Source organism: Jaculus jaculus, chromosome 14 (assembly GCF_020740685.1).
Source record: "Jaculus jaculus isolate mJacJac1 chromosome 14, mJacJac1.mat.Y.cur, whole genome shotgun sequence".
In the NCBI taxonomy this organism is placed as follows: Eukaryota; Metazoa; Chordata; class Mammalia; order Rodentia; family Dipodidae; genus Jaculus; species Jaculus jaculus.
In genome coordinates, this window is record NC_059115.1 from 3,861,727 (window position 1) to 3,913,933 (window position 52,207).

At 51.1% G+C, this 52,207-nt stretch overlaps 2 protein-coding genes across 3 annotated transcripts in view; both read left to right on the forward strand.

The window, feature by feature from the left end:
• Cblc (Cbl proto-oncogene C) overlaps nucleotides 1-2,803 on the forward strand; it is a 19,587-nt gene extending 16,784 nt beyond the window's left edge. The window contains exons 10-12 of one of the 2 annotated variants that reach the window (XM_045134274.1): nucleotides 1,071-1,186; nucleotides 1,299-1,373; nucleotides 2,407-2,481. In XM_045134274.1, coding sequence (XP_044990209.1) covers nucleotides 1,071-1,186; nucleotides 1,299-1,308 — 126 coding nt within the window. In that variant the 3' untranslated portion in view covers nucleotides 1,309-1,373; nucleotides 2,407-2,481. Of the gene's footprint in view, nucleotides 1-1,070; nucleotides 1,187-1,298; nucleotides 1,374-2,406 lie in introns of both variants that reach the window. The other variant, XM_045134273.1, reaches the window with a different exon arrangement.
• Nucleotides 2,804-17,045: 14,242 nt separating this feature from the next.
• Bcam (basal cell adhesion molecule (Lutheran blood group)) lies at nucleotides 17,046-39,454 on the forward strand. The gene is made up of 15 exons (XM_045134441.1): nucleotides 17,046-17,153; nucleotides 20,054-20,175; nucleotides 23,661-23,889; nucleotides 23,974-24,044; nucleotides 25,290-25,386; nucleotides 25,496-25,678; nucleotides 26,458-26,594; nucleotides 27,863-28,019; nucleotides 33,946-34,064; nucleotides 34,159-34,300; nucleotides 36,268-36,404; nucleotides 36,615-36,759; nucleotides 36,853-36,997; nucleotides 38,851-38,968; nucleotides 39,061-39,454. The coding sequence occupies exons 1-15, from the start codon at nucleotides 17,090-17,092 to the stop codon at nucleotides 39,064-39,066; spliced, it is 1,872 nt and encodes a 623-aa protein (XP_044990376.1). The 5' UTR covers nucleotides 17,046-17,089; the 3' UTR covers nucleotides 39,067-39,454.
• Nucleotides 39,455-52,207: the final 12,753 nt, after the last annotated feature.

Here is a 52,207-nt window from a genome sequence, read left to right on the forward strand (position 1 = left end):
CTCTGTTTCCTGAGTGCTGGGACTAAAGGCGTGTGCCACCACGTCTGGTCTTATTTTTTTTAATTAAAAAAAAAAATTCTTTTTTGAGATGCTTGGGATTAAACCCAGAGACTTGCACATGCTAGGGAAGTGCTCTTAACACTGAGTCAGGCCCCCAGTCTTTTTTTTTTTTTTTTGTGGGTGGGGAGCGGTTCTTGGTAGGGTCTCATTCTAGTGAAGGCTGACCAGAAATTCACTATTGTAGTCTCAGACTGGCCTCGAGCTAAAAAAAAAAAAAATCCTCCTGCCTCTGCCTCCTGAGTGCTGAGATTAAAGGCGTGCACCAACTCACCTGGCTGCCACTCTCTTTCTTTTTCTAGGCATCCCTATTCACCCCGTCATTTGGAAGGACCCAGAATATCCAAGCTATCACTTCTTGGCCTTTTTTGCTAAGACCTCGTGCAGGATATCTATGCCTCCCAGAGTGCTGGGATTAAAGGCATGCGCCACCACAGCCAGATTCATTTCTTTTCTTTTCATTTTTATTGACAACTTCCATGATTGTAAACAATATCCCGTGGTAATGCCCTCCCTCCCCCCACTTTCCCCTTTGAAATTCCATTCTCCATCATATCCCCTCCCCTTCTCAATCAGTCTCTCTTTGATTTTGATGTCATGATCTTTTCCTTCTATTATGATGGTCTTGTGTAGGTAGTGTCAGGCACTGTGAGGTCATGGATATCCAGGCCATTTTGTGTCTGGGGGGGGGGGCGCATGTTGTAAGGAGTCCTACCCTTCTTTTGGCTCTTACATTCTTTCCTCCACCTCTTCCACAATAGACCCTGAGCCTTGGAGGGTGTGATAGAGATATTGCAGTGTTGAGCACTCCTCTGTCACTTCTTCTCAGCACCATGATGCCTTCTGAGTCATCCAAAGGTCACTGCCATCTGAAAAGATAGGGTTCTCTACCAAAAGTGAGAGTAGCATTAATATATGGGTATGAACATTACGAGAAGTGCTCACTGGGCAGTTTGGTGAGCATAGGATATACAGACAGCAGCATCCTCACTTCTTCATCTCTTCACTTGTAGAAACCACTGGCCCTGCCCAGACTCCGGGCCCCCCTTCCTTTGCCAAAAATGAGAACTGTGGCCTTATTCCCATGGGACGTCCCCTCCAGCCCCCAGAGCAGGGATGGAGCCACAGGGTAAGTGGAGAGGCTCTTCAGGGTAGTGGGGGGGTCCCAGGAAAAAGCAGGGATGGGGGAGAGGGGCCAAGGAGAATGACTAAATCCCAAGCAGCCCCCTGCTGTGTTTCAGGGGCTCCTGAGGGTAAATGTGTCCTTCCTGCTTTCTCAGTGAAGGCTCCAATCATGCCCCAGACCTGGAGGCCAGGTGAGGCCAACTTCCTTCCCATGGGATTGACTTAGACGTGACATAATCTAACAGACCTTCCTACCAGGCATGCAAGACCCTGTTTAAAAAAAAGAAAAAGGAAAAGAAAGAGGGCTGGAGGGATGGCTTTGCGGTTAAGGTGTTTGCCAGCAAAGCCAAAGGACCCTGGTTCGATTCCCCAGGACTCACGTTAGCCGATGCGCAAGGGGATGCACACGTCTGGAGTTCGTTTACAGTGGCTGGAGGCCCAAGCGTGCCCATTTTCTCTCTCTCTCCCTCTTTCTCTGTCAAATAAATAAAAATAAAATATTTTTTTTAAAAAAGAAAGAAAAAGTAAAGTGTCAGGGGATTGGCTGAGGGGCTACATAGTAAATTCAAGACCACCCTAAGACTACAAAGTGAATTCCAGGTCAGCCTGAGCTAGAGTGAGACCCTACCTTGAAAAAAATAAAAAGAAAACGATGGAAAAATTATTTCTGGAACTGCATAAACCAAGCATGGTGGGGAGAAACAGAAGTTCAAGGCCATCCTTAGCCACATATCTAGTTCAAGGCCAACCTGGGCTATATGAGATCATGTCTCAAAAATAGCTGGGTGTGGTGGCACACGCCATTGAGCCCAGCACTTGGGAGGCAGAGGTATGAGGATTGCCGTGAGTTTGAGGCCACTACGTAGTGAAGTCCAGGTCAGCCTGGGCTAGAGTAAGACCCAATCCCCCCACCCCAAAAAAGGAAAAAAATCCAAAACTAAGCAGGCATGGTGGCACATGCTTTTAATCCCTGCACTCAGGAGGCAGAGTTAGGAGGACGCCAGTGGTTAAGGCATTTGCCTGTGAAGCCAAAGACCCAGGTTCGATTCACCAGGACCCACGTAAGCCAGATACACAAGGTGGCCCATGTGTCTGGAGTTCATTTGCAGTGGCTAGAGGCCCTGGCATGCCCATTCTCTCTCTCTCCCTGTGTCTCAAATAAAGATAAAATGAAATAAATTTTTAAAATCCAAAACGGTAACACCCCTGTCTTCTGTACCATAGGGCATCGGGACCTGATACAGAAGGGAGCCTGGGGTGTGGATTGGATTGTGAAGCAGAAATAAAAGAAGCCTGGTATATCCTTGTCCTGTCCTCCAGTGTGTAAAAGAAGATGCCACCAGGGGGCAGGTCGGCCCTGGGGAATGGTGGTCCTCAGGCCTAAGGCACCTTCCCCCATTACCTCTGGACCCTGGACCTCCACCCCCACAGTCAGATTTTCCCACCAAGTGGGGCCCCAGCCTTGTCCATTACTCATAGGAGTCCTGCACCCCATAATCTCAGTCAGGCACCCACTCCCACCCCCCATCCTGCAAACACATCCCTGGCCCAAAGTCGCCACCATTGAGTTCCTCTCCGTTGAAGGACTCAGATCGCCCAGACCTGCTGTGTAGACCAGGCTGGCTTTGAGCTTGCATCAGTCCGTCTGCCTCTGTCCCCTGAGTGCTGGGATTACAGATGTGGGCCACCACCCCTTGGCTCACTTACTTTTCTTCACTTCCATAATCGCTGGATGAAATCAAACAGAAAGACTCCCTCCTTGTCACTAAACCTGGAAGGGCCACTTCAGGTTAAACTGGCCCAGGGCTAAGCCCATGCCTGGTGCCCGTATTTTCTGCCTTTGCCCCTCTCCTCTCCACACTTGTCCCCTGTGCTCATGACCCAGTACAGGAGACAGACTGGCGATGGTCTAGTGTAGCCACCAGGGGATGGGAAGGGGCCTAAAGGGGCTGCAAGATCCCAGAGGGTGGCACCTAACCAAACATGGGCAACCAGGGAGAGCTTCCAGGAAGACGGGACATCTGAGCTGAGGTTGCAAGATGCCCCCCCCCAACATCCATCGGAAGGGCACCCCAAAAGCTCAAGTCACAGATTTAGTTCCGGGCAACAAAAGCCGCCCCTGGAACAGCAGTGGAGTTGATTGCGAGGATTTGGGGTCAGTCACAGAACGCCAGGAGTGGCTTGGAAGGCTGGGATTGGAAAAGCCAGCAAGTGTGGCTGCTGGCCAGCCAAGGTCACCAACCACAGTCACATCAAAGAACTGGTCTGGTGAGGACACACGGCTGGGCGGCCCTGGTGATCCACTACCCCCTGAAGTCACTTCACTGTCTTATCCGATGGCCCTGAAGCAGGTGTGGTTGGGGTTACTCTCCTCTTGAGTGTTTGCGCATCAGTCCCCTCCGGAGCCTGAAATGACATCACCATGGTGTCAGCTCCTGTAAGTGCTGTGGGGCCAGGGCTGGAGGACAGGGCCTCATGTGAGTGGTTCTAGCAATGGGGGGGAGGGTAGCTACCAGAAGATGTAAGCGAGATTTCTCTGCAGCGGGGGTCTGGCTGCGAGGTGGAGCACTTCTCCTGCAGGTGTGAGGCAGCACTGGGTTCCATCAATAGTACTGCCAAAAAAAAAAAAAAAAAAAAAAAAGGCTGGAGGGAATGGCTTAGCAGTTAAGGCGCTTGCCTGCAAAGGACCTCGGTTCAATTCCCCAGGACCCATGTAGGCCAGATGCACAAGGTGGCACATGCGTCTGGAGTTCCTTTGCAGTGGCTGGAGCTCTCCCTGGTGTGTCCATTCTCTCTCTCTCCTCTCTCTCTTCCTCTGCTTCATTCTCTCAAATATAATTTCCCACACTCAGAAGGCAGAGACAGATGGGAAGATGATGAGTTCAGAGCCAGCCATGGCCTAGACAGGCTCTGACTTGAAAATAGAATCAAATTTGCCAGGCGTGGTGGCGCATGCCCTTAATCCCAGCACTCAGGAGGCAGAGGTAGGAGGATCACCCTGAGTTCAAGGCAGTAGGGTCAGCAGTTCAAGGCCAAGGACAGCCTCAGCCACACAGGGAGTTTCAGGACAGTCTGTGCTATATGAGACAGTCTCAAAAGAAGAAAAAAAAAAAGTAACAAAACCAAGAAGAATCTGCCAATCTCATGCACCTAACAGTGATTCGCTTATTCCAGTAAACCTGACACAGGCTGTGTGGTCTTCTCTCCAGGGTTGACATGGGCTGGCAGGGCATCTACAGTGAGACACAGAACAAAGCAACTCAGCAGATGGGACAGAGACACCCCCACATTTCTTTTACTTTCTTTTCATGCAGTGCAAGGGAAGGAATGTAGGGTTCTAGGCTTGTTAGGCAAGCATACCACTGAGCCACGCCCCCAGCCCCTCACTGTGGATCTAGACAAGTGCTCTACCTCTGAGCCACGCCCCCCAGCCCCTCACTGTGGATCTAGACAAGTGTTCTACCTCTGAGCCACGCCCCCAGCCCCTCACTGTGGACTCTAGACAAGTGCTCTACCTGAGCCACACCCCAGCCCCTCACTGTGGACTCTAGACAAGTGCTCTACCTCTGAGCCACGCCCCCAGCCCCTCACTGTGGATCTAGACAAGTGCTCTACCTCTGAGCCACGCCCCCAGCCCCTCACTGTGGATCTAGACAAGTGTTCTACCTCTGAGCCACGCCCCCAGCCCCTCACTGTGGACTCTAGACAAGTGCTCTACCTCTGAGCCACGGCCCCAGCCCCTCACTGTGGATCTAGACAAGTGCTCTACCTCTGAGCCACGCCCCCAGCCCCTCACTGTGGACTCTAGATAAGTGCTCTACCTCTGAGCCACGCCCCCAGCCCCTCACTGTGGATCTAGACAAGTGCTCTACCTCTGAGCCACGCCCCCAGCCCCTCACTGTGGATCTAGACAAGTGCTCTACCTCTGAGCCACGCCCCCAGCCCCTCACTGTGGATCTAGACAAGTGCTCTACCTCTGAGCCACGCCCCCAGCCCCTCACTGTGGATCTAGACAAGTGCTCTACCTCTGAGCCACGCCCCCAGCCCCTCACTGTGGACTCTAGACAAGTGCTCTACCTCTGAGCCAAGTCCCCAGCCCCTCACTGTGGATCTAGACAAGTGCTCTACCTCTGAGCCACGCCCCCAGCCCCTCACTGTGGACTCTAGACAAGTGCTCTACCTCTGAGCCACGCCCCCAGCCCCCCACTGTGGACTCTAGATAAGTGCTCTACCTCTGAACCATGGCCATTGACAGCCACTGTTTTTTCCCTCACAGTTTAAACATAGCTGTATTTATTGTAAAGAGGAAGACATAAATTGGTAATAGATTTGCTAACCTTTTTTCTTCTTTTTTAAATTTTTTATTTATTTATTTTTTCAAGGTAGGGTCTCCCTGTAGTCCAGGCTGACCTGGAATTCACTATGTACTCTCAGACTGGCCTCGAACTCACAGACAGCCACTTTTTTTTAAATTTATTTTTTATTTACTGAATAGGGAGAGAGAAAGAGACAGATAGAGCGAATAGGCACACCTGGGCCTCCTGCTGCTGCAAACAAATTCCAGACACATGTGCCACCATATGCATCAGGGTTATGTGGTTACTGGGGAAGCAAATCTGTGCCCTTAGGAGGCAAATGCCTTAACCATTACACCATCTGCCCAGCATTTATTTATTTAGGTTTTTTGAGGTAGGGTCTCGCTCTAGCCCAGGCTGACCTGGAATTCACTATGTAGTCTCAGGGTGGCCTCCCATCTCTGCATCTGGAGTTTTGGGATAAAAGGTGTGTGCTATCACGCCCAGGGGACGGCCACTTTTTCGTGGCCAGAACACCAAGCACCGATTGTCAATTGTCTGGTGGAATGAGCGTCCGTTGCAGCCGGTTTTGGAACGCGGGCTCTGCCCAGCTGCCGTGGCTGGAAAAGCGGCCAAGTCGGGTGTCTTCTGCCGACTCCACTCCTAATTCAAGTCTGGCACAGTTTGCTGTGTTTAGATCACTTTGGCTCCACAAAGGCAGGAAAGCAAACATCTGTTCTTGTCAGTTTCCATAGGGGACAACAGGGTTTCAAAGAGTGGAATTGCTGTCCATGCGGGAGTGGGCGCAGATGTGAGGTAAATGACGCCTCAAGCAAGCGCTGCCGTCTACTGCTTTGAACACTTCACAGCAATGGGGCCTTAGGGTGTTCTGGTTTTTTGGTTTTTTTTTTTTCCACAAGGTAGGGTCTAACTCTAGCCTAACTTGACCTGGAATTCAATATGTAGTCTCAGGGTGGCCTGGAATTCATGGTGATCCTCCTACCTCTGCTTCCTGAGTGCTGGAATTGCTGGAATTAAAGGCATGCACCCCCATGCCCAGCTCTGGTTTTGTTTGTTTGTTTGTTTGTTTGTTTGTTTGATAGAGAAAGAGGAAGGGAGGAATAGAGAATGGGCACACCAGGGCCTCCAGCCACTGCAAACGAACTCTAGATGCATGCACCACCTTGTGCATCTGGCTTATGAGTCCTGGGGAATCAAACCTGGGTCCTTTGGCTTTGCAGGCAAATGACTTAACTTCTAAGCCATCCCTCCAGCCCCACTTCTTTTCTTTTTTAAAAAAAAATATTTTGTTTTTATTTATTTATTTGACAAAGAAAGAGGGAGGGAGGAAGGGAAGGAGAGAGAGACAGAGAGAATGGGCATGCCAGGGCTTCCAGCCACTGCAAATGAGCTTCAGATGCGTGTGCCCCCTTGTGCATCTGGCTAATGTGGATCCTGGGGAATCAAACCTGGGTCCTTTGGCTTTGCAGGCAAATGCCATAACCCCTACGCCATCCCTCCAGCCCTTTTGTCGTTTTTTTTTTTAATTTTTTATTTATTTATTTGAGAGCGACAGACACAGAGAGAAAGACAGATAGAGGGAGAGAGAGAGAATGGGCGCGCCAGGGCTTCCAGCCTCTGCAAATGAACTCCAGACGCGTGCGCCCCCTTGTGCATCTGGCTAACGTGGGACCTGGGGAACCGAGCCTCGAACCGGGGTCCTTAGGCTTCACAGGCAAGCGCTTAACCGCTAAGCCATCTCTCCAGCCCTAGTTTTAGTTTTTAAATTAAAAAATTTTTTTGAATGTATATATTTGTAATATATTTAATTTATTTGAGAGAAAGAGGCAGAGGGAGAGAGAATGAGTGCACCAGGAACTCCACCCACTGCAAACAAACTCCAGATGCATGTGCCAACATGTTCAGCTGGCTTAAGTGGGTACTGGGGAATTGAACCTGGGTTGCTAGGCTTTACATAAGGAGTCTGAGGATAGCCTGCGTTACATGAGACCGTATCTCCAAAATAACTCTATGACTGGAGAGATGGCTCAGTGGTGGAAGGTGCTTGCTTGCAAAACCTAATGGCCAGGGTCTGATTCTCCAGTACCCATATAAAGCCAGATGCACAAAGTAGCACATGCACCTGGAATTCATTTGCAGTAGCTAAAGACCCATTCCCTCCCCTCCTCCCTCCCTCCCTCTCTCTCTCTCTCTCTCTCTCAATAAACAAATAAATATTTTTAAATAAAGATAAATACATCAATAAATAAAAACTTCAGGGCTGGAGAGATGGCTTAGAGGTTAAAGGCACATGCCTGCAAAGCCTATAGGCCCAGGTTCAATTCTCCAGGTCCCATGTAAGCCAGATGCACATGGTGACACATGCATCTGGAGTTCATTTGTGGTGGCTAGAAGCCCTGGCATGCCCAGTCTCACTCTCTGCCTCCCTCTCTCTCTTCTCTGTCTCAAATAAATAAATAAAAGAAATCTTTTTTAAAAATGAAAAAGACAGTTATTTAAAAAAAAACAAGGGCTGGAGAGATTGCTTAGCAGTTAAGTGCTTGCCTGTGAAGCCTAAGGACCCAGGTTCAAGGCTCGATTCTCCAGGACCCACGTTAGCCAGATGCACAAGGGGGCGCACATGCGTCTGGAGTTCGTTTGCAGTGGCTGGAGGCCCTGGCGCTCCCATTCTCTCTCTCTCTATCTCTATCTCTCTGCCTCTCTCTCTCTTTCTGTCGCTCTCAAATAAATAAATAAAAGTAAAAAATATATAAAAAACAAATGTCAGTCTAGCCAGACATGATGGCATAAGCTCCAGAGTCAAAAGTAGGAGGATGGCTATGAGTTCAAGGCCAGCCTGAGTCTACATAGTGAATTCCAGGTCAACCTGGGCTAGAGTGAGACCCTACCTCGGAAAAAAAAAAAAAAAAAAACAATCAAACAAAACACTCCAGTCTCTCCAAATATATAGTTGCATGGGTGTAATGATTCCTGCTTGTAACCCCAGCCCTCAGGTGACTGATATAAATAATAAACTAGGGGCTGGAGAGATTGCATAGTGGTTAAGCACTTGCCTGTGAAGCCTAAGGATCCCGGTTTGAGGCTTGGTTCCCCAGGTCCCACGTTAGCCAGATGCACAAGGGGGCACACGCGTCTGGAGTTCGTTTGCAGAGGCTGGAAGCCCTGGTGCGCCCATTCTCTCTCTCTCCCTCTACCTGTCTTTCTCTCTGTGTCTGTCGCTCTCAAATAAATAAATAAATAAATAAAAATTAAAAAATAATAATAAACTAGGCTGGGTATTGTGATGCACACCTTTGATCCCAGCACTCGGGAGGCAGAGGTAAGAGGATCACCATGAGTTTGAGGCCAGCCTAAGACTGGAGTGGATCCAGGTCAGCCTGGGCTAGAGTGAGACCCTACCTAGAAAAGCCAAAATAATAATAATAATAATAATAATAATAATAATAATGAGGAGGAGGAGGAGGGGCAGGAGGAAAGGGAGGAGGGGGAGGCAGAGAAGGAGAAGGGCACAGGACAGTGATGTATAGTCAGGTGTCCCGCATGCAATGTTTTGGGCAACAGTAAGACCCCTATGGGCTGGAAAGATGGCTTAGCGGTTAAGGCGCTAGTCTGTGAAGCTCAAGGACCCAAGTTCAACTCCCTAGGATCCGTGTAAGGTAGCTGCACACAGGGGCTCATGGATACGGAGTTCATTTACAGTGGCTGGAGTCCCTGGAACACCTGTTTTCTCTGTGTGTCTTCTGCCTCTCTCTCTCTCTCTCTCTCTCTCTCTCTCTCTCTCAAATAAATAAATAATTTTTGGGTGGGTGGTTCGAGGTAGGGTTTCACTCTGCCCCAGGCTGACCTGGAATTAGTCTTAGGGTGGCCTCGAACTCATGGCGATCCTTCTACCTCCGTCTCCTGAGTGCTGGGATTAAAGGCCCGCGTCACCACACCCGGCCCGGCTATATATATTTTTAATAAGATTCTGTGTGTCCCATATAACTGTGTGGCTGTATAGTGACATCCTCACCGTTATGGCCTAGGTAGTTCTCTGACGACCACACGTGTGAGGCAGACAGTCTCATGTAGCTCAGGCTAGCCTCCCAGCGACAAAACTGCCCGACAAGGCCCTTGTCAGAACAGACCCCCACCCGGCTCTGCTAAGGGACACAGGAGACAAGAAGTGTGGGACTGGAATTGGGTACACAAACATTTCCTCGTCCCGTGCCAAGCACTGTTCTAGGCGCCCAGCCCTCTGGCGAGAACCAGGGACAGTCCGTGTTCCCTTAGAGCCTACGGCAAACAATAGAAAGTAAACGTTATTGACTTGACAGTGATAAAAGCTATAGAGGGGAAAATGGAGCAGCTATTTGAGCCGGGAATGGTCAAAGAGAGGTCTCTAATGGGGTTGTGTTGGAGGAAAGATTAGAAGTGAGAGGTAGTTAGAAGGGGGGAAAACAATGTCCCAGGGCAGGGAACAGCAAGTACAAAGGTCCTGGGGCTGGAGTGCGTGGGACTGATGTGCTGGAGGAATACTGCCCACATGGGAGAGTGGATGGGGCCAGGGGGGGGAAAAAAGAAAAGAAATAAACAACAAAAAAAACACAGACCTAGGACCTTTGGAAACCACAGAAAGAACTTTAGTTTTCTCCCTAAGTGATGATGGAGATGTGGGAGGATTCTGAACAGAGCGGTGTGGCTGGCCTTGGCTGACTCACATTTTAACGGGCTCCCTCGGGCTGCTACGTGTCACTCAATTGCAGGGGACGAAGGTAGGTGATGTTTTGATACCTGTTTCTACAAGTCTGCGCCTTATGATTCACCACTTCTCCTCCTCCTCCTTCTTTTACAAATTCTACTACAATATATATATGCATATAGATATATATTCACCAATCTACTATTTTTATTTATTTATTTATTTGACCGAGAATAGGGAAAGAAAGAGAGAATGGGGTGCCAGGGCCTCCAGCCACTGCAAACGAACTCCAGACGCGTGCGCCCCCTTGTGCATCTGGCTTAGGTGGGTCCTGGGGAATCGAACCTGGTCCTTTGGCTTCCCAGTCAAATGCCTTAACCACTAAGCCATCCCTCCAGCCCATGATTCCCTTCTTCTGTACACGTTCCACGGAGACCTCCTCCCCAGCCAGCACCATGCCCCCTCAGTTCTCAAAGGTGGACAGGGGCCCGGGCCAGGGTTGAGTTCAAATGGGCACGTGCACAAGCTAGGCACAGAGGGCAGGAAGTAGGTGACCACGGTCCCAATGGGTGAGACTGTCCCAAGGAGCATGGATTTGTCATTGGATCAGAGGGCTATGCAGAGTGTGTATTTTGTCCTCTGAAAGCCACTCGGGTGTTTTCCTATTATTATTTAAAATTATAATTTAAGGGCTGGAGAGATGGCTTAGCGGTTAAGCGCTTGCCTGTGAAGCCTAAGGACCCCGGTTCGAGGCTCGGTTCCCCAGGTCCCACGTTAGCCAGATGCACAAGGGGGGCGCACGCGTCTGGAGTTCGTTTGCAGAGGCTGGAAGCCCTGGCACGCCCATTCTCTCTCTCTCCCTCTATCTGTCTTTCTCTCTGTGTCTGTCGCTCTCAAATAAATAAATTAATTAATTAAAAAAAATTATAATTTAAGGAGAGACTTAAGGAGAGAGAGAGAGATTGGGCACTCCAGGGCCTCCTGATACTGTAAACAAACTTCAGACCTATGTGCCACTTTGTGCATTTGGCTTTACGTGGGTACTGGGGAATTGAACCCAGGCCATCAGGTTTTGCAAACAAGTGCCTTTAGCCTCTGAGCCATGTCTCCAGCATTATTATTATTATTATTTTATTTTCGTTTTTCGAGGTAGGTTCTCACTCTAGCCCAGGCTGACCTGGAACTCACTCTGTAGTCTCAGGGTGGTCTAGAACTCATGGCAATCCTCCTACCTCTACCTCCCAAGTGCTGAGATTAAAGGCATGTGCCACCAAGCCCAGACTTTACTTTTTTTTTTTTTTTTTTTAGAGGTAGGGTCTCGCTCTAGCCCAGGCTGACCTGGAATTCACTATGTAGTCTCAGGCTTGCTTCGAACTCACTGTGATCTTCCTACCTCTGCCTCCCAAGTGTTGGGATTAAATTAAAGGTGTGCACCACCATGCCCAGCTACTATTTTATTTATGTGTGTGTGTAGGTTCATATGCCAAAGTCAGGGCATATCTTGGAGGCATCTGTCTGCATGCCACCTTCTTTAAGACAAAGTCTCTGGCCACTGCAAAACTTACTTCCCGACACCTGCTCTGGATTTTCTTGGCTATGAATCCCATTGTCATAGATGCGTCAGGATCATAGATGCATGAGCCACTTTACATCTAGCTTTCTAAGGGTGATGGGGACTTGAACCTGGGCTGTGAGGCTTCGCACATAAGTGCCTTTAACTGCTGAGCCATCTCTCAAGCCTTTCTTTTCCTCTTTCTTTTTTTTTTTTTTTGTTTTGTTTTGTTTTCCAAGGTAGAGTCCCACTCTAGCCCAGGCTGACCTGGAATTCACTATGTAGTCTCACAGTGGCCTCGGACTCACAGCGATCCTCCTACCTCTGCCTCATGAGTGCTGGGTTTAAAGGCTAAAGGCAAAAGGCATGTACCACCACACCCAAGTCTTTATTTTTTCTTTTGAGAGATAGCTTCATGTAGCCCAGGCTGGCCTTGAACTTGGTATGTAAGCTGAAGGTGATCTTGAACTTCTGATCCTCCTCATGCCTTCTCCCAAGTGCTGGGATTATACCAGGTTTATGTGGTGCTGGGGATCAAATCCAGTTTCCTGCATGCTAGGCAAGTGTTCTGCCTGAGTTACGTCCCCAGCCTTGTGTCTGTTTCCTTGGGGTAAGGTGTCATGTAGTTCAGTCTGGCCTTGATCTCTATATACCTAAGGTTGGCCTTGAACTCCTGTCCCTCCCACCATCACGGCTCATGTTCTGGGATTATAAGCACAAGGCTAGCTCTGGGTGGAGTTTTTAAAAAATATTATATCGGGGAGAGGGCAGAGATGGCTTAGCAGTTAAGGTGCTTGCCTGCAAAGCCAGAGGATCCCAGTTCAACTCTCCAAGACCCACATAAGCCAGATGCACAAGAGGGTGCATGCATCTGGAGGCCCTGGCATGTTTTCAGTCCCTCTCTCTCTCTCTCTCTTTCTCTCTGCTTCTTTCTCCCTCTTAAATAAATAAATAAAAATATACCTGGGCATAGTGGCGCACACCTTTAATCCCAGCATTTGGGAGGCAGAGGTAGGAGGATCGCCGTGAGTTCGAGGTCAGCCTGAGACTACAGAGTGAATTCCAGGTCAGCCTGAGCTAGAGTGAGACCCTACCTCAAAAAAAACAAAAACAATACTATATATATATATTTTTTTTTTTCTTTTTTTAATATTGTATTCGGGGGCTGGAGAGGTGGCTTAGAGGTTACGGCGCTTGCCTGTGAATCCTAAGGACCCAGGTCTGGTCCTCCAGATCCCACATGAGCTAGATGAATAAGGTGATGCCAGTGTGCAAGGCCCAACATACGCACAAGGTGGCACCCACATCTGGAGTTCGATTGCAGTGGCTGGTGGTCCTGGCATGCCGATTTCCTCTCCCTCTCTCTCTCTCATTAAAGCAAAAAAAAAAAAAAAACCTGGGGGCTGGAGAAACAGCTTAGCCGTTAAGGCACTTGCCCGCAAAGTGTAAGGACACAGGTTCTATTCCCCAGTATTCATGTAAGCCAGATGCACATGCATCTGGAGTTTCTTTGCAGTGGCTAGAGGTCCTGGTGCACCCATTCTCTCTCTGTCTCTCAAATAAATAAAAATAAAATATTAAAAAAATATATATTGTATTTGGGGCTGCAGAGATGGCTTAGCAGTTAAGGCGCTTGCCTTCAGAGCCAACGGACCTCAGTTTGATTCCCCAGGACCCACATAAGCCAGAAGCACAAGGTGGATCATTCATATTCATCTGGAGTTCCTTTGCAGTGGCTGGAAGCCCTGGCACATCCATTCTCTCCCTCTCTCAAATAAATAAATAAAAATAAAATGTTTAAAATTATACATATATATATATATGTATGTATACATATGTGTGTGTGTGTGTGTGTGTGTGTGTGTGTGTGTGTGTGTATATATACGTAGCATTTGGTATTTGGCCTGGTGTGGTAGTGCACACTCTTAATCCCAACACTCAGGAGGCAAACAGGTAGGAAGATCACTGTGTTTGAGGCCACCCTGGAATTACAGACAGAGTTCCAGGCCAGCCTGGGCTACAATGAGACTACCTCAAATGAAATAAAATATTGTATTTATTTATTTGTGTGTGAGAGAAAGAGGGAGAGGGAGAGACGGAGAAAGAGAGAGAGAGTGAGAAGGGAGAGAGAAGGTTGTGGCCATGCCAGAGCCTCTTGCCGCTGCAAACAAATTCCAGATGTATACCATGGGTACTAGGGAATCAAATATAGGTGGGCAGGCTTTGCAGGCAAGCACCTTTAACCACTGAGTCATCTCCCCAGCCTCTGAATAGAATTGTTTTTTTTTTTTTTTTTTTCCTCCAGGTAGGGTCTCAAACTAGCCCAGGCTGATGTGGAACTCACTCTGTAGTTCCAGGCTGGTCTCAAAATCACAGTGATCCTTCTACCCTGGCCTCCCAAGTGCTGGGTGGAATTTTCACATGAGCCTGTGAGCTTTTGATTTTGCACCTTTCATGAACACCAGCTATGGATCTGGACTAGGTAAGAGACAGCCTGATTACTACAGGGCATTGTAGTAAGATGGAGGGGACAGATGCATCCTCGAGTGTACACTTTTGAGGTATGGGACCCAGGGAGTTTGGGGGGGAATCTATGAGCATATGGGGGACTTGGAGGGTTTTCTGGAGGAGGGTACAAACCAGCTCATATTCAAAGGTCATCTTTCCCAGATTAAGAATTGGATGATCTTGGCCTAGAGAGATGGCTTAGCGGTTAAGCGCTTGCCTGTAAAGCCTAAGGACCCCGGTTTGAAGCTCAATTCCCACGTTAGCCAGATGCACAAGGAGGCACACGCATCTGGAGTTCGTCTGCAGTGGCTAAGCAGTCCTGGCGCGTCCACTCTCCTCTCTCTGCCTCTTTCTCTCTCTGTCTGTCACTCTAAAATAAATAAATAAAAATAAACAACAAAAATTTAAAAAAAAGAATTCGATGATCTGGGGCTGGAGGGGTGGCTTAGCGGTTAAGGTGCTTGCCTGCAAAGCCAAAGGACCCAGGTTCGATTCCCCAGGATCCATGTAAGCCAGATGCACAAGGGGGCGCATGCGTCTAGAATTCATTTACAATAGCTGGAGGCCCTGGCACTCCCATTCTCTCTCGCCCTACTTCTCTATTATAAATTATAAAATAATTAAAAAAAAAAAAAAGGCTGGGGCGTTTGGCTCACACCTTTAATCCCAGCACTCAGGAGGCAGAGGTAGGAGGATTGCAGTGAGTTCAATATCTGAGAATGCATAGTGAGTTCCAGGTCAGCCTGGGCTAGAGTGAAACTCTACTTCAAAAAACCAAAAAAATAAAAATAAAAATAAAAAATTCAATGATCCGGCTGATAAGTAAATCACCTCTATCTTTGGGTTTGATGGCTAAGGCCTTAGCTGTAGTGGGGGGTGGCCCTGGAGACTGGAGAAGCTACTCAGCATGACCAGTGAGTGCCCCCCCCCAACACTCCCACTTCCTGACCAGCATGGAAGGGTGACTTTTTCCCCTCCCCCTAGCCGGCACTCTGGAGTTTGTTCCACTCCCGACCTGGCTAGTGAGGAGCCTTAAGCAGTGTGACCAGTGACCCTTTAGCTTGACCTGCGACTCTCCCTTCCGACCAGGGACCCAGACTCCTCCTCCCTCACCCCCCACCCTCTCCCCACACCTGCCCCCACCAGCCTAGGGTTCTCCCTTCCCCCCAAGGTGGAGAGGGAAGGTCAGGGAGAGGAGGAAGAAAAGGGGGGTTACATTCCTTGGATTCCCTAGATGGGGGAAAGCTAGGGAGCCCGTGGAGAGTAGGGATCGAGGGAGGGGCACTGCATCCCCACCCCATCTTCTCCGAGGTCTAAGAGGAGCTGGGAGTTGAGAAACCGTTGAGCAGACAGAGCTGGTGCATTCCAGGTCACTGGGTCCTTCCAAGGCAGGACATATCCCAGTGAGCTGGCCACTACGGGAGGGCACCTCTGAGTGAAGCCAGACACTCGGGACACCTGTGACACTGAGAGGCGGCCGCTGGTTGTACAAAATAATAATAATAATAATAATAATTAAAAATCCACAGCTGAGGGCTGGAGAGATGAGTTAGTGGCTAAGGCATTTGCCTACAAAGCCTAAGGATCCAGGTTGGATTCTCCAGGTCCCACATAAGCCAAATGCACAAGGTGGCACATGCCTCTGGAGTTCTTTTTTATTATTATTATTATTATTATTATTAACAACTTTCATGATTATAAAAAATGTCCCATGGATATTTTTTATAATCATGGAAAATGCTAATAAAAATTAAAAAAAAATACAAAAAAAAATCCCATGGTAATACTCTCCATCTCTCCACTTTCTCCTTTGAATCGCCATTCTCCATCATATCCCCTCCCCCTCTCAATCAGTCTTTTATTTTGATGTCATGATCTTTTCCTCCTTTTATGATGGTCTTGTGTAGGTAGTGTCAGGCACTGTGAGGTCATGGATATCCAACATCTGGAGTTCTTCTGCAGTGACTAGAAGCCCGGGCGTGCCCATTCTCTCTCTCTCTCTGAAATAATAAAAATAAATATTAGAAGCCGGGCATGGTGGCCCACGCCTTTAATCCCAGCAGAGGTGGGAGGATCACCGTGAGTTCGATGCTACCCTGAGACAGAGTGAATTCCAGCTCAGCAGGGCGAAACCCTACCACGAAACACCAAAAACAAACCCAACAACAAAAATCCACTGGCTGGGAGGAGGAGGAGGGCGTGGTGGCTCAGGCGTGTAGTCCCAACTCTCAAGATGCTGAGGCAGGAGGATGACCACGAGTTCCAGGCCCGACTACAGCTACAGTCTCGGACAAAACAAAACAACTCCAGGCTGTATCCCCGGGTACGGGATGTATGTGAGCGCAGGTGGAAGTGGGGTGGACATGCCACTTTGGGAAGGAGTCTCCAAGCCTCCCCCACCCCGCCCGCCCAGGTGAGTGGGAAGGAAAGGGAATAAAGTGACCCCCCCCCTTCCCGCGTGTCCCAGTTCAGAGCACTGGTTAAACTGGTTGATCAGGTCCCCCCCCCCACCTCCTGCCCCGTCCACCCTTATCCCGGGTGCCGGTCAGCGTGGCCGAGGGGGACAGCCTTGGGGCGGGCGCGGTGGCTGGATGGAGCCCCGCGTGTGCGCGCGCGCGCGCGGCGGTGGGAGGTCCGCTCGGGGCAGCGGGAGGTCCTGGCCGTGCGCCCAGGCTTGGGGTGCTGGTGATGGTGATCGGGGGGGGGGGGAGAACGGGCCGGAGGAGGAGGAGGAGGAGGGGGGACGGGGCGTGGCCTGGGGGCGTGGCCTCCGCGGCCAGCCGCCGCCGCAGCCGCAGCCCGGAGCCTCGCCCGGGCTCAGTGTCCGTCCGCTGCCGCTGCCCCGGGAACATGGAGCCGCCGGACGCGCGCGCTCGGCTGCTGTGGCTCGCGCTCCTGCTGGCGGGGCACCCAGGTAGGGCTGGCGGAGTGCGGGGGGGGGTGAACCGAGCCGAGATCGGGGTGTTGCTGGTGGTGGTGGCATGGGGGGGGCACACCCCCTCTCCCACTTAGGAAGGCCAGGAGGAACAGGTTTACTTTACATCCTTAAAACAAAAAAAAAAGCTGGGTACCTCGGGGAGGAGGGACGGGGAGGCACTGCGATGGACTCAGCGCTTGGGGGTGACCACAGCGCAGGGGGATGTGGGGGGGGCAGATAACGGGAGCCAGCAGCCCCTTCTCCGGAATCACTCAGAACCGCCCCTTCCCACACCCTCAATCCCAGGAGCACTGCGACATCCCCCCCCCTCCAATTCGGGGCTCTGTGACTCCTGGTCCCCCCCCCAGACCCTAGAATCCAGGTTCCCTCAGTAGCTGGAATGGCTTGTGTCACGACCCCCAGGGCCAAAAACCCCTAGCGCTGTCCGTTAGATTGTTCTCAAGTTTTGAGGGTTCTCAAAGAAACCTGGGGAGCCTTTAATCCCTGCTCTCGGGAGGCAGAGGTAGGAGGATCGCTGTGAGTTCGAGGCCACCCTGAGACTCCATAGTGAATTCCAGGTCAGCCTGGGCCAGAGTGAGACCCTACCTCGAAAGGGGGGGGGGGAGAAGAATCCTGGGGCGGGGGGTAACCCCGAAACTAAAACAGCTTTTCTTAACAATCTGAGTTTCCCCAGCCTGAATTCAGAGCGTGGAGTCTCTGAAGGACCCACCTCCTCCCTGGGAAAGAGCACGGGGGGGGGTGGGTACCAACCCTGGCGAGGGCCAGTGGAACACAGTGTTTCCTAGTGACAGGGCCCCTCTTCCTGAGGCCCCAGATAAACCCACACACCTGCGTGGAAGAGGGCCCGAGACAAGAGGGACCTGGACAGACGACATCTGTCTGCTGGAGCTCAGACCCGCTCTGGGCACCAGCTTAGTGCCACACCAGCTCCCCTGGGGCAGGCTGGGGCCAGAGGTGGGTGCCTGAGAACCCGGGCCCATGGCGTAAGCAGGATAAAATCAGTGGGTCCCCAGGGGTAGGCCTGAGCCAGGCTGGGCGGGAAAGGGAGGTTTGCAGAAATGAGAATGAAATGATGCCAAGTGCCAAGATACCCGCCCAGAGGGTAAAAACGGAGGGCGGGGGGGGGGAGGTGTTGGTTTTCTAGCAAGAAGAACTATGCCATCTGCTGGGACTGTGATGGGATCGGGAACCTTCCACTCTCCCATGGTCACCCAGACTGCCATTCCTCAGAGCCCCCTGGGGACCCAGGAACCCAGCCCTTTCTCTCAGTACCCAACATACCAGCCTCGCCCCTATCCTGTATCCAGGTGACTCACAGTACCCTCACTGCCATAGTAGTAAAAAGTAAAGGAGTCGGGGGGGGGGGCGACAGGGGGGCGGGCAGGGGGCTCTGGCGCCAAGCCGGGCAGGTCTCAGCCAGCTTGGCCCTCCCACATTCCTGAAACCTGCCCAGCCCTGTCCCCCTTCACCACGCCCACACAACCCATCCTGCTCCTGGCCCAGCAGCGGGCCCACACCCCAGCCCCCCACGCAAGCTCAAGGAGATACGCTCCAGGAGCGCAGAAACTGAAGGGAAACAGACAGGGAAAAGACAGTGAGACTCTCAGAGAGAAGACTGGGGTGGTCAGAGATGGAAAGAGAACCGTTCTACATCCCCACCCCTCAACCCAGGTCTGGCTGTGCCCTCGAGGGGCAGGTGGAGGTGGAAAGGCCGGCGCAGGTGGTGTGTAACCCCGGAGCACGCAGTCCTTAGAGCAGCCGCGGGCTCAGAAATGCCAAAGAGGAAGAAAGGAGCCATGTCTGTGTTGGGGAGGCCTTAGCTTGGACTCCTAGGTCTGAGTGAAGTAGAACTGGGGTCTGGACCTCCAGTTCTTGGGCAGGAGGAGGACCTAGTCTGGACCCCTGTGTCTGAGGGAGGAGAGCTGGCTTCTGGAAACCCAGGTTTGAGGGAGGAAGCCAGGAACAGGGGACATTATTTATTTATTTATTTCTAATTAATTCATTAATTTACTTTATCTGAGAGAGAGGGAGAAGCAGACAGAGAGAGAGATAGAATGGGTGCGGCGCGCCAGGGCCTTTGGCCACTGCAAATGAACTCCAGATGCTTGTGCTACCTTGTGCGTCTGGCTTATGTGAGTACTGGGGAATCAAACCTGGGTCCTTTGACTTTGCAGGCAGGCCCTTTGCGGGCCCTCTTCCACGCAGGTGTGTGGGTTTATCTGGGGCCTCAGGAAGAGGGGCCCTGTCACTAGGAAACACTGTGTTCCACTGGCCCTCGCCAGGGTTGGTACCCCCCCCCCCCGTGCTCTTTCCCAGGGAGGAGGTGGGTCCTTCAGAGACTCCACGCTCTGAATTCAGGCTGGGGAAACTCAGATTGTTAAGAAAAGCTGTTTTAGTTTCGGGGTTACCCCCCGCCCCAGGATTCTTCTCCCCCCCTTTCGAGGTTAAGCTAAGCCATCTCTCCATCCCTATTTATTTATTTATTTATTTATTGGCAAGGTTAGAGCGAGGGAGAGAGGGAAAGAACAAGAGACGCACCGGAACTAACTCCTGATGCATCCACCATTTTATGCGTCTAGCGTTATTATTATTATTATTTTATTTTTTGGCTTTCAGAGGTAGGGTCTCACTCTAGTCCAGGCTGACCAGGAATTCACTATGTAGTCTCAGGGTGGCCTCAGACTCTCAGCAATCCTCCCACTTCTGCCTCCCCAAGTGCTGGGATTAAAAGCATGCGCCACCATGCCCGGCTGCATCTAGCATTATTTACACGGGTACTGGGGAATCGAACCCAGCGCGTCATGCTTTGCAAGCAAGCCCTTTAAAACCCTGAGCCATCTCTTCAGCCCTGGAAACAGTTACACTACTGTCCTCAGGTGCCCAGGCTGAGGTACGCGTTTCGGTGCCCCCGCTGGTGGAAGTGATGCGAGGAGAGCTGATCACCTTGGACTGCTCCCCTCTGGAGACACCTGAGCACTTTCTGCTGGAGTGGTTCCTTGTGAGTGTTTGGTGAGGGGGGGGCCTGCAGATGATGTAGGAAGGAGGGGGGTGCCAGGCTTGTGTGTGGGGGGGGGGGGTGAGGGCATTATCAATGCTCACATTGATCTGCTGAGAGCCCAGAAGGACCCTAAGAGATTCATCCACAAGCTGCACATCTATTTTGTTTCCTTTTTTTTTAAGATTTTACTTTTACTTATGAGCGAGAGTGAGAGAGAGAGAATGGCCATGCCAGGGTCGCTAGCTACTGCAGACGAACTCCAGATGCATGTGCCACCATGTGCAATCTGGCTTACGTGGGACCTGGAGAATCAAACCTGTGTCCTTAGGCTTCACAGACATGCACCTAAACCGCTAAGCCATCTCTCCAGCCTTGCACTGCTGTTTGACAGGTGGGAAAACTGAGGCCCAACCAGGGTGACAGGATTCTCCCAGGTCCCAGGCGTCTAAGCAAGGCACAGTGTAGTGGGAAGATAATGACTCTTCCTGCCTATTCAGAATAGGACACGAGCCAGGTGTGGTGGCGCACACCTTTAATCCCAGCACTTGGGAGGCAGAGGTAGGAGGATCACCATGAGTTCAAGGCCACCCTGAGATTCCATAGTGAATTCCAAGTCAGCCTGGGCTGCAGCGAGACCCTACCTTGAAAATAAAGCAAAACAAAATAGAATATAACACTGGCCTTAGGGAGAAACACCTAAAGCAAGAAACAAGACAGAGAGACCTGGAGGAAAGATGGAACATAGAGGACTGGGAGGGACGGGGTGGAGACAAAAGGATGAGAGAGAAGGTGGTTCAGCCTGCAGTTCCAGGTGAGCAAGCCGCTGGGGCAGGAGGACCAAAAGTTAAAGGCCAGGGGTCTGGGAAGGTGGCTCAGAGGTTAAAGTCGTTTGCCATTGGGTTGAAGGCCAACCCGGGGCTACAAGAGTGAGGTCCAGGTCAGGCTAAGCTAAACTGAGACTCTACCTTGAAAGAAAGAAAAAAGAAAAGAAAAGAAAAGAAAAGAAAAGAAAAGTCGTGCTGGAGAGATGGCTTAGCGGTTAAGGCGCTTGCCTGCAAAACCAGAGGACCCAGGTTCGATTCCCCAGGACCCATGTCAGCCAGATGCACAATGGGGCACATGCATCTAGAGTTTGTTCGCAATGGCTGGAGACCCTGTTGCGCCCATTCTCTCCCTCCCTCTCTCTCTCTCTCTCTCTCTTTCTCTGACAAATAAATAAAAATAAAATATATTTCTAAAAAGTCAGCCTTGCCTATATAGAGAAAACTTGCCTCAAAATTTTAAAATTTACGTACATTTTTAAAAAATACTATCGTATGAGCATCTATAATCACCCTGTCTGAGATAAGATGGGAGGCAAAGAAAGGAGAGTCCCCCCAAAGCTAGCCTGGCTCCAACAAGACATCCTGTGATAGGGTCCAATGCTGGCTCAGGCTGACCTGGAAGTCACTCTCGTCAGAGCTTGGCTCGAACTCACAGTGGTTCTCCTACCTCTGCTTTCCCAGTGCTTGAATTAAAGATGTACACCATCATCCCCGGCATCCTAAAACTTTTATTAGTTTTGTTTTTGGGTTTTTGTTATCTGAGGTAGGGTCTCACTGTAGCTCAGGATGACGTGGAATTCACTATGCAGTCTCAGGGTGGCCTCAAACTCAAGGTGATCCTCCTACCTCTGCCTTCCGAGTGCTAGGATGAAAGGCGTGCGCCACCATGCCTGGCAAATTTTATTAATTAATTTGTTTGCACCTGTATGGGTGGGAGAAGTGGAGCCTCTTGGCTTTGCAAATATCAGACGCTGTTGCCAGTTTTTTTGTGTCTAGTTTATATGGGTGGAAGGGGAATTGAACCCTGGGCTGGCAGGCTTTGCAAGAAAGTGCCATGGACCACAGATCCATTGTCTCAGCCCACAAAGATTTTTCAAAATAAAATAAAATTGAAAAAGATCTGGGGATGTAGCTCTATAGCACAGCACTTGTCTAGAGTCCACAGTGAGGGGCTGGGGGCGTGGCTCAGAGGTAGAGCACTTGTCTAGATCCACAGTGAGGGGCTGGGGCGTGGCTCAGAGGTAGAGCACTTGTCTAGATCCACAGTGAGGGGCTGGGGGCGTGGCTCAGAGGTAGAGCACTTGTCTAGAATCCACAGTGAGGGGCTGGGGGCGTGGCTCAGAGGTAGAGCACTTGTCTAGAGTCCACAGTGAGGGGCTGGGGGTGTGGCTCAGAGGTAGAGCACTTGTCTAGAGTCCACAGTGAGGGGCTGGGGGCGTGGCTCAGAGGTAGAGCACTTGTCTAGATCCACAGTGAGGGTCTGGGGGCGTGGCTCAGAGGTAGAGCACTTGTCTAGATCCACAGTGAGGGGCTGGGGGCGTGGCTCAGAGGTAGAGCACTTGTCTAGAACCCACAGTGAGGGGCTGGGGGCGTGGCTCAGAGGTAGAGCACTTGTCTAGATCCACAGTGAGGGGCTGGGGGCGTGGCTCAGAGGTAGAGCACTTGTCTAGAGTCCACAGTGAGGGGCTGGGGGCGTGGCTCAGAGGTAGAGCACTTGTCTAGATCCACAGTGAGGGGCTGGGGGCGTGGCTCAGAGGTAGAGCACTTGTCTAGAGTCCACAGTGAGGGGCTGGGGGCGTGGCTCAGAGGTAGAGCACTTGTCTAGGATCCACAGTGAGGGGCTGGGGGCGTGGCTCAGAGGTAGAGCACTTGTCTAGAATCCACAGTGAGGGGCTGGGGGCGTGGCTCAGAGGTAGAGCACTTGTCTAGATCCACAGTGAGGGGCTGGGGGCGTGGCTCAGAGGTAGAGCACTTGTCTAGAGTCCACAGTGAGGGGCTGGGGGCGTGGCTCAGAGGTAGAGCACTTGTCTAGATCCACAGTGAGGGGCTGGGGGCGTGGATCAGCAGTACTGAGCTTGTCTAGCATGTGAGAGGTCCTCAGTTCAATCACTAGTAGTTAAGAAAAGGAAGAGAACTGTGAGTGATGGCTCATGCCTTTAATCCCCGCACTTAGGAGGCAGGGGTAGAAGGATCACCATGAATTCAAGGCCACCCTGATACTACAGTATGGATTCCAGGTCAGCCTGCGCTAGAATGAGACCCTACCTCAAAAAAAAAAAAAAAAAAAAGTAAGAAAAGGATGAAAATGGTCTGCAGAAATAGAGATAGCCCAGCCAGCGGTTAAGGCACTTACCTGCAAAACCTAAATCAGAATTTGATTCCCTAGCATTCTTGTAAAGCCAGATGCTCAAAGTGGTGCATTCATCTGAAGTTTATTTTCAGTGGCCAGAGGCCTTGGTACACCCATTCTCTCTCTCTATCTCTTTCTCTCTAAAATACATAATAAAATATTTTTTAATGAAAGGAAGAGGGTGAGGGAGGAAAAGAGGGAGAGAAAGAGACAAAGAGAGAGGAAGGAGGGAAGGACCAAGCTGTGGAAGGACAGAGTTGGTAAGTAAGGTGGGCATCCCAATCTAAAATTGCCCCCTTCACCCGGCACAGATTGATGCCTCTGGGAAACGTCACCTCTTGGCCTCGGCGGAGAAGCAGGGCTCAGAGCTCCAGAGCACCGTGCATGACCCTCGGGGCCGCAGACCCCCGTACAAGCTGGACTCCCATGGCCGCCTGGGGCTACCCGATGCCCAGGTGGGCGATGCCCGGGACTATGTGTGTGTGGTGAAAGCCGGGGCAGCAGGCACCTCGGAAGCCACAGCACGGGTCCACGTGTTCGGTGAGTGTCCGTAGGCACCCTCAAGAGGAGCCAGGCAGTGAGGGCACCTGAGGAGGGGCTTCTGACATAAACATCTCCCCACAGCAAAACCAGAACCCACCGAAGTGACTCCCAACAAAGGAACGCTGTCTGTGATGGAAGAATCCCCCCAGGAGGTACTTGGGGGTCACCTGACGTTATGAGGGCTAGGTTAGAGGGGCACAAGGCCATGTCTCTTTTCTTGTCTGGTTTGGTTTTTGTTTTTATTACTTTTTCTGGGGGGGAGGTGTTGATTTATTTATTAACTGTTTAACATGTTAAGATTATTTATTTATTTATTTATTTATTTATATGCAATCAGATAGAGGAGAGAGAGGATGTTGGGGGACCCGTTGCCACTGCAAATGAACTCCAGATGCATGCGCCACCTTGTCCCAGGATGACCATGAAGTCATGGTGATCCTGCTGCCCCTGCCTCCCCAGTGCTGGGATTAAAGGCATGAGTCAGTAGGATCACCATGAGTTCGAGGCCACCCTGAGACTACATAGTGAATTCTAGGTCAGCCTGAGCTAGAGTGAAACCCTACCTCAAAAGAAAATTTTTTTTTTAATTTAGTACTAACACATGATGTATTCATACAAAATATGTTGTTAGTAATAATAATAATATTAAAATATTTTTTTATTTATTTATTTGAGAAAAAAGAGAGAGAGAATGGTACACAGGGCCTCTAGACACTGCAAATGAACCCCAGACACATGTACCACCTTGTGCATCTGGCTTATGTAAGTAATGGGGAATCGAACCTGAGTCCTTTGGCTTTGCAGGCAAGCACCTTAACTGATGACTCATCTCTCCAGCCCGCCTTCAAGTTTATTTTAAATTAAATTTTTTTTGAGGTAGTGTCTTTTGGTCTAGCCCACACTGACCTGGAAACTCATTCCTCACTCTGTAGTCTCAGTGTAAGGAGTGCTGAGATTAAAGGCATGGGCAGTCGTGCCCAGTTTGTTTTATTTTCTTTCTCTTTCCTTTTTTTTCTTTTTTTTTTTTTTTGAGGGAGGGTCTCACTCTAGCCCTGGCTGACCTGGAATTCACTATGTAATCTCAGGGTGGCCTCGAACTCACGGTGATCCACCTATCTCTTCCTCCCGAGTGCTGGGATGAAAGGAGTGCGCCACCATGCCCACGCCCAGCCAGTTTAGCCTTTTGAAGGCTGGCGTCACAGGTGTGTGCCCCCACACGTGGCTCTGGGCTTCTTAATGTGGGCAGTGAGGGCCAGGAGCTATTTATTGCCTTCTGCTCTTGGGGACAGTGAGTCCAGAGTCCTGTGTCTGAAGGGCATAAACTGGGGATTTGAGGAGCAGCGGACTTCAAAGTCCTGGCACCACCCCCAGAGCTGCATGCCCCTTGTCTGCCCCAGATTGCCACCTGCAGCAGCCGCAATGGGAACCCAGTCCCTCAGATCACATGGTATCGGAACGGGCAGCGTCTGGAGGTTCCCACGGAGATGAACCCAGGTGGGTGATGAGCAGTCCAGCGGCTGGGGCACCGGATGATGGCCAAAGTGCGTTGTGCGTTGTGTGTGTGGGGGGGTAGCTGACCGCCTCCTGCCCACTTCTCTCACAGATGGCTACATGACCAGCCGCACCGTCCGGGAGGCCTCAGGCCTCCATTCGCTCACCAGCACCCTCTACCTGCGGCTCCACAAGGCCGATCGGGAGGCGACCTATCACTGTGCGGCTCACTACAGCCAGCCCTCGGGCCAGCACGGGCGCCTGGACAGCCCTGCCTTCCACCTCACCCTGCACTGTGAGTCCGTGGGAAGCCTGATCTCAGATCCCATCTCACTGAGGCCCAATGCCCCAAGTGGACCTGAGGCCTCGCCCTGTCCTCTACCTCCTGGTAAAATTGGGCTGGGGTTGACTACTGACATCTGGCCCCTGACCTCAAATGGCTGCCCAAGCCACAAAACTGACTGTGACACACTACCAGCTTACCTCTGCCATTGAATTGGGTCCCCATATGACATCCAGTCCCAAACCTCACACTGACCTTGGTGTGCGTGCACACTTAGCATTAAGTGCGGGCCTGCCAGGTGTGACGGCACACGCCCCCGTCATCCCAGGACTCAAGAGGCAGAGGTAGGAAGTTCAGATGTTCAAGACTAGGCTGGACTAGAGAGTGAGAGAGCCAATTTCAAAAACAAAGGAGCTGGCGTGTTGGCTTCCTCCTTTAATCCCAGCACTAAGTAGGCAGAAGTAGGAAGATGGCTAGGAGTTCAAGGTCACCCTGAGACTACGTAAATTCCAGGTCAGCCTGGGGGGAAGCTGGGTGTGGTGGTGCACGCCATTAATCGCAGCACTCGGGAGGCAGAGGTAGGAGGATCGCCATGAGTTCGAGGCCACCCTGAGACTACATAGTGAGTTTCAGGTCAGCCTGGACCAGAGTGAGACCCTACCTTAGGGGAAAAAAAAAGTCTTCTAAGATTTCATATATCATAGCCACCCCCTTTGATGTAGCACTGACATCTCACCCGTAACCCACCATCCTGAAGCCGTGACTTGATCTCTTTTCCTGCCTTCCCATAGATCCCACGGAGCACGTGCAGTTTTGGGTGGGCAGCCCTTCCACCACAGAGGGCTGGGTGCGTGAAGGTGATGCTGTCCAGCTGCTCTGCCGGGGTGACGGGAGCCCCAGCCCAGAGTACACATTCTTTCGCCTCCAGGTGACCCATCCTTCCGATTCCTGCAGAGTCCACCGAGCCCCTGACCACTAGTCATACTAACCTGTTTGCGGTGGTGCTGGTGATGGAACCCAGGGCTTGGGTGGGTTGCTTGCTAGGCAAGTGCTCTACCTCTGAGCCACGCCCCCAGCCCCTTATTGTGGATCCTAGACAAGTGCTCTACCTCTGAGCCACGCCCCCAGCCCCTCACTGTGGATCCTAGACAAGTGCTCTACCTCTGAGCCATGCCCCCAGCCCCTCACTGTGGATCTAGACAAGTGCTCTACCCCTGAGCCACGCCCCCAGCCCCTCACTGTGGATCTAGACAAGTGCTCTACCTCTGAGCCACGCCCCCAGCCCCTCACTGTGGATCTAGACAAGTGCTCTACCTCTGAGCCACGCCCCCAGCCCCTCACTGTGGATCTAGACAAGTGCTCTACCTCTGACCCAGACCCCAGCCCCTCACTGTGGATCTAGACAAGTGCTCTACCTCTGAGCCACGCCCCAGCCCCTCACTGTGGACTCTAGACAAGTGCTCTACCTCTGAGCCACGCCCCCAGCCCCTCACTGTGGATCTAGACAAGTGCTCTACCTCTGAGCCACGCCCCCAGCCCCTCACTGTGGACTCTAGACAAGTGCTCTACCTCTGAGCCACGCCCCCAGCCCCTCACTGTGGACTCTAGACAAGTGCTCTACCTCTGAGCCACGCCCCCAGCCCCTCACTGTGGATCTAGACAAGGGCTCTATTGCTGACCCCTTGAGTCACAGCACTACCTGGTACAGGTCTACTCAGGCTCCCTATGAATGAACCATGCCCAGAGCCTCTGCTACTGATTTTAATCTAAATGTGTTTGGTTTGGCAAGATACCTAACATGGTGACCCAGGCTTGATTCAATGATTTGACAGAAAGAGACAGAGAGAGAGAGAGAGAGAGACCATCCCAGGGTCTTGCCACCACACACAAACTCCAGATGCACGTGCTACTTTGTGCATCTGACCTCCTGTGGGTATTGGGGAATCGAACCTGGGATGTCAAGCTTTGCCAGTAAGCGCCTTTAACCACTGAGCAATCTCCAACTAGTGACCGAGGACTTAAAAGGCCCTCTGTCCCTGACTTGAGATGGTTCTAACTGAGCAGTTACCCAACCTACGTGACCCCGCCCCTGAGCCCTGGCTGGAACGCCCTCTATCCAAGTGTGGCACTGGCTCGGTGATCCCTGCCCCAACCGTGGGGTGGCTCCTGAGTCCGTTCTCTCGCTGGGTCACCCAGGATGGGAAGGAGGCCGTGCTGAACGTGAATCTGGAGGGGAACTTGACTCTGGAGGGCGTGCGTCGGGGCCAGAGCGGCACCTACGGCTGCAGAGTGGAAGACTATGATGCCGCCGAAGACGTGCAGCTGGACCAGACCCTGGAGCTGCGTGTCGCCTGTAAGTGCCCCCGGGGGGGGGGGGACCCCGCAGAGAGCAGTTCCAGAGCACGCTCTTCACTCCTCTCTCACAGGGAGATAGCCCTTGTCCTTCCTACCACCTCCAACGGGTACCTGGCCAGCTTCACCATCAGCCCCTTGGTCAAGGCTGTGCACTCGGCACATGCCAATCTCCTCTCTTCATTGCTTCCATAAGTCTCGGTCCTTTCTGCCATTCATTTCTTCTTCTTCTTTAATTTAGCACTTTTCCATCTTACCTGTTCTCTTTATTTCAGTTTTTTTTTGTTTATTTTTTATCTACTTATTTGAGAGTGACAGAGGAAGAGGTAGAGAGAAAGAGGTAGAGAGAGAATGGGCGCGCCAGGGCTTCCAGCCTCTGCAAACGAACTCCAGACGCGTGTGCCCCCTTGTGCATCTGGCTACCGTGGGTCCTGGGGAAATCGTGCCTCGAACCGGGGCCCTTAGGCTTCACAGGCAAGCGCTTAACCGCTAAGCACCCCCTTTTAAAATTTTATTTATTTTATTTATTTAGGAAGAAGTGAGAGAGAGAGAGAGAGAGAGAGAGAGAGAATGGGCACTCCAGGGCCTTCAGCCACTGCAAATGAACTCCAGACACATGCACCACCTTGTGCATCTGGCTTTACGTGGATGCTGGGGAATCAAACCCATGAGCCCAGTAGACAAGCATCCCAGCATAGTAGGAGAATGGAAAGGCAAGCTCTGGCCAAGACACTTTCAGGCACATTACTTTATCCTTTTATATATGTATGTATGTATATATGAGTGTGGATAGATAGATAGATAGATAGATAGATAGATAGATAGATAGATAGATAGATAGATAGATAGATAGATAGAGATAGAGATAGACATATATATATATATATATATACACACACATACATATACACACATACACACACACACACACTTATTTATTTATTTTGGTTTTTCGAGGTAGGGTCTCACCGTAGCTCAGGCTGACCTGGAATTCACTGTGTTGTCTCAGGGTGGCCTCAAACTCTCGGCGATCCTCCTACCTCTGCCTCCCAAGTGCTGGGATTAAAGGTGTGCGCCACCACGCCCAGCTAAAGTCTTTCTTTTCTTTTTGAGGCACGGTCTCACTCTAGTCCAGGCTGACCTGGAACTCAACTCTGTGATCTCAGGCTGGCCTCAAATTCACAGAGGTCCTCTTCTATTTCGATCTCTGTCTTTTGATGTCATGATCCTCCTACTTCTGCCTCCCAAGTGCTGGAATTAAAGGCATGCACCACCGTGACTGGCGGTTTTAACTTTAAGCCATGCAATTGCTAAAATGGTGGAGCCGGCCAGGGGAGTTTGGGATTACTAGGATTATGGGATTATGCATAGCCCCCTCCCCGAAACCAACTCAATCTTGGAGGTCTGCAAGCCTAATCTATGGTGAGCCCCTTGGGATCCACAAATGTTGGGAGTGGGGAGGCCAAGGAAGACCGGGGTAAGCAGAGGGAGAAGTCTTACTGTGTTTAAAAGAAGCAGCTGAATGTCGGGCATGGTGGCACATGCCTTTAATCCCAGCACTCGGGAGGCAGAGGTAGGAGGATCACTGTGAGTTCGAGGCCACCCTGAGACTACAGAGTGAATTCCAGGCTAGCCTGGGCTAAAGTGAGGCCCTACCTCGAAAAACCATAAAAAAAGAAAAGAAAGAAGAAAAGAAAAGAAACCAGTTGAGGGATGGCTTAGTGGTTAAGGCACTTGCCTGCAAAGCCAAAGGAGCCAGGTTCTCAATTCCCCAGGACCCACGGAAGCCAGATGCACAAGGTGGCACATGCGTCTGGAGTTCTGTTGCAGCGGCTGGAGGCCCTGGTGTGCTTATTTTCTCTTTCTCAAATAAATAAATTTAAAACAAAAATACTCTTTAAAGCCAGTCGTGGTGGCGCATGCCTTTAATCCCAGCACTAGGGAGGCAGAGGTAGGAGGAGGCCAAGCGTTAGAGGCCACCCTGAGACTACAGAGTGAATTCCAGGTCAGTCAGAGGAAAAAAAAAAAAAAAAAAAAAACTTAAAGAAAGCAGTTGGACATCAAGGTGGCCCTTCACAATTGTCCCCAGTTGGGACAAGGGGGCTGGGCTTCGTTGGCTGTGTGCTGCACAGGGGAGGGAGCATGACCTTGGGTGAGGGTGAGGCCCTTCCCAGGGAAGGCTGACAGCTGAGTGCCGACAGTTGCCGTCCCACAGCAGCTGGGGGAATCAGTCGTCAGTGTTGGAAGGGAGATCTGGGTGTCCACAGTGGCAGGGGCCGGTGGGGGGGAGGTTCTTGGGAGAAGGGGACACGTGGATGAGAAGCTGTGTAGCAGTGTTGGAACCACAGAGAGCTGGAGGCAGTCTCTTCAGTGCAAAGGCCCTGAGGCCGGACCGGACTGAGTATATGGTCCAAAACAATAAGCAAAAGAAAGGTTCCCAGACTAAACCGGGAAGGAAGGGAATGACTGCAGAGGTGGACCAGAGCCAGAGCAGACAGGATCTTATAGGCTGGGTGAAGGAATTTGGCCATGATGCCAAGTATGCTGGCGAGCCAGATGCAAGATTTTAACTGGAGAGGTCTGATGAGTGTGTGCTTTGAAAATATCCCTCAGGGGCTGGAGGGATGGCTTAGTGGTTAAGGCATTTGCCTGCAAAGCCAAAGGACCCAGGTTTGATTGCCCAGGACCTACATAAGCCAGATGCACAAGGTGGCACACACATCAGGAGTTCGTTTGCAGTGGCTGGAGGCCCTGACATGCCCATTCTCTCTCTCTCTCTCTTTCTTTCTTTCTTTCTGTCAAATAAATAAGTAAAAATAAAATATTTAAAAACAAAATATCCCTCAGGCTGCTTGTTGGAGGTACAGTGAAGAGGTCTTAGACTACAGACAGTAGTCAGGGTTCAAAGGGAGGGAAGTGGGATGACCCTTCTCCAAAGACAGAGAACTTCAAGTACTTTTTTTGCTGGGTTTTTTTTTTTTTTTTTTTTTTTTGAGACAAAGTCTCACCATGTGGCCTCAGACCAGCCGGAAGTGTTTATATTTTGAGATGACAGAAATGGAAGCTAGGGTCTTACTGAGGCTAGATGCGTGCTCTACCACTGAGCTATATCCCTAAACCTGAGCACAGTTTCTCTCTCGCTTTTAGCCCACGCTGATCTGGAACTCACTCTGTATTCTCAGGGTGGCCTCAAACTCATGGTGATCCTCCTACCTCTGCCTCCCGAGTGCTGGGTTTTAAAAATATTTTATTTATTTATTTGAGAAAGAGAAAGAGGCAGACAGAGAGAGAGAATGGGCACATCAGGGCCGCTAGCCACTGCAAACAAACTCCAGATACATGTGCCACCTTGGGCAGCTGGCTTGCAGGCAAGCTTCTTACAATTAAGTCATCTCTCCAGCCCTGCCTCTTAAATTCTTTTCCCCACCTCTTCCACAATGGACCTGAGCCTTGGAGGGTGTGATAGAGATGTCTCTTTGAGTGTTGAGCACTCCTCTGTCACTTCTTCTCAGCACTATGACTTTTGAGTTACCCCAGTGTTGCAGTCTGGTTCACATTGCTGGTAGAAATCACCCAACCAAAAGTAGCTTCTGGGAAAAAGAGATTTATTTTGGCTTACAGGCTTGAGGGGAAGCTTCATGATGGCAGGGGAAAACGATGGCATGAGCAGAGGGTGGACATCACCCCTTGGCCAACATAAGATGGACCACAGCAACAGAAGGGTGTGCCAAACACTCGCAAGGGGAAACTGGCTTTAATACCCATAAGCCCGCCCCCAACAATACACTCCCTCCAGGAGGCATTAATTCCCAAATCTCCATCAGCTGGGGAGCTAGCATTCAGAAGACCTAAGTTTATGGGGGACACCTGAATCAAACCACCGTGTACACCCAGTGGTCACCGCCATCTGAAAAGAGAAGCTTCTCTAACCAGAAGTGAGAGTAGCATCAATATATAGGTATAGACATTTTTTTCTATTTTTTTATTTATTTATTTATCTATTTGTGAGTGACAGACAGAGAAAGGGGGAGAAAGAGAGAGGGAGAATGGGCACACAAGAGGGCCTCCATGAAGTGCTTGCATGGCAATTTAGGGCCTAATATATGCATTTATTTTTATTTCTTTTTTTTGTTTTGGGGTTTTTGTTTGTTTGTTTGTTTGTTTTTTTGTTTTTCGTTTTTCAAGGTAGGGTCTCACTCTAGCCCAGGCTGACCTGGAACTCACTGTGGAGTCTCAGGATGGCCTCGAACTCACGGTGATCCTCCTACCTCTGCCTCCCAAGTGTTGGGATTAAAGGTGTGCACCACCACACCTGACTATTTTTGTTTCTTTATTTGAGAGAGAGGCAGAGATCAAGAATGAGTGGGTGCACCAGGGCCTCTAGCCAGTGTAGACAGAATCCAGATACATGCGCCACCTTGTGCATCTGGCTTATGTGGGTCCTGGGGAATCGAACCTGGGTCCTTTAGCTTTGCAGGCAAGTGCCTTAACTGCTAAGCCATGTCTCCAGCCCAATATATGCATTTAACGAATATAGTAGTCATTATTCCCCTAGGGCTCATGACTTCCCCAGCCATAGGCTTTGGAATAGGTTTTCAGTACCAGGCATGTACTCCTTCCCATGGAGATGGCCTCTGTTCCAATTAGAGAGTGGTTGGTTTCCTCCATAACACACATGCCACTATTGCACCCGTTGGCACATTTGGCACTTAAGGCTTGCAGAGTCCACTGCTGTTTACCACTTTTGATAACTTATCTCTACCATAGGGCTGCATGCATCGTAGTTCAGTACATAGTCCTACTGAAATACTGTTATTCCGTCAGGGTGTAGAAGGGGGAGGAAAGGGCAGTGATTTGATCTTAAGGATGGGACAGAGGGGCTGAGGAGATAGCTCAGCAATCAAACCCTTGTCTAGGATCCACAGTAAGGGGCTGGAGCCATGGCTCAGAGGTAGAGCACCTGTCTAAAATCCACAGTGAGGGGCTGGGATGTGGCTCAGAGGTAGAGCACTTGTCTAGAACCCACAGTGAGGGGCTGGGGGCATGGCTCAGAGGTAGAGCACTTGTCTAGAACCCACAGTGAGGGGCTGGGGGCGTGGCTCAGAGGTAGAGCACCTGTCTAGAATCCATAGTAGGGGCTGGGGTGTGGCTCAGAGGTAGAGTACTTGTCTAGAGTCCACAGTGAGGGGCTGGGGGCATGGCTCAGAGGTAGAGCACTGTCTAGGATCCACAGTGAGGGGCTGGGGGCGTGGCTCAGAGGTAGAGCACTTGTCTAGAACCCACAGTGAGCGGCTGGGGGCGTGGCTCAGAGGTAGAGCACTTGTCTAGATCCACAGTGAGGGGCTGGGGGCGTGGCTCAGAGGTAGAGCACTTGTCTAGAGTCCATAGTGAGGGGCTGGGGGCGTGGCTCAGAGGTAGAGCACTTGTCTAGATCCACAGTGAGGGCTGGGGGCTCAGTGTATATTATGTAGGTTGTGTGAGACCCTGGGTTCTGTCCCCAGCACTGCAAAACTTTAGGCTCAGAGGGCAGTTTGGAAGCAAAGTACCCAACTTAGAGCGTACATTGGAGTCTGTCATCCAGATTATCCTAGACAGCCAGACAGATGGACACGCCAGAGATCTGGTGGACTGGGAAGAATTATGAAGACCATGCAATTCTCTGCTTAGGACCATCCTCTGGGTGTATGTGTTTGGTTTTTCAAGGTAGGGTCTCACTGTAGCTCAGGCTGACCTGGAATTCACTATGTAGTCTCAGGGTGGCCTTGAACTCACAGCGATCCTCCTGCCTCCGCCTCCCGAGGGCTGGGATTAAAGACATGCGCCGCCATGCCTGGCTTAGAACCATCCTTTAATGTGACGCCCCGGAGAGGCCCTGGCTGAATGAACAAGGAGGAGGGGCATGTGACCATCTGTCCCTCTACCTGCAGACCTAGACCCCCTGGAGTTGAGCGCCAGTGAGAAGCTCCTCGTGTTCCTGAACAGCAGCCGCACGGTCGTGAACTGCTCTGCAAGAGGCCTGCCGGCTCCCACCGTGCGCTGGACCAAGGTGACGGGGCAAGGAGCCTCGGGACCTCGGGCTGTGCGCCCGCGCCCCTCGCCCTCTCACCGCCCTGCCCGGCTTCCTTTCTGCTCTTTCCCAGGACTCAGTGCCCTTGGAGGATGGCCCGGTGCTCTCACTGGGGTCTGTTACCTTCGACTCGGCCGGCACGTACACATGCGAAGCCTCCACTCCCACGGTGCCCCTCCTGAGCCGCACCGAAAGCTTCCAGCTAATGGTCCAAGGTTTGGGTTATGGAAACAATGACTGTCTTTTTATTTATTCGTTTTAATTTTACTTATTTATTTATTTATTTATTTCAGAGAATGAGAGAGGATAAGAGGGAGAGAGAGAGAGAGACAGAGTGGGCATGCCAGGGCCTCCATCCAGCCACTGCAAACGAACTCCAGAGACGGTGCACCACCTGGCTTATGTGGGTCCTGGGGAATCGAACCAAGGTCCTTTGGCTTTGCAGGCAAATGCCTTAGCTGCTAAGCCATCTCTCCACCCCTACGTATTTATTTATTTATTATTATTATTTAAAGTATTTGTTGATTTTGCTGGGCATGGTAGCTCACACCTTTAATCCCAGCGCTCCCAACACTCGGGAGACAGAGGTAGGAGGATCGCCATGAGTTCAAGGCCAGCCTAAGACTCCGTAGTGAATTCCAGATCAGCCTGGGCTAGAGCAAGACCCTACCTTGAAAAAAGAAATTATTTATTTGAGAGAGAGGAAGAGAGTGGGCATACCAGGGCCTCCTGCTGCTGCGAAGGGACTCTAGACCTGTCATTTTGTGCATCTGGCCTTACATGGGTACTGAAGAATCGAGCCCTGGTCTTCAGGTTTTACCAGCAAGTTCATTTAACCACTGAGCCATCTCTCCAGCCAGATTGTGTCTTTTTTTTTTTTTTTTTTAAGAATCTTAATCTAAGAGCTGGGCATGGTAGCACACGCCTTTACTCCCAGCACTCAGGAGGCAGAGATAGGAGGATCACCCTGAGTCCGAGGCCACCCTGAGACAACATAGTGAATTCCAGGTTAGCCTGAGCTAGAAATCCTACCCTGAAAATCCAAAAAAAAAAAGAAGCTCACCGTAGCCCAGGCTGACCTGGGACTCACTCTGTAGTTACAGGCTGGCCTTGAACTCAAAGCAATTCTTCTATCTCTGTCTCTTGAGTGCTGGGATTAAAGGCATATGCCAACACACCTGGCTTTTTTATTTTATTTTTTATTTTTATAGCTAGGCTAGCTGGCCAGCAAACCCCAGCGATACCCCTGTGTCCATTCCCTCTCAGCCCTGGGGTTACAGGCAGGCATAGCCACATCGGGCTTTTTTGTTTTGTTGTATGTTTTTATGAAGTAGGGTCTCTCTGTAGCCAGGCTGACCTGGAACTTATTCTGTAGGCAAAGGCTGGCCTCAAACTCACAGTGATCCTCCTACCTCGACCTCCCAAGTGCTCGGGTTAAAGGAGCCTGGGCTAGAGAGGTGGCTTAGCAGTTAAGGCACTCGACTGCAAAGCCGAAGGACCCCTGTTCGACTCTCCAGATCCCACATAAGCCAGATGCACAAAGGTGAGGCAAGCGCAAGGTCACACACGCCCACGAGGTGGCGCGAGTGTCTGGAGTTTGAGTGCAGTGGCTGAGGCCCTGGCGTGCCAGTCCTCTCTCTTTTTATTTATTTATATATTTATATTGTTTATTTTTATTTATTTATTTGAGAACTACAGACAGAGAGAGAAAGAGGCAAATAGAGAGAGAGAGAGAGAGAATGGATGCGCCAGGGCTTCCAGCCTCTGCAAACGAACTCCAGATGCGTGCGCCGCCTTGTGCATCTGGCTAACGTGGGTCCTGGGGAATCAAGCCTCGAACTAGGGTCCTTAGGCTTCACAGGCAAGCGCTTAACCGCTAAGCCATCTCTCCAGCCCCCAGTCCTCTCTTTGTCTCTATGTCTCTCTCGCTCGCTCACTCACTCTAAAGTAACTGAATAAAAATAAAGGGGAACGCCACCACGCCAGTCACATGTCTGGCTTTTGACATGAGTGATGGAACGCAGGTTCCCTACGGTTGCTCAGCAAGCGCTCTGCCTTATCCAGTGAGGCACTTTCTGAGGACTCCCCCCCCGCCCCGCGTTGCCTTCTGCTCCATTCCCCCCACTTCTCTCTCCCAGTCTGTGCCTTCCACTCACTTTCCTGCTGTCTCCATTACACACAGGATCACCAGAGTTAAGCCCACAAGAGATGGAACCCAGAGCAGGGGACACCTGGACAGAAGGAGACGAAGTCAGACTGGTTTGTTCTGCCCGAGGCTATCCAGAACCTAAACTCACCTGGAGCCAGGGAGCCGGCACCGTAAGGAACTTTGTTCATCGCTGTGACCTTTCCCTAAATCCCTGGGGGGGTGAGGAGAGAGGCAGGTCTGCCCTTCATCCTTCCAAACTCCCTGTCTCTTGCACTTCCTGGGGCAGGGTAGAGACATCCTTTACCTGCCTTAACCGCCGCCCACCCCCCCCACCCCAGCCCTTGATCACAAGAGGCTGATCCTGACCTGGTCCTCCACAGCCCGCAGAACCGCCCTCCGAAGGCAAAGGATGGATCAGCAGCTCGCTGACCGTGAAAGTGACCAGCACCCTGGCCCGCGAGGGCGTGTCCTGCGAGGCCTCCAACATCTATGGGAAGATCGGGCACGCCTTCCACTTTGGCGCCGGTGGGTATCCCAGAAGGGAGGCGTTGGGTGGGCTCACTGGTAAACCTGTCCCGGCAGCTGGCTGAATCCCTCCTCTGTGTCCTGTCCGCACAGTGGCCCCCCAGACCGCCCAGGCTGGCGTGGCCGTCATGGCCGTGGCTGTCAGTGTGGGTCTCTTGCTGCTCGTGGTGGCCGCTTTCTACTGCATGAGACGCAAGGGACGTCCTGGATGCTGCGGGCGTGCGGAGAAGGCGGCCCCGTGAGTGCTGACGAGATCTGAGTCCCATTCCCACCTCAGCCGCGTCCTGTCTTTAAGTCCCAACCCCGCTAAACCTCTCCCGCTCCTCTGCCATCGAAGGCTCAGCCTCCCCTGTTCACCTCCAACCCGTTCTTACCCCAAGGACAGGCGGCCCACTCGCCCCAAGACCCCCAGTCCTACCCCAGCCATGCCTTACTCCACTCTGCTCATCTCCTCTCCACCCCCGCCATCTAATCGCACCTCTAATCTGTTTTATTAGTTGGTTGGTTTGGTTTACAGCATTAGGGAGGACACTCAGACCTTGCATAGGCCAGCAACTACTCTACCTCAGAGCCACGCCCCCAGCCCCTCACTGTGGATCTAGACAAGTGCTCTACCTCTGAGCCACGCCCCCAGCCCCTCACTGTGGATCTAGACAAGTGCTCTACCTCTGAGCCACGCCCCCAGCCCCTCACTGGGGATCTAGACAAGTGCTCTACCTCTGAGCCACGCCCCCAGCCCCTCACTGTGGATCTAGACAAGTGCTCTACCTCTGAGCCACGCCCCCAGCCCCTCACTGTGGATCTAGACAAGTGCTCTACCTCTGAGCCACGCCCCCAGCCCCTCACTGTGGATCTAGACAAGTGCTCTACCTCTGAGCCACTCCCCCAGCCCCTCACTGTGGATCTAGACAAGTGCTCTACCTCTGAGCCACGCCCCCAGCCCCTCACTGTGGATCTAGACAAGTGCTCTACCTCTGAGCCACGCCCCCAGCCCCTCACTGTGGATCTAGACAAGTGCTCTACCTCTGAGCCACGCCCCCAGCCCCTCACTGTGGATCTAGACAAGTGCTCTACCTCTGAGCCACGCCCCCAGCCCCTCACTGTGGATCTAGACAAGTGCTCTACCTCTGAGCCACGCCCCCAGCCCCTCACTGTGGACTCTAGACAAGTGCTCTACCTCTGAGCCACGCCCCCAGCCCCTCACTGTGGATCTAGACAAGTGCTCTACCTCTGAGCCACGCCCCCAGCCCCTCACTGTGGATCTAGACAAGTGCTCTACCTCTGAGCCACGCCCCCAGCCCCTCACTGTGGATCTAGACAAGTGCTCTACCTCTGAGCCATGCCCCCAGCTCCTCACTGTGGGTTCTAGACAAGGGCTCTAGTACTAGGCTCTGTTCTCAGCTCCTCTTTTACTATTTGGAGACAAGCTCTCTCTAAATTGCCCAGACTGGCCTTACACTTATCCTGTGGTTCAGGCTGTCCTGAGCCTCCCGAGTGCTAATTAAAAGACGTGCACCACCAGGCTTCACATCATTTTCAGTCCGGACCTTGTCCCATCCTGCCCAAAACAGAGTCATCCCCACCCTGCCCAAAAACCAGCCACTAAGTAGTGGTTAGTCCCTACAGCCAGCACCTCCAATGGCAGTCTGTCACCCTCCACTCCCTTATCCACATCCTAAGCCCACCCTGCGGCCAGTCCTAATAACCAGCTACAGCCACACCCCAGTCTGTCCTCCCCCTTACTCCTAACCAGCTCCAACCCCATCTCACCTCATCTAAAACATCCTTAGCAGTCCTCAACTTTTTTTTTTTTTTTTTTAAGCCCTGGCTAACCTGGAAATCATTATGTAGTCTCACTGTGGCCTTGAACTCACAGCGATCCTCCTACCCCTGCCTCCCCAGTGCTGGCATTAAAGGCGTGCGCCACCACGCCCGGCTCAACTTCTGCCCACAAGCAGACCGGGCCCCATGTCCAGCCCTGCGCTCCCTCTTAGGGGAACCAGCCCGGGTACCATCGCCTCCCTCCCCACCCCACCCTCTCAGTTCCTTCCCCAACAGCAAGCCCTTCTCTTCCCACTGCCCTTCTCCTAGGCCGCCCGGAGAGCCCGAGCTCAGCCAGTCTGGCTCCGAGCAGCCCGAGCAGACAGGCCTTCTCATGGGGGGACCCTCTGGGGGTGCCCGGAGTGGCAGCAGGGGCTTTGGAGATGAGGTGAGTGGGTGGAGGTCTGGGATCCCTACAGGTAACCCGCTAGGCACAGCCTTAGGGGGGTTTACCCTAAGCTGCCCACTCTCGTTCCCCAGTGCTGAGCCCCGTGACCTCCCGGGGACATTCGCTGGACCTGGAGCTACTACAGGCATCCGAAGCCTGCCTTTGCGCGCACGCCTCCACCTCCTTCCTTCTGCAGCCTCGGCCCACCCTTCCTTCCTCTGCCTGTTGGGCAGGTCTCCGGGAGGGAAGGACAGAGAATGCGGGTTGGGAGGGAGGGGGGGCCCTTTCTCCAGGGAGTATGACTCTCCCAGGCCCCAGAATAGCTCCTGGACTGAAGCCCAGGGCCCCGGGGCCGGGGATGAGGCACTGAGGGGTCGGCGGGCCGGGGCTATTTTTACCTCCTGTCTCCCTTGCTGGTCCCCCCCTACCTGACGCCCTGCTGCGTAGTCTTGACACTGGATCCCCCCTCCCTGCCCTCCCCCACCTACCCACCCCACCCCAAGCCCATCATCCGAGGAGACACTGGAATAAATGCTGTCACACGGACACTTTCCTGTGGCCAGATCCTCCCAGCTCTCTCCCCATCAGGGCAGGGTGGGGGTGTGGGGGTGGCCACCCAGGCGAGGTTCCCCTCCTGCTGCAGAGCCCTGTCCACTCGGGAGCGGGCTGATGTCATGGAGAAAGAAACGAGACCGAGGCTGGCGAAGGAGAGAGAGCCAGTAGGCATGGAACGTGACTCAGCGGGGCCGAGCCTGGCAAGGGAGACAGGTGCCAGGGGTCCGAGTGCTTGCTGGCTCGGCCCCTGTGGACCAGTGCCCAGTGCTTGCTTGTGAGGGTGGGGTGCTGTCCCCTAAAGGGAAAAAAAAAAAATTCCCAAAGTCCCCAGGGAGCTGAAGCTGAGACCAGAAAAGCTCTCTTCCTCCTCCCCCCTCTATAGGGGCTGGGGACAGAGGTCATGACTCCCTGGGGAAGCATGGAATGTAGAGAGGACCCTAGGGCAGAACGGAGGGACTGATGGACTTTCTGAGGCCCGACCAGAAAGGATTTGAGCACAAGGTGGAAGCTGGCAGAAGCGACGTTGCTGACTCAGGACGCCGAGGCCAGAGAGTCACGAGTTTGAGATCATTCTCAGCCTCAGAGTGAGTTCCAGGCCAACCAGAGCTACGAAGCGGGACCCTATCTCAAAATAAATAAATAAATAAATAAAAAGTAAATAAATAAATTTAAAGACAGCTGGGAGATCACTTGGTCAATAAAGGGTTTGCCTTGCAAGCCTAAGGGCCTGTATTTGGTCTCAAGAACCCCCTTACAAATGCCAGGTTTGGCTGAGTGCACTTGTAATTCCAGAGCTGGAGAGGCAGAGGCAGGAGGCTGCCCGGGTACTCACTGGCTGACCTGATCGGGAACCTTCAGGCCAGTGAAAGACGCGGTCGCGAAACAAGGTGGATGCCCCACTGAGGGTCAACTTCAGCGGGCGTCTTCTGGCTTCCACACATCCAAGCTCACGCGCACGTGCCCACACACACACAAACGCACACGTGCACACATAAAAACTATTAAAAAAAAAAAAAAAAGCCGGGCATGATGACACACGCCTTTAATCCCAGCGCTCAGGAGGCGGAGGTAGGTGGATCGCCATGAGTTCAAGGCCACCCTGAGACTCCACAGTGAAATCCAGGTCAGCCAGGCTCAAGCGAAACCTTACTAAAAAAAACCAATAAATAAATGATAAGTAAATAAATAAAATAACAAAAATAAATCACAAAGGGGCTCGAGGGCTGGAGAGATGGCTTAGTGGGTAAGCACTTGCCTGTGAAGCCTAAGGATCCCGGTTCGAGGCTCGGTTCCCCAGGTCCCACGTTAGCCAGATGCACAAGGGGGCGCACGCGTCTGGATTTCGTTTGCAGAGGCTGGAAGCCCTGGCGTGCCCATTCTCTCTCTCTCTCTCTCCCTTTATCTGTCTTTCTCTCTGTGTCTGTCGCTCTCAAATAAATAAATAAAAATTTAAAAAAAAAAAAAAAAAAAAAAACAAAGGGGCTCGAAAAGATGGGTTAGCGGTTAAGGTGCTTGCCTGCAGAGCTGAAGGACCCACGTTCCACTCTCCACATCCCACGTAAGCCAGACACACGAAGGTGAAGCACAAGGTCACATGTGCCCGCTAGGTGGCACAAGTGTCTGGAGTTAGATTTCAACGGCTGAGGCCCTGGGATGCCAGTTCTCTCTCTCTTTCTCTCACTTGCTCTCTCTAAAATAAGAAAAAAACTCATAAAGAAGTAAGGGAGGAAAGAGCGGGTTCCATTAGCACACTCACTTGGAACTGGATTTGGGCGAGGACAGGTCCCACCACCTAAGTGCTGAGTCTTCCCCCAGACATCTGTGGCAGGGTGAGCAGGGCACATAGGAGGTGCCCGGTAGCCTGGCTACAACTGCAGTTGGCACCCCTGTGAGATGAACATAGAATTCATGGAGGAGAGCTGGTGTGACTAATATATTCTTTTTTTAAAATTATGATTTATTTTTATTTATTTATTAGAGACACAGCAGGTGAGAATGGGCATGCCAGGGCCTCGGGCTATGACAAACGAACTTGGACGTATGTGCCACTTTGTGCATCTGGCTTATGTGGGACCTGGGGAATCAAACCTAGGTCCTTAGGCTTTGCAGGCAAGTGCCTTAACCTCTAAACCATCTCTCCAGCCCTCTTTTTTTTTTAATTTTTTTTAATACTTTTTATTTATTTGCAAGCGGAGCAGAGAGGGAGAGAATGTGAATGGATGCACTCAAGTCAAAGGATCCCAGTTCGATTCCCCAGAACCCACATAAGCCAGATGTACATGGTGCTCATGCATCTGGAGTTCGTTTACAGTGGCTGGAGGCCCTGGTGTGCCCGTTCTCTTTCTACATCTTCCTCCCTCTCAAGTAAATAAATACAAAATATTTTTAAAACTAAAAAAAGAAAAGACTAATAACTACTAATAAAAATAGCATAATTGTACCAACATACTCTAGTAGTGCTTTAAAACTTATGAATTATTTATATCTGGAATGTTCCATCTAATATTTTTGGACCAAGCCTGACCTAGGGTAGCTGAGACCATGGGAAGGGAAACTAGATTATAAGGACATTGCTCTATCTCCTGATTTTCTCCCATGCTGCCTTCCATCCATCCGTGTCCTTATTGGTGGGGCTCTCTGCCCGTTCTCTCTTTCTCTCTCTCCCTTTTTTTTTTTTTTTTTTTTATTTTTCGAGGTAGGGTCTCACTCTGGTCCAGGCTGACCTAGAATTAACTCTGTAGTCTCAGGGTGGCCTTGAACTCATGGTGATCCTCCTACCTCTGCCTCCCAAGTGCTGGGATTAAAGGCGTGCGCCACCACACCCGGCTTAAATGTATTTTTATTTATTTATTTATTTGAAAGAAGAAATAGACAGAGAGAGAGAATAGGTACACCAGGGCCTCCAGCCACTGCAAACAAACTCCAGAGGTGTGCGTCCCTTGCGCATCTGGCTAACGTAGGTCCTGGGAAATTGAACTGGGATCCTTTGGTATGGCAGGCAAACGCCTTAATCACTAAGCTGTCTCTCCAGCCCATCCTTTTTACCTTTTTCAAGGTAGTATCTCACCTGCTAACGTAGTCTGACCTGGAACTCACTCTGTAGCCTAGGCTGAGCTTGAACTCATGGTCATCCTCCCACTCTGCCTCCAGAATGCTGGGATTAAAGACATGCACTACACAGGCTGGAGAGATGGCTTAGCGGTTAAGCGCTTGCCTGTGAAGCCTAAGGACCCCGGTTCGAGGCTCAGTTCCCCAGGTCCCACGTTAGCCAGATGCACAAGGGGGCGCACACGTCTGGAGTTCGTTTGCAGAGGCTGGAAGCCCTGGCGCGCCCATTCTCTCTCTCTCCCTCTATCTGTCTTTCTCTCTGTGTCTGTCACTCTCAAATAAATAAACAAATAAATAATTAAAAAAAAAAGACATGCACTACACAGGCTGGAGAGATGGCTTAGCGGTTAAGCGCTTGCCTGTGAAGCCTAAGGACCCCGGTTCGAGGCTCGGTTCCCCAGGTCCCACGTTAGCCAGATGCACAAGGGGGCGCACACGTCTGGAGTTCGTTTGCAGAGGCTGGAAGCCCTGGCGCGCCCATTCTCTCTCTCTCCCTCTATCTGTCTTTCTCTCTGTGTCTGTCACTCTCAAATAAATAAACAAATAAATAATTAAAAAAAAAAAGACATGCACTACACGCCAGCTTCTCTTCCCTCTGAATAGAAGATTTGAGGACTGTAGCTTTATGTTATTCGTATTATGGTGTTTTTTTTTAAATTTATTTATTTTTATATTTTGTTTTTTCAAGGTAGGGTTTCTCTGTAGTCCAGGCTGACCTGGAATTCGCTGTAGTCTCAGGGTGACCTCGAACTCACAGTGATCTTCCTACCTCTGCCTCCCGAGTGCTGGGATTAAAGGTGTGCTCCACCATGCCTGGCTAATTTTTTTTTTCATTTTTTAAAAATTATTTATTTATTTGAGAGAGAAAGAGACAGATAGAGAGAATTGACATGCCAGGGCCTCCAGCTGCTGCAAACAAAGTCCAGCCGCATATGCCACTTTGTGCATCTGGCTTTCGTGAGTTCTGGGGACTTGAACCTGTGTTCTTTGGTTTTGCAGGCAAGTGCCCTAACCGCTAAGCCATGTCTGCAGCCCTAAAAATATTTTTGCTGGGCACGGGCACACGCCTTTAATCACAGCACTCGTGCGGCGGAGGTAGGAGGATCACTGTGAGTTCGAGGCCACCCTGAGACTACATAGTGAATTCCAGGTCAGTCTGGGCTACAGTGAGACACTACCTGGAAAAAACAAAAAGAGAGAGAGAGAGAGAGAGGGAGAAGGTGGAGAGTGACTGAGGAAGACACCCAGCATGGATCTCTGGCCTCCACACACACAGGCAAGTGTGCGCACACACATGTGAATACAGGCACACTGAAATTACATAAAAGAACAAGTGAGGAAGGGAGGGAGAAGGCCACCTGATGCTCTCCAGTCACCCACAGGATAGCACATGGATGCCACATCAGCATACATGTGCCTGCACCACACCACACATACCACACACAGACACACACACACACACACACACACACACACACACACTGAAAACAAGGGCTGAGGAGATGGCTCAGAGATTAAACGCACTTGCTTGCAAAGCCTGACAGTCTGGGTTCTATTCCCAGTACCCATGTAAAGCCAGATTCATGAAGGGGTACATGCATCTTGAGTTCATTTGCAATGGCAAGAGGTCCCGATGCACCTTACCTTTTTTCTTCTGTCTCGTGGTGGCGCATGCCTTCAGTCCCAGTACTTGGGAGGCAGAGGTAGGAGGATCGCTGAGAGTTCGAGGCCACCCTGTGACTACATAGTAAATTCCAGGTCAGCCTGGGCTACAGTGAGACCCTGCCTCAAAAAAACAAAATTCGAGAAAGAAAGAAAGAAAAACATATATGTGTGTGTGTGTGTGTATAATAAAAATAAATACACTACTTTTACTCATAGCACTTGGGCGGCCAAGGTAGGAGGATAGCTGTGAGTTCAAAGCCAGCCTGAGACTATATCATGAATTTCAGGACAGTCCAACCTAGAGCAAGACCCTACCTGGGTGAGGGGACAGAGGTAGCGGAGATACTGAGACAGGAGTGTATGGGAAAATTTGATACATTGATCTTGAGTCATGACTGAGATTTTTCACAGCATGTGTGCATGTTTCATTTGGTTTTGTTTTTCATTTTCTTTGCCGCAGGGTCTCATGTAACCCAGGCTAGACTCAAACTTAATACATAGCTGATGATGACCTTGCAGCCCAGATCCTCTTGCTTCCACCTCCCAGACTCCAGGCCTCCAGGAGCGGCCCTGCCCACACCTAGCTAGCGCACGCTGTTTTATTCCCGGCGTGCAGAGATGGATACAGGGGAAAGCGCAACGGTATCTGGTCTGGGGGAGGAATCAGGTATGCAAGTGACCACTTTAATGAGGGACTCTGGTGACACGCATCTGGGGAACTGGAGGAGAAGTGAACAGGTGGGAAAGAGGGGACCTGAGGGACCTGAAGAAGAGCAGCTGGAGAGATGGCTCACTGGTTAAATGAAGTTGCTTGACAAAGCCTGTCGGTCTAGGTTCAATTCCTCAGCACCCACTAAGGCCAGCTACGCCCAGCAAGAGATCCTGCTTACACACACACACACACACACACACTTAACCGCTCAGCCATCTCTCCAGCCCCACACATACTTAAATCAAAGGAAGGCTGGGGAGATGGTTTAGCAGTTGAAGCTGCTTGCCTGCAAAGCCTAATGACTGAGGTTTGACTCCCAGTATCCATTTAAAGCCAGATGCACAAGGTGTGGCAAATGTATCTGGAATTCATTTGCAGTGGCTAAAGGCCCTGACGTGCCCATTCTCCCTCTCTCTCTCTCTCTTTTCCCTTGAAAACAAATAAAAATATTTTGGGGCTGAAGAGATGGCTTAGCTGTTAAGGTGCTTGCCTGCAAAGCCTAAGGACCCATGTTCAACTCTGCAGATCCCACATTAGCCAGATGTGCAAAGGTGAGGCAATGCCCACTAGGTGGCGCAAGCATCTGGAGTTCAGTTGCAGTGGCTGAGGCCCTGGCATGCCAATTCTGTCTGTCTGTCTGTCTCTCTCTCTCTCTAAATAAAATAAAAAGAATAAAAATGGGCTGGGGGTGGTGGTGCACAACTTTAATCCCAGCACTTGGAGGCAGAGGTAGGAGGATCACAACAAGTTCGAGGCCACCCTGAGACTACATAGTGAATTCCAGGTCAGCCTGAGCTAGAGTGAGACCCTACCTCAAAAAAAAAAAAAAAAAAAAAAAAATCAAAAGAAGTTGGGCTGGGCATGGTGGCACACACCTTTAATCCCAGCACTTGGGAAGCTGAGCTAGGAGGATCACTGTGAGTTCGAAATCAGCCTAAGACTACATAGTGAATTCCAGGTCAGCCTGGGCTAGATTGAAATCCTACCTCCAAACACCACAAAATAAAGTAGTTGAAAGGGGAAGGGAAATAAAGGGCATTCCGCGGCATAAGTGGGATATGCCAAGGCGAATTGCTTTCACGCCCATCTGGAGCCAGGAGCTCAAATCCATTCCCATGCCTGAGTCAGTACCTGGGTGAGGGGGCGGGGGGAGGTTTGGTGGCCAAACATAGAGGCCGCCTCTGCCACCTGAAGCAGAGAAAGGGCTGCTGGGCAGGTGAAGCACTTGGAGCGGGGAAACTGCAAGGTGTTTCTACCTCCTGGTGACTACTGCTCTCTCCAGTGAAGTACTGCCATTGGGACTTCTTGACCCTGAAAGTTGACTCCCAGGGCATGGGACCCACCCAGGCCTTTGTCAACAAAGGTGGCAGCTCTCAGCCTTAAAGCATGTCTCCAGTCCGGCTTCCTTCCTGGGCCACTGTACCCTCCACGACCAGCCAAGAGGGAGCTGGGCCTACTTGATGGCAGATTGCAAGACCTGGTGCTTAAAGGGCTATTCTGCTACAAGATTTCCGCCCTCCACCTCCCCCCAGCATACCCACCCACCCAGGTTCTTTTGCTCAAGGGAGAAGAGGGGAGGGGTAGGATTTTGCAGTCAATCCAAGGCTGGCTCTAAAACTCAGACTTCCTGGCCCTCCAGCTGAGCCCAGGCAGGGGAGCTTCAGAAGGTTTACAGAACTCTAGCGAGCAGGCTGGACAGATGGCTTAGCCGTTAGGGTGCTTGCCTGTGAAGCTGAAGGACCTGGGTTCGATTCCTCATGTACCCGCATAAACCAGATGCACAAGGTGGTACATGCGTCTGGGGTTTGTTTGCCATGGCTAGACGCCCTGGTACGCCCATTCTCTCTCTACCTCTCTCAAATAAGTAAATGACTTCTTAAAAAAAGATCTAAGGAGCAAAAAGAAAGAAAAACAAAATCTAAAGAGCATGTATTTTGCAGTTCTTTGAACAGCCAGCCTCACGTGAGGCTTGTACCAAGCCAGTGACATGGTGTCTGAAGAGCCTGTGGCGTACATACGAACAGCACCAACAATCCAGGTTCAAAGCCCACCTTGTACTTCCGCCCTGAATGGTTTGGGGCTGCTCAGTGCCTCAACTGAAATGAGATCATGATAGTATCTCTTTGTGTTCTGGTATTTACTCAGGGTCTTGGAATGTGTGGCCCATGGATGAAGTGGATTGCTGCATTAAGAATGCGGGCCTGGGGCTGGAGAGATGGCATAGTGGTTAAGCGCTTGCCTGTGAAGCCTAAGGACCCCGGTTCGAGGCTCGGTTCCCCAGGTCCCACGTTAACCAGATGCACAAGGGGGCGCACGCGTCTGGAGTTCGTTTGCAGAGGCTGGAAGCCCTGGCGCGCCCATTCTCTCTCTCTCCCTCTCCCTCTATCTGTCTTTCTCTCTGTGTCTGTCGCTCTCAAATAAAAATAAATAAAATGAACAAAGAATGCGGGCCTGGAGAGATGTCTTAGCCATGAAGGTGCTTGCCTGAAAAGCCCTAACCGCTAAGCCATGTCTCCAGCCCTACACACATTTTTTGCTGGGCACAGGAGCACGCGCCTTTAATCGCAGCACTCGGAAGCAGAGGTAGGAGGATCGCTGTGAGTTCAAGACCCTGAGACTCCATAGTGAATTCCAGGTCAGCCTGGGCTACAGTGAAACCCTACCTCGAAAAACTAAAGAGAGAGAGAGAGAGAAGGCAGAGGTGACTGAGGAAGACACCCAGCATGGATCTCTGGCCTCCACACACACAGGACCCAAGTTCAATTCCCCAGGACCCACATAAGCCAGATGCACAAGGGGGCGCACACATCTGGAGTTCATTCACAGTGGCTGGAGACCCTGGTGTACCCATTCTCTCTCTGCCTCTTTCTCTCTCTGTCTGTCGCTCCCAAATAAATAAATCAAAAAACAAAAACAACAAACAGGCCAGGTGTGGTGGCGCACGCCTTTAATCCCAGCGCTCGGGAGGCAGAGGTAGGAGGGTCACTAGTTTGAGGCCAGCCTGAGACTACATAGTACATAGTGAATTCCAGGTCAGCTTGGACTAGAGTGAAACCCTACCTCAGAAAACCAAAAACAAACAAACAAACAAACAAACAAACAAAAAAAAACCCAAATGGGCTGAGAATGTTCAGTTGTTCCATGGTTAAAGGCATTTGCTTGCATGTTCAATTCCCGAGTACCCACATAAAACCACATGCGCCAAGTGTTGCATGGGTCTGGTGTTTGCAGTAGCAAGAGGTCCTGGCATTCCCATACTTATTTCCTTCCTTCCTTCCTTCCTTCCTTCCTTCCTTCCTTCCTTCCTTCCTTCCTTCTTTCTTTCTTTCCTCTCTCTCTTTCTCCCTTCCTCTCTCTGCTTGCAAATAAAGAAAATTTATATTTTATTATTTATGAGAGAGAGAAAAAAATGGGTGTGCTAGGGCCTCCAGCCACTGTAAACAAACTCCAGGTGCATGTGCCACCATATGCATCTGGTTTATGTGGGTTCTGTGGAATTGAACCTTGGTTCTTTGGCTTCACAGGCAAGGGCCCTCCTTCTCTCCACCTCAGATAAATAAAAATTTAAAGGAACAATAAAACCACAGAGCAAGGTGGTGAATGCATCTGGAGTTCAGTGGCTGAAGGTCCTGGTACACCCATTCTCTCTCAAAATAAATAAATAAAAAGATTTAAAATATATAACCTCTTCAGCTTCATTAAAAACTCGAAGGGCATGGTGGCGCACACCTTTAATCCCTGTACTTGGGGAGGCAGAGGTAAGAGGATCACTGAGTTCAAGGCCAGCCTGAAACTACATAGTGAATTCCAGGTAACCCTGGGCTACAGGGAGACCCTACCTCTAAAACAATAACAGCAACAAAACAAACAAACAAACAAACAAAAAATGGCCTGGGAAGGTGTCTCAGAGGGTAGAGCACTTGTCCAACATGCAAAAAGCCGTAGATTGAATCCCCAGCAACGCCTACAGTCAGGGTGATCCACATCTGTAATCCCAGCACTGAAGAGCTGTAGACTGGAGGAGCGGGACAAAGTCATCTTTTTCCACTACTTTATGAGTTCGAGGTCAGCCTGGGTTAAGTGAACCCCATCTCTAAAACAAAACAAGGGGGCTGGAGAGATGGCTTAGCGGTGAAGCGCTTGCCTGTGAAGCCTAAGGACCCCGGTTCGAGGCTCGGTTCCCCAGGTCCCACGTTAGCCAGATGCACAAGGGGGCGCACGCGTCTGGAGATCGTTTGCAGAGGCTGGAAGCCCTGGCGCGCCCATTCCCTCTCTCTCCCTCTCTCTGTCTTTCTCTCTGTGTCTGTCGCTCTCAAATAAATAAATAAAAATAAAAAATATTTTAAAAATAAAAAGAAAAGAAAACAAGGGCTGGAGAGATGGCTTAGTGGTTAAGGCGTTTGACTGTGAAGCCAAAGGACCCAGGTTCAATTTCCCCAGTACTCAAGAAAAGCCAGATGCACATGGTGGGGCACACAGCTGGAGTTTGTTTGCAGAAGTTGGAGGCCCTGGCACCCCTATTCTTTTATTGTTGTTTTTGTTTTGTTTTTCCAGGTAAGGTCTAGCTCTAGCTCAGGCTGACCTAGAATTCACTATGTAGTCTGAGGGTGGCCTCGAACTCATGACCATCTTCCTCTGCCTCCCGGAGTGCTGGGATTAAAGGTGTGTGCCACCATGCCAGGCATGGCACACCTATTCTCTCTTGCTCTATCAGCCTCTTTTTTTTTTTTCTCTCTCTCTCTCCCAAAATGAATAAAAATAAAATACTTAAAAAGCAATGGTGAGGGCTGGAGAGATGGCTTAGTGGTTAAGCGCTTGCCTGTGAAGCCTAAGGACCCCGGTTCGAGGCTCGGTTCCCCAGGTCCCACGTTAGCCAGATGCACAAGGGGGCGCACGCGTCTGGAGTTCGTTTGCAGAGGCTGGAAGCCCTGGCGCGCCCATTCTCTCTCTCTCCCTCTATCTTCTGTCTGCTGGAAGCCCTGGCACGCCCATTCCCTCTCTCTCCCTCTGTCTGTCTTTCTCTCTGTGTCTGTCGCTCTCAAATAAATAAATTAAAAAAAAAATTAAAGGCGTGAGCCGCCACGCCCAACTTTAAAAAAAAAGAAGGCACTTGAGCCGAGCAGCACTGATCGAATCCACGCGGCCCCAGCATGCTGGGGACCGCCTTCAGCGCCAGCACTCAGAGGCAGGGGTAGGAGGATCACCGAGTTCGAGGCCACCCTGAGACTACATAGTGAGTTCCAGGTCAGCCTGGGCTAGAGTGAGACCTTTCCTTAAAGAAAAAGAGAGAGAGAAAAGCAGCCTGGAGTGTTGCTTCTTTAAAAAAAATAAAATGTGGGCTGGAGAGATGGCTTAGCGCTTAAGCGCTTGCCTGTGAAGCCTAAGGACACCGGTTCGAGGCTCGGTTCCCCAGGTCCCACGTTAGCCAGATGCACAAGGGGGCGCACGCGTCTGGAGTTCGTTTGCAGAGGCTGGAAGCCCTGGCGCGCCCATTCTCTCTCTCTCCCTCTATCTGTCTTTCTCTCTCTGTCTGTCGCTCTCAAATAAATAAATAAACAAAAAATATTAAAAAAAAAAATAAAAATAAATGAAATAATAAATAAAATATTTTTAAAAGAACGCGAAACAAACACTACCTCACTACTACGAGGACCTTGCCATTTGGGGATAGGAAAACAAACGTGTGCAGCCCAACCCAGCCTAGGTTGATCATCAAGAAACCCCCAAATGCCCGGTCACCACCTCTTCCTCCTCGGGAAGGATCTGGTTTTCAGGCACTGCCCTCCACCGCCCCCCACACCCCCTCTCTGGGTCTCCTGCTCCCCGCCAAGTGGGGAGGCCGGAGCAACACCCCTCAGCGGCCCCAGAGGTAGGTGGGGGTGGGGGGGAGAGAGGATCGGCCTGGGACAGACAAAGGGGCCGAGTCAGAGCGAGGCACCAAGACCAGAAAGGGCTGGGGAGATAGGGGAAGTGGGGCAAGGACAAGGGGAGGGGGTGGCAGGGGGTCCGGAGGCCTGACCCTAATCCAAGCCCCACCCAGCCTAGGACCTGGGCCCTGGAGAGCTTGGGGCCGGTCTCCTACCGCCCCCTGGCGGGAGGTTCTAGGCATAGGTGGACACGGAGGACACACTGCGCCCAAAGGGCAAAGGGACAGAAAAGAGAGTCACAGAAACACAAGAAAGTGACAAGGGACATAGGACACACACACACACACACACAGGGAAGACTCCCGCAGACAAAAGAGACCAGAGAATGCGGGGCGTGGTGGCGCACGCCTTTAATCCCAGGACTCAGGGAGGCCCAGCTAGGATCGCCGTGAGTTCGAGGCCACCCTGAGACTGCATCGTGAATTCCAGGTCAGCCTGGCCTACAGTGAGACTCTACCTCGGAAATTAAAAAAAAAAAAATTATTCCATATCACATATGTTGCAGAAGTGGTGGTGGAAAGAATGTTAAGAGCCAAAGGAAGGGTAGGACTCCTTCTAACGTGGTGGTCCTCTGGACACAAGATGGCCTGGATATCCATGACCTCACAGTGCCTGACACTACCTACCCAAGACCCTCATAATAGAAGGAAAAGATCATGACATCAAAATAAAAGAGATACTGATTGAGAGAGGGAGGGGATATGATGGAGAGTGGAGTTTCAAAGGGGAAATGGGGGGGGGAGGAAGGGTATTACCATGGGATATTGTTTACAATCATGGAAATTGTCAATAAAAATAAATTTTTAAAAAAGGGTTCCATGGTCTGGAGAGATGGCTTAGCGGTTAAACCGAAGGACCCCGGTTAGCCAGATGCACGAGGCGGTGCACGCGTCTGGAGTTTGGTTGTAGTGGCTGGAAGCCCTGGTGTGCCCATTCTCCCTATCTGCCTCTCTCTCTCTCTCTCTCTCTCTCTCTGTCACTCTCAAATAAATAAATAAAAATGAACAAAAAGTTGTTTGGAAAAAGAAAAAGAGTTCCAGGCCAGCCTGGGCTACAGAGGCAGACCTTTGTCTTAGAAAGCCTAAATAAATAAATGTATATATGTACGTCAAAATAAACAAATAAATATCACCTATGATAGGCTGGGCGTGGTGGCGCACGCCTTTAATCGCAGCGCTCGGGGGGCAGAGGTAGGAGCATGGCTGTGAGTTCGAGGCCACCCTGAGACTCCAGCGTGAATTCCAGGTCACCGTGGGCTAGAGCAAAAAGAGA

Excerpts from the sequence above, each read along its gene's own strand:
- Bcam (XM_045134441.1), top strand. The coding sequence starts at position 17,090 with ATGGAGCCGCCGGACGCGCGCGCTCGGCTGCTGTGGCTCGCGCTCCTG. Across the intron at positions 20,176-23,660 it reads TTCTGCTGGAGTGGTTCCTT|ATTGATGCCTCTGGGAAACG; the intron begins GTGAGTGTTTGG and ends CACCCGGCACAG. Across the intron at positions 36,405-36,614 it reads GGAGCCAGGGAGCCGGCACC|CCCGCAGAACCGCCCTCCGA; the intron begins GTAAGGAACTTT and ends GGTCCTCCACAG.